Genomic DNA, 72089 nt, shown 5'->3' on the forward strand with positions numbered 1-72089 from the left:
ATAATGATACTGAGTATCAACTGTAAAAAACACCCAAAAAATAGGGCCTGTCCGCTCTAGGATATGCTCTACCTATGTAGGGTCGGTGATAATACTGATATTGTTTTGCACCAAGTTGTTCCTATATCATCCACAAGCCTCTGGGGTGTGTCGTGGCCTCCTTGGATAATTTGTCAGCAGCCTTGTTATGTTCCTTGTAAATGTATTGGCAGGTGATAATGTTAAATTGTGCCTTGAAAACCATAATCTCATCCAAAATGTTCCTAAGAGTATGAGCATGACAGTTATTGATGTTATTGAACCAATTTATGATGATTTTGGAGTCTTCGAAGATCTAAAGATTAGTGCAAGAGTGTGCCAGTGCAAAATGCAGGAGATGCCTGAGAGTGATCAATTCTTTATAGTTATTGGTTCCCTCTCCCAATCCCAACTGTATTTTGTAATGGTGCTGATTTGTTAGGAATAGTAGGATACCCCTCCCCCCCCCCCCCCCCCCCCCCCCCCCCCACATCCTTAAGCTTGCGCTGCTCCATCAAAGTATGCCCATGGTATGAAGTGATCAATTGTCTCAGAGGTATGTGATCGTATTGAAGTAGGATGGGGTTCCTCCAAGATTTCATGGTAGGAAACGATGATCTTAACTGTTATGAATGGCCATCGTGCTTGTGTTCCTTTAAAAATGATACCATTCCTTGTCAACCAGATAGACCAACAGATACCATTCCTTTAAAAATGATACCATGGTTGTTATTGAATAATTTTATGTTGAAATTGGTAAACTAATAAATGCATGCAAGGAGTATAAGAAGAAATTGCAGGATTGTGATCAAAAGGAGAAAAATCTCAAGCAAGAAATTAATATCTTGAGAAAATAGTTGGCAGAATCGAAAAGATTAGAAGAATTCAATTGCAACAAGAAAAAATAATAGGAAGGATTATGTTGAAGCGCTTGAAGATGTGATTAACAAATTGAGAAAGGAGCTTGAGGAAAAGAACTAGTAGTTGGAGAAAGTGGAGTACCATATGAGTGAGAAAAATTGGCAACAAGCTTCGAAAGGGTGAGACAAGTTTGTATGCATGAAGGAATGACAAAGTAGAACCAAAGAAGCCTGCAGCAAAGAATGTGATCCACAAGAAACAGCAAAATAGAAAAATAAAAGGATCTTTCACATCTAGAAGATCATTTGCTCCTATGGTTGGAGGTAGCAGTTTTCAAAGGAGAAGTCAAAACTCCTTTGCCCCCTTGATGGATGAGATTGAGTGCTTCAATTGTCACAATTTTGGTCATGTGGTAGCTAATTGTAGGAGGATAATGCACTCATCCATGCAGTAGTATGATCATCCAAGAGGAGGACCTACATTCAGGTATAAAAGTTCTTTCAACGGTCATAATTTTTCTTGTAAAATGTTTTGGCATAAAACCATTGATTGCAGATCTAGCATAAGAAGATGGAGGTTCAGTATGAGCAGCAAAATATTATATCCTTTGGCTACATATCTTGGTCACATAGAGTGTTATGTGTGCCATAATTTTTGACACATGACCAAGGATTGTAAAATGCCTAAACCATTGAGGCCATTTGTTCAAAAGCAGCAGTCAAGGGAAAATGTGCAACCAAGGAACACATGAAAGAAGAAGCAGCTAGGAAGATGTGGCATTACACTTTGTTCTCATGATGAGGATGACATGTGGTATATAAATAGAAGATGCTCACATGATATTTTAGGAGATAGGAGAAATTTTATTTTCTCAATAAAACCAAGGATGGCCATGTTGTGTTTGAAGGTAGTGAAACTGCTAGAGTGTTGGGAAGCGGTAAATTCAATCTTGGTGAGAAGAGGAAAAATGCAAAAGATGTTTGCCTCATTGAAGATCTAAAGAATAATATATTGAGTGTGATCCCAATCGTTGATGGAGGAAAAGAAGCGATCTTCAATTCCAAAGGTTGCATCATTCATAAGGAAGGATCAAAGAAACTATTTTCTAGAGGAGTCAAGACACTGGATAATGTGTATGTGTTCAAGGGAAGAGAGAAGAATAAGAAGAGACCAAGGGAGTAATCTTCCTCATCAGATTCAGATTAGATGAGATCAGTCCCTACTACAGTTCATTCTTGCATGTTAGATCTACTTGACTGTAGCAGTATGCATGAGACTTGCATGGTCTAACGAGGAGTGTTGGAAGCTTGACTCAGTTCTTTCATGCGTTATCATATCCGTTAGATCACTTCATATGAGGTATATCATGCTGAGGGCGAGTCATGTTTTTGCAAGGCTTGATTCTTCATGTTTACTCTTTTTCACTCATTATTTTTCTAGCTAGTGGATTTATTGTATATGAGTGGAAAAATAATTTTCTATCAGCCTTGTTGCACAATTCATTAATTATTTTTCAACTATATTGTTACTGATGGTTTTTGAAGAAACTGCATGTTGATTTTTTCTGATGATATTGTAGATTTGATAACCATATGGTTGTCTCATGCACATGGTAAAGGTGTGATGGAGGATCATGCATTCAGGGGGAGCTTATGTGCTTCCTAATGGATTTGCAGAATGTTGACATTGTTTTTGTAGGATGATTTTTATAGCTGCTATCACATTTTGCTAGATGGATCATCTAGAATTTATGTACTTCATTGCTTATGTTTTCTACTTCTAGATGAATCATGTATGTTGCTGATATAGTTTATATGGTTGAATTATATGTGAAAATTGCATGGAGAGAGAGAGAGAGCATGATGTTGCTTTATGATGTGTTGGATACTCATTTGGTTGAGTGATGTTGATTCATATGATTGACTATGTATGGAGAGAATTGTTGTTGCTCATGATGAGAATATGTACTTACTTCTACTACTAGCATATGTTATGGTTCATACTCATATTTGTTGCAGCTACACATGGAGGTTATATTATTTCTCATGGAGGGAAAGTACCTTGATGCTTATGCCATGTAATGCATTGTATTGTTGCTGCCATATGGAGCATATGTTGATGCTCATTGATGCCATGTACTCATTTATTTCATGTTTTGGACATGTTTTGATGAGAGCACCTTTTTGTGTAATTGTAAAAGCCATGTATTGTCATTATGTCATCTTTTGGGTGCACTGCTCATGGAGATGCCCATGGTATCTAGTTTGGATTGTTCATTAGCTATGTATGGGTTAATGGATGTCCAAGTCATGTTCTACTTTGTATATCTTTGATGTACCCCCACTTCATTGGGTGCATAATGTAACTTACATCCATAAATTCATGGTTGGTGATAGGCATAGAGGAATCATATGTACTTGTAAAAACTATGTACTTGCTCCATGAAGCATCATATGTATTGTAACGTAATGTATATCATGTCCAAAGTTAATTAGAGTAATGGTCCATGAGGAGTAGTCACTTACACTTAGGAGGCTCATTGCAATAGAGACATGTGTTGCTTCAACAAGCATTGTATGTTTCATACACCATTACATGCTTAGGGGGAGCATGTTTGGTTCAAAGATGGCATTGGATAGAGACATGTTGGTAGTTGAGCTTCGTTGTCTACATCAACCTTGCATCAATTGGTGTTGAGTATGACAGTGGGAGCACTCTTCTCTTCCAGTACATTATTGGCATTGTACTTTAGATTTGATGGCCCTTTGCCATTGATGTCAAAGGGGGAGAGATTTTGGATTGATGAGTTAGCCTCACATGTTGTATTGAGATTTACATCAATGCCAAAGTGAGAGTTTGCTGGAATTGTAGTGTTGACATTGATGTCAAAAATCTCTTAGTGTTGTTGGCCATATGCATGAGTGATGAATGCTTGTGATTGGTGATGTTCTTGTTAGTTGGCATTGATGTCAACATCCTATGACTAGACCTAGTGGCTGTTGAGGAGATGGATTCCAGACATGATGTGTTGGTTGGAGATGCTCTTGTTGCAAGAGGTTGGAGAGCTTCTCATGGTGTGTTTCTTGGGTATGTTGCTACTGCAAATGGATGGAGCATTGATCTAGATGTTACATAGGTCTCTAAATGTCTTGGAGACATTGCATATGCTGCTTCATGGGTTTAGTTGTATGTTAATTGTGTTAGAGATGCCTCTATTAGTGATGGAGGAAGTTAGATGACTTGAGGTTGCTACTACAAGCGATGGATATGTTGCTGCATGTGATGGAGATGTTGTTACAGGTGTTGGAGACGTTTGATTGTTGCTTGAGGAGTTGGAGGTGTTGATCTTGGCCCTAAAGTTGGCAGAATAGGTCTAGCATGTCATAGACTTGTTCTTAGCCTATCTCATAGTTGAATACCTATTGTAGAGGCTTGGAGGAGATCTCAGACACTAGAAAATATGTTCTATCATATGGAAGAGGTTTTGGACTGAAGAAAATATGTTTTACATTTTAGGCCCAGTTGTTTAGTATGGTGTTTGGATAGAAGTGACATTTTTGCATTGGATTTTATGGGCAAATGAGGATGGATCTCAAAATTCAGAGACATGGGCTTTGTGCAAAACGAACCAAATTAGCTTTCCATTAAGATTTTTTTAAAAATTCAGTCTATTTAAGAGAAACGAAAGGTTCTTCTGTGTAGTCACATGCTTGTTGAGTAAAGGGAGCAGTTTTAGAGCCGTAGTGGCATGGAGAGCATCCTAAGGGAGCGATTATAGATCCAAGAGGCTAAATGCGCATGGATGATTGTGTTAAGGGTGAAAAAATGGGTTTTCATGAGATTTTCTCTGTATTCCTCACCTTTTGGAGTTAATTTTTGACTTATGGCGACTTTTTGAATTAGAAATTTTCGGTTTATGCTCGGAAATGTCTGTGGGACCTCCAGAAGTTGACTAAATTTGAAAAGATAAAAAAGGCTAGTGGCATTAGTGGTTGATTGAGTCAATAAGATGAATTTGAATCCATTCAAGCATATGAACAAGATTGTTGAGCTCAGTAGTTTTGAGTAATTATTGAGATGATCACTTGATTTAATATTTATATTGGAGATAGCTCATTGTTAGGATGGTTGATTGCACTAGCGTATGGAGAGTGTGTGAGTTTGGAGAAGACCCTACAAATTTTGTAAGCTTTATTATGAAAGTTTATTAAATCAGTTTGCAGTTGTAGCAGCAATAAGCTGAAGTATGATTCGGCCTTATGTTTATATAGTGTGTGTGGGGTGTAGATGTTGGATTTAGTAGAGTTTGAGGAGATTTTGTTGCTCCTTTTGTTGGAGTTTTTGTATGGATATTTTGATGGTGGTTGTTGTTGCAAATATTTATTTGAGATTTGATGCTATGTTGTTACAGTGCTCATGTTGAGCAAGTTTTCAAAGTCCAGTCTGAAAATATATGAAACAAGGCTCGCATGGAGGTAGTGAAGACATGGATGCTTTGAGTATACAGTGATTCATGGATTCAATAGATTGAAGATATTTCTCCATCTAATATAGTTCGATAGAAATTAGGTGAGGCTCATTGGTCATGGTGGTGACCAGTAGATCAGAGTCTGTAGAATCGAATGTTTAGTTCAAGAGTCACTGAGCGAGGATTGTTGATCGTGGTGGATCTTAGAGGATGGCAGTCCGTAGATTTGTGAGAGAAATTGTTTCCAATTTGATAGTTCCATCATAATGTTGAAAGAAGTCAAGTCTTCAAGGCTCATTGGAGTGAGCTGATCCATGTGTAATTTGTTCAACAACTAATAGAATAATTGAGCAAAGGTAAAATGTTGCAATGTGAATTGCAATCGTAAACGAGGTAGTATAATGTTATATGATATGCATGATTGTGTTACTTGGAAAAATAGAATGCATACAACATGTATGTCAATTATGTTTCCTGTCATTCTAGATATTGTGGACCCATGTTGAGCATGGTGTACATGAATGTTTATTTTGTTAAATATAATGTGCATATGGTTCATTATGTAAATTATTGTGGGAAAGAGTGCTAAAATATAAATTTAACATGCCAGATAGTTGTGGATAGTTGTGAAAGGCCAGAAGGCCTTGGGTTGATGGTGGTTTCCTACCCGGAGAGGTTGATGGCACTTTCCTACCCAGATTTCCTCTCCCTAGAGATAAATGATCTTAGTAAGGGAAAAGAGTTGGCCAAGATGGTGAAGAGAGTAAAAATCCTGAAGCAACTCTGTTAATTTGGAGCCTATTGGAGGAGGCCCAAAATTCCTCATAGACGAGACACTATCAAAGGAATAGGTAGGACACTGCCAAGAGGAATCCTGTATTGGACCCTATGTGGTCATTGGAATTCTTGAGTTGGTTGGCTAGTGGAATTCCATACTAGACCTAGTATGGTCTCTGTTAGAGAACTGTCTGGATGTGAAATTGGCTCGATCTGGTTCTGAAAACTAGTTCCCATTGGTTGGGAGGAGTATTTTTTTGCCACTGTGGTTCTCATAGCAGAACAAATTAATTAATTAGTTATGTGTTGTGTTAAAAATTAATTTGATATATAATTGTGTAAAGATGTTATGTACATCTCATCACGAAAGGATCCTAGTGCTCAACAAGGAATTATTGGAATTTTAATTCCTTTATTGTATTACCAATCTTTTGAATGTCTTGGTAGAGGCTAAGATAGTATGCATTTGGTGCATTTATTGGTCATTTCGATGATCAAAGAGAATTAGGTGCTTTATGGGTACTTTTAGAAGTACTGTGTGGATGTATTTAATGGGAGCTAAGACAGGGTGCACGTGGTGCAATGATTTATCATTTTGATGATTAGAGTGCTGGTGCTCTCTAAGTACTTGTAAAAGTACTAAGATTGAAATATCACCTGATATTGCATAATTGAGTAATAGTTAAAAGTCTTTTATTTGATTGAAAATATTGTGACTAATATGATTATGTAGGATTTGTTGGTCATAGATTACAGGGTGCTTTTTGTTGGGCTATCAAACCGTTAGAGTGCTTGTGTAAAAGTGACCACGACTTCCAAGAGTAATTGGTAAGTAATGGTAAGTTGGTATAGAGATTTTGTTTTGTTTCTATAAAATTGAATAGTGGCTAAGTGATGGAAAGTAGAAATTACTTATTTTTGTAGTTATAAATGTTTATGACATAGATCAACATTATTTCTTTTTCTTATTGGTATATCTTGGAAATGAAATCCTTCATTTTGAAGGGAAATGATCTCATTTTTAGTTGTTTGGATTCTTATATCATGAGTAGAAATTAAGTCCTAGTGAGAGAAGAATACCGGGGATGGTGTTCTATTTAAGGGGGGAGTATGTAATATCCCTAAAACCTTATAGCGTTATTTACCATTTATATAAGTAAAAATATTATTGTTTTCACATGTGGACATCCAATTACTCCATTGTTAGGTTATGGTTAGAATCAAGAAGAAATTAGAAATTCTTGGCAAAGAATGTGGTAACCTCTCTTGTATCAAGAATCAGTTGTAAGATAAACTAATTTTTGGGTAAACTTCATTTCATTCTTGATTCACCATAAAAATCCACGCTAAACAGAGGAATTGGGTTTATAAGGGAAGGAGTGATATTGAATGCATTATTTTATTGAGAGAGCATGGTGATAAACTAACCCTTGTTTGTATCCAACTAGAATCATTATTTTCATAACTAAATTCATCACGTGCGAAGCCAAGAATAAACAAAGGTATGGTAGTTGAATCAATCAACCAGATCTTGTGGTTGTCGTTATCCATTGTGGATAATTCTTTGATCGCATGATTTTTTTTAGCACCCAATACAAAGATCCTCGAAATGGATGCTTCACACGACAGGGAGGGTGATTTGAACAACCTGTATTCAGAGATAGGTCGAATATGATTATTCTCAGTCTAGCTAGCGCACATAGAATTAATTGGTCTCCAACCTGGGCTCACGGGGGATTGCTTACAAAAGATAAGTTTTCTTATCATTATTCTTAAACGAAGAACTCACAGATGGATATTTTTTATAAAGAAAAGAAAGTAGTATTACTTGAAAATGAAAGTTGCATATAGATATAGTTTGCATAGCCTATATCATTTAAATATAGTTACTACATTATTTTCCCAAAGAGAGAGTTATATATATTGTGTATATAGAGGATTTACTACATTATTTTCCAAAAAAATGAAAAGTTTATATATATTCCTTATATAGAAGATTTTAATGATGTTAGGTTCTTTGTTACATAAAAGTTAAGTAAATTTGTAGTTTCTCTAAGAAAAATTACATGTGAATCTTGTGTTTTAAAAGCTAAGTAGCTTTGTCATTTTCTTGGAATAAATTACACGAGATTCTTGCTAGTAGCCAAGATATCCTCTTGAGAAAAGATGCATGAGACATCTAAAGTTCTTGAGGATATTGTTATTATATATTTTCTTAGTAAAGAAAATATATACTACATGTAGATAAAGATTGTTATTATATATTTTTCTTGGTAAAGAAAATATATTACTACATGTAGATAAAGATTGTTATTACTACATATAGAAAAAAGATTGTTATTATATATATTTGCAACATTAAAAGATAAGTAACCTTGCTTGTCTTTATATAACATTGCATATGCGTTTTATGTAAGAAGAGATAGGATGCATGCTCTTTTATTAAAAAGGGATTTCGTACTGGTATCTGAATGGATAATAAATCCAAGCTATTTTCTTGGAAGTGAATATTAAAGAGGCTAATTTGTAAAAAAAATTCATGGGTGGTGAAAAATAAAAGAAAAAAATTAATTAAATTATTTTCTTGGAAAGTGGGATTTTCTTTTGAAATGTGTAGTTTTAATAACTACCTTATGTGTTTATATGATATAAGTCTTTCTTGAAGAAAAGATAAGTAACTATGACTTTTTGGTTAATTAGAATAAATAAATCTTGTGGTGTTCTTGAAAAGAACACAATGGTTTTGTGCTTAGTCATGCTAAAAATATTTCCATGGTGTTGGTAAATATTAGTTATTTAATAAATCCATGGAAAATTTCCCATGTATTCTCATACTTAAGAGAGTTCTTAAAAAAAAAAAGAATACTTAGATATGAGGAAATATAATAACCTATGCATAGATCAAATGCACAGAGATAATATAAGTCATAGGAATCTTCTTTGGAAGGAATATGTTTTTCTTATGGATGAAAGATAAGTCAATGGTGTTAATTCCTTTGCAAGAGTTTGCAAAAGTTACATGTTTTGGTGGGTAAAAAGATAAATGATTTGTGTGTTGTATATTGGATAGTTTGATTTAATTGCATGGTTTAATGCATAAAAGGTTAACATTATTATTATTTTAGTTCTTATGCCCAAAAGAAAGGTTGATTATGATACTTTCTTGAAAACAAATGCATGAGAACTTTGTTATGATACTTTCTTGGAAACAAATGCATAAGAAATTTGTACATAAAAAAATAGAGAAACTATGTTGGGTTCTTGAAAATAACTATGTGAAAAGAACACATATGCAGAAGCATAGAAATAATAGTTGATTACATGCATGAAAATAGAACTATTGTGTTAGATCTTTTAAAGAGAAACATGGATTTGTAGAGCTATTGTGTTAGATATTTTAAAGAGAAACATGGATTTGTGTGCAGAAAAGAATAAGTATTATGTTAGATCCTGGAAAGTAAAATAAGTAATTACTTGCAATAAATGCACTAGCTTTCCTTTGTAAAATACATATATCTACATGCAAGAAATAATGACTAACACAATAGTTTTGTTTTAGAGAAACACATGTTTTTGTGCATACAATAGATTTTGTAAATAGCTATAACTTGGGAAAGATGCTTTCGAAAAGTGACTTGCATTTTCTTTCATGATAACGATGTCTATCATGTTAGCCATGTTAGCTTTCCCTTAGAAGGGGGCATGTATTTTTAGGTATTATAATAATATCTATTGTATTGGACAGATTACTTAGTTATATAGTGTTAGCCATGTTAGCCTTCCCTTAGAAGGAGGCATGTATTTTTAGGTATTATAACAATATCTATTGTATTGGAAAGATTACTTAGTTATATCATGTTAGCCAAGTTAGCCTTCCCTTAGAAGGGGGCATGTTTTTTTAGGTATTATAGTAATATCTATTGTATTGGAAAGATTACTTAGTTATATGCCCAATGAAGAAGCTAAGGGGTTAGCTATCTTTGAATAATTTTTTATATAATTACATGCATGAAAAACAAAGATAAGTTGTTAGCATCATTTAAATGGAATGAATGGTTACAGTGGTTCCCTTTGGATATGAACGTGTGTTGTTGCGAGAATGATCATAGTAACGTGGTAATTATTTTGACATGCTTGGTAATTATTTTTTTATACATGCACAATGTTGCTAGAAGAAGCATGTTGTGATATTATATTTACATATCATATACGCACATGAATAGATGTTAAAAGATTGATCAATACTTTATCTAATCATGTTATCAAAGTTTGTTAACGACAACAATGATAGGAAAGGATGGTGATTTGTTCCAAAGACAAATTATGTTTAACATTGTGGCAGATAAGAACTAATGATCCATGTTGATGAGTATGAGCTACAGGATGGTCCACTGACTCGTTATTGATTGATTAATACTTCATCTAATTCCGTTATCAAAGCTTGTTGATGACAACAATGATAGGAAAGGATGGTGATTTGTGCCAAAGAAAAATTATGTTTAACATTGTGGCAGATAAGAACTAATGGTCCATGTTGATGAGTATGAGCTACATGATGGTCCACTGATGGAACAATCATGCCACAAGGATATAGAGAGTGGTGATTTGTGGGTAAATGGTTTCATGATGATTGTAATAGTCGTTAGCTAGGTCTGTTTTACTTTAATGATATTTCATTATAATATTTTATAACAATGGATAAGGGATGAACTTTCTTATAATCCATTGATAATAAAATTAAACATTTGCTAGTTTTCATGCTTCGGGGTTTCCAGGGTATATTTGTGTTCAATGATGTGATTGACTAATGTGTTAGTTTGATGATGTTGATTCCTTGCCTGATGTGATGTTCATAATGTAAAGCATGTGATTAATTAATCTAGCTAGGGGAAAGGGTATATTGGTGTTCAATGATGTGATTGACTAATGTGTTAGTTTGATGATGTTAATTCCTTGCCTGATGTGATGTTCATAATGTAAAGCATGTGATTAATTAATCTAGTTAAGGGAATCATGAAATGGATGCAAGGTTCATCATACAACTTATGTTAATATACTACAACAATGTTTGTTAATGGTTATGCAAATTACTATTCCTCTATTGAGAGTTACTCTATGTAATGATGAAGATTCTATCTAATGGTTAATGAGGAACCTGGATTAGTAATTTTGATAGTTACCTATGGATAATTATAATTAATGGAAAAAACCTGTGAGCAATTTATGAAACCGACGTTTCGGACTAGCTAGGTGAGTCCATCATCAGGGTAATGAGATCTGTATTTTGAGAAGAGAGAGTCAAGAAAATGTGAACCTATTAATAGAAGGAGGGAGAGATAACCTAGGGTTGGAGAGGTCGGCTTGGCTTTCATATATTTATTAATAAATTGATTAAATTAATTTTCATTTAGTTTTAATTTTTTTTTTTTAATTAATAAACTTTGATTAACAAATTTAAAACTAAATTAAAAATAAAATTAATTTAAGCTAAATTAAAAATAAAATTAATTTAAACTAGATTTAAAATAAAATTAATTTAATTAATTAATTAATTTAACTTTAAATTTAGTTTAAATTTTATTTTAATTAATTAATAAATTTAAAACTAAATTAAAAATAAAATTAATTTAATCTAAATTAAAAATAAAATTAATTTAAACTAAATTTAAAATAAAATTAATTTAATTAATTAATTAATTAAATTAACTTTAAATTTAGTTTAAAATTTATTTTAATTAATTAATAAATCTAAAACTAAATTAAAAATAAAATTAATTTAACCTAAATTAAAAATAAAATTAATTTAAACTAAATTTAAAATAAAATTAATTTAATTAATTAATTGATTAGTTAATTAAATTAACTTTAAATTTAGTTTAAATTTTATTTTAATTAATTAATTAATTAATTTATATATATATATATATATATATATATATTAATTTTATTTTAATTTTTTATTTATGAGCTGTAAATGTTGTCTCAAGGAAGAATTTGCATAAATTAAAGTTACTTTATTTTATTCAGCAAGGGTTTCCAGGTATTACTTAGTTTAAGACCATCATCCCTATTCATATTATTAGAAGATTTTTCAATTTCAATTGCCTCTTTAATTCTTCTTTTTAAATAGTGGTCTTCCTTATGGATTAATTTAGCTTGTTCCATGCATATATAGTGAGAGGAGGAACAAGCGTGCTCTGCACGACCTGATTTATCAGACCTATTTCTAGTAATATCGCTAATATGTTCTTTTAATCTTACTTTCCCCTATATAAACTTTACCGCATGAACAGGGAATCGAATAAACGCCTTTGTGATTTTTTGGGTCAATTGCATCTTTCGCGGATTCAAGCATGTTTTTTATGGTGTTAGGGGGGTGAAAGCATCTCTCTTCAATACCTGTGGATAAATTATGTAAATTCTAAATTTATTAAAATAACAAATAATTAAAACTTTATTTTATTTTTTTTAAATAATATGATAGATTTTTATTAATTTCATAATGTTTAAATAGATAAATTTTTAATAATAATTTCGTAATTTTCTTGATGTTAATTTAATAAATAAAATTTTTAATAATAATTTCGTAATTTTCTTGATGTTAATTTAATAAATATATAAATCTTATGATACTATTTTTTTTTCATTGTTTTAATCGAAAAGGATTCTAATAGCTCGCTATTATTTTAATCACTAGTTAAATTGTCCTTGAACATTTTTTCATACAATTTAATATTAGGATAATAAATTTAACAATTTAATAATAATAATAAGTATTAATGTAGATTGTTTTAAATTAAATTAAATTAAATTAAATATAATAGATATTATTTATTTTTCTATAATATTTAAATCACCAAAATTGTATAATGTTAATATAATGAATATAAAGTAAAATTAAAATGATAAATTCTTATTGTTATTTGACATATTTTTAATGATCGAATTTTTTAATAATGATAAATTTTTAAAATTAATTTAATAAAAGAAACCCGAAGAAAATTTTAAATATAAACTTTTTACATTAAATTCATCACTTAAAAAATGTAATATATAAAAAATCCTTTTTATTTATATTTTTAGACACTTTGATATTTCTATATGTATTTTTGATATATTTGTGTTAAATAATTAGTATAGATGTATGTAACTTGCGTTAAATAATCAACTTACTAATTTTATTAAGTAGATAAATGAAATTTTTTAAAATGTAATTTTTTAAAAGATAACTTTTTTTTGAAATGAAATTTTTTAAAAATATTCAAAATTATAATTATATATATGAATGAGAATAAATGAATTTAAAATTAAGATAGATTTATAATGATTTTTTATAATAATATTTGTATTATATATAAATAGATTTTTTTTTTTTTTTTTTTAATTTTATAAAATTCACTAAGTATTTTATTTTAATATGTTTATTAATTAAATTTAAATATGAAATTTCGAAATATCATAATAATAAATACGAATCATCATTTTATATATAATATGAATTGAGCTAAGATTAATTGAGATCATTGAATCTTTCAGAAGCTTAGAGGGATCAAATCCCTATTTAATAATAAAAAAAAAGTTTACATTTGTAGTTTGGTAGCTTTAGAGCTAATGTATTTAGGTTGGTTTATTAATTATAATTATAAATATGATTATTATTTTTATTTTATTCTATTTTAATTTTATTTTACCATGTTAAAATGTTTTAATGATTATTATAATTATAATTATTATTATTTTTTTTCACTGAGTCAAAATGTTAGACAAAACATCTCTACCATATTGAGCAGAAGAGCAAACACAATAATGATTTTTCTTATATAAAATTGTATTATCATTCTATAGAAAAAAAATACATTCCCCATAACACCTCACCTCTTTAAATAAATCTCTCTAAATAATTGTCTTCTTTCATAAAAGATATTTGATCTCTCTCACAACTTGATAAATCTAAAATTAAAATAAATCTAACTAATTTAATTATTAATCAATTATAATTATTAATTTTCTGTATTTTATTTTTATGTAATTTGACCAAATCGAAAACACTATAATTATAATTGTAGATATAATAATATTTATTTTTATGATTTTTATTTAGTTTAATCAAATCAAAAATATTAAATAATATATTACATTAAAACATCTCTAAAATAATAAATTGGAAATCACGAGTAAGAACAATCATTTTCCTTATATAAAATTGTATCATTATTCTAAGCAAAAAGAATCCATTCCTCATGCACAACTCACCTCTAAATGGCTGTCCTCCTCTTTCATACATGACACTTCACCTCTTTCTATTCACCCCTCTACATGACTGTCATCTTTGAGTTCACTGTATACGATTATATTCCCAATGCATATAAATGATTCACACTTCTAAATGGATGTCCTCTTTCACATATGACACTTCACCTCTTTCTATTCACCCCTCTACGTATTTCGGTTCTCTATAAACGATTATATTTCCAGTGCATATAAATGATTATATTCAATGCGTGTGAATGTCGTTGTGTTATTCGTAATTTTTAGTTGTTTCACTCAATAAAAATCTAGATTAAATTAACGTGTGTGAATAACCTAACTCGATCACTCTCCATATTCCATATCGTCTTAAAATGAAATTAATAGAAATTTTGATTATAACAATCTTGGGAAATCAAAATCTTCGAGAATTCAGAATCTGGATACGCCAATATCATTTTAACATTGAAAATGCGAGTACATCTTTTATTTACATCGAAAATTCAACCTTGAAACTGTAGCTTCCAAGGTTTACACGATACGCCATTGTATTGTGACTAAACCAGAGAGACTAATTAGGGAGAAACATCATCACATAATGAAAATACCAAAAAGAAAAATCTCCACATCTCCACAGTTCAATGTGTGGTTACAAATGTTGGAAAGGTGGAGGCGACAAAGCATGAATTATTCACACATAAAATATGTGTTGTTGCTCTTCTACTGATCACACAAAACATGATGATCACAATGAACTCGGTGAAGGGTATCTATCTATGTAGGAAAGAAGATCACTCAATTCATGCATCAAACCAAATGAAAAAGTGCATCCATGACAATCTTCAAACGCTAAATGAAAAATATATAATCTAATCTTTCATATGATAAGCAAATGCAATGCCAAAACAAAACTTAAAGAAAGACTTCCTTAAGATATAATGATGATTTTTTCTCTTTCTTCAAAATGCAACTAATGTAATCTAGTGCAAAAGTAAAAGAGAATGCAAGCAAGCCAACAAAGATGAAAATCTCTTTCACATCAATGATTTGAATGAAACTCAAAATGCTTTGAAAACTATGAAAAGAATAGAACTTCCATTTTTCGAAACACAAAAATGAACGAAAAAACTTTCTTTTGATTCCAATGAGACAATCGATTTGTAATCTATCGTTTGTCAAAGAGAACTTAAGCAACTTTCATAGTATCTACTAATGAAAACAACTTAAGAAGAAAGAACCAAAAATTGATCTGCAAAGTATGTCTGAACACACAAAGACTCTTTAACATAGGCTACTGATCTCTGATCTCTAATGGAAAGACCAACGAGTGGACGAAGGTTGACATAGAAGACCTAGAAACCCTAAAAGGATAATCAAACTTCAAGGACACTCAAACTAGGTTAAAATACAATTGCAATTAGACAAAAAAAGAGTCAATGAAGACCACACTGGTAAATCACTGGTAGAAGGTACACAAAACTAAAAATGAGAATAAAAACCATAAATTTCTTAATTTTCTGCTATAATCACACCTGTCAAGAAGAAAGTAGTGATCATCACTACTATAACTAGAAAACTGTGATATCATCGCGACTTTCGGGGTCAAACCCGCGATGGTCGAGGAAAACAAAAAAGAAACTCAATAGTCAAGAACAATTCAAATTAACAACCTTCAAACATCTACCAGAAAGTGACATTGATTACAGACAAGCAATGAAGTTTAAAAATGAATGGTTGATCAAACTCGTCAAAAGACAAGGTGAAGAAAGGGAAGGAAAGTGTCATAGGATCCCTAGTGGAGTGACCATTTTGTTGACAAGGTTAACCCTCTCTAGGGACAGAGACAATCCCTCTAGCCCAATGAGTGGGTCTAGCAACTGAAGTGACAATCAACTTGACATCTTCCGTAGATTATAATTGAAAAGTAGACCGAGAGAGATGTCCTACCTTGTTCTAATGTTATTCCAATTTCCTTTGTTGAGATCGTTGAACTGTTTGTGTCATAGACTTGTTCCTGCTTCTCTCAGCGATTATGTACTTGCACAAGTAATCAAGAGACAACAAAGCATGCCAAAACAAATAGCAAATCCAATAATAACCTACTTAGCTGATCTAGGAATGCCATGCTAATACATACATGAACACATATATTTTGCGAAGATTAACCAACAGTTGTATATTATCTAAAGAATAAAGGGAAGCTTACGACCATAGCCTTGATGTTAAAAGCCTCTCCTTGAGTGGTAATCCAAGTCCAAGCCAAGAAACTCTCCAAACACTCCTTCTCCAAGTCTAATGAATAGCCTTTAAGCACAAGCTCAGCATAGGGGTGCAAATGGACTTAGACCAACCATTTAGGAATGGGAGAGGAAGAATTTATAGGATGGGAGAGGGAGTTAGGACTCCTCCAAAGATAGGATTAGGCCAACATCTTAAGGAGGTAGCTCATAGGGATAAGACAAAGAGGTCAAGTTAGGAGGATTCAACCTCATCTATGCGAAAACACTTCCAGCTCGTCGCTCTGGAAGTTTCTAGATTACGAAGCTTCTCATCCTCTTTGGGAAAATGACCTTTTTGGGATCATCACGGGTATGATAGGGAATAGAGTGATGCCATCATGGGTCAAACACGGTGCAACAGGTGACCATCGCGGTTTTGAGCTTCATAAGAGCGATGACCCTCATTTTAGGGTTTTAAGAGCTATTTCTTCAGGGAAAGCTCAAGACATTTTCCAAGCAAAGTTAAAGGAGGGATCTGAGTTGTACACATGGATGAGTTGTATACATTTTCCAAGATATTTTCTTGCATGTGCATTCACAGGAAAATAAAACAGAGAGATATGTACAAATATATACATGAAGAACAAAGACATGAACAACACTCTTTCTTTACCTAAAGAACAAAGACATGAACGATGCTCTTTCTTTCCTTGTGGTAATTTACAAAAGATTTTATTGTGTGTGCATTCATAGGAAAAGACAGCATAGAGATATATACAAATATATACATGAAGAACAAAGACATGAACGTTTCTCTTTCTTTCCTTGCAGTAATTTAAAAAAAAGTTTCTTGCGTTTCTTTTGAATGATGCTCTTTCTTTCCTTGCGGTAATTTACAACAATTTTTCTTAGGTTTCCTTTGTTGTTTTCAACTGGTCTTGATTTCTTTGCTGCCTTTGGTGGCAATTGAGAGGCTCGTTGAATAATTTTAACTATTGGAAGAGATGAATTCCTTACACATGAAGTACCTATAATATGTTCATGGGTTATAATAAAGTTCAACAAATTGAGCTGTTGTATAAATCAAGATTCAGTTGACAATTAAAGCTGTGAGATCTAACGATAGAAGAACTTTCAATTGTCTAACATAAGATCTGATGGTGCAAAGGAGTGGAAAGTGGCAATTGGGGAAGTTCTTCCCAAAGGGAATGCCTTACGGTGTAATTATTAATTATAGTTATAGTTATAATTATAATTTGTTAAACACACATGGGCAGCAATAGAATATGAAAGATAAAACATGAGAGTACGATTTTTATTAACAAGAGATATACATTTATAGTACATTATGTGACCGTTAGGTTCCACATCCCAAGGTCTCTTGGACTCCTTTTGTCTATTCGGCTTCCACACTAACCCATTGAGGATTAGGTGTCCAACATTGCCCCCTTTATCCGAAGAGTTATGTATGAGTCCAAGAAGAGAGCTGTAATACAAAATGTGCAAAAATTCATGGCAGCACTAGGCTGAATGTGCTCTCTAAAATGTTGGTATAAAGGGTGGTGGTTTAAGGATGACCACCAACACTGGGACGCTTAGTGCAGTTCCTGGAACTCTTCCAAAACTGGCAAGAAGCTGAAGTCTTCTGCTAGAGGAAGTGTTCCTATTGTTTTGAGGAGGGAAAACTTCAACCATGAAACGGAGGTCTCACCCCGCATAAAAGGGAGAACTTCAACCTGAAAAGGGAAGTCTCAATCTGTGATGGTTTAAGGATGAGTAACAACTCTGGAATGCTTAATGCAATTCCTGGAACTCTTCCAAAACTGGCGAGAAGATGAAGTCTTCTGCTAGAGGAAGTGTCCCAAATTACCAACTGAAGGCATGTTCACGAGCATCTTTGTCTCTGGCTACAACTATGAAACTGGTGTGGCAGGTTGTGGCTCAGGCTCGCTTGATGTGACTTTGAAGCTTGTATATGACCATCATTTCCCCCCCGTAAGATACAAGGTGAGATGATGGAGAAAACTCAACTGCAAGACTGTTCAATACTCTGGAACAAGTTCTGACATGTGACTGGAATATCTTCTTGGCTATTGATGCCCATTGCTAACAAGCGATCCATCCAAGATGAATCTTTGTTCTTGCAGGACGTTTGTTTCTGAAGCATCTGTGTGAAGAATGGTTGGTTTTATGACAGTGCTTACATGGATGAAGATCAAAACAGTGATATTTCAGATGGCCAACTCGGTCACAGTGTTGGCATTTCACAATCTGTTGTTGTTGTTGCTATTGTGGAAGAGGGGCAAAATCTGGAACAGCTGGATGTGAACTGTCATGAATGAATCGAGCACTCTGAAACTAAATGGGCTTTGAGTAGTCTGGAATATGAAAGGACAAGTCCTTGTCATATCCAAGACCTGTTTTGTGCTTGTTGTGGATAAGTTGTTCCCAAGGTCTGATGATGGGCTTGGGAAGTGCAGACTGAGTTTCTGTATCTGCATGTACAATTGTTGCTTTATTGGGCACTGGATCTGAATGAACTTTAACAATATTGTCTTGCTGTTTATGGGAGTCTGTTTCATTGTTCTGAATAGAAACAGGTTCAGAGTGATGACTCCTCTATTTTAATTCTTCTTGCTGTAGCTGAGTTTCGAGCTGTAAAAATTCTATCTTCTATTATGCATTTTGTAGACATACCTGAACGTCTAAAAGAGAGGCTTTGCTAATTTTAACTGTGTTGTCAGTAGTAGAACTGATTAGATTTTTCAGTAACTCTAATAAGCCATGAATTTTCACCATTATTCAACCAACTCAAGACCTCAAAAAATGACCACAAATGTACTTGTAAGGGTAGATAGCTAGCAACTTACATTTTATTTTTTTTTATTTTTTTTGAATTTAAACCTACAGTTTTGTATTGATCCTTTGTACAGCGTTAAACAGTGATGGTATATAAATCACCAACAATTTGCTGGTGCAAGTTTAAGTTTCCCATAATGAATGCTTTATTAGCCAGCTCCACAATACAAAAACTGACACAAGCTTTTGACAAAATATATTTCTTCACTGAAGAAGAATACTTTCGTAAAAAAATATCTGTCTAGAAAATACCTGGAAAACAAATGGACTTCTGAACAACCAAAATCTCAAAATACCATATGCTTAATCTTGGAAGGCTTGCAACTTCGCAGCTATCATTTTGTGCTACTTAACACATCACCTTCTTATCTTTTGCTAGCATATGCTCCACCATGAATCAGGAGCACTACGAAACCAATTTAGTATCTACTTCATTCGAAGTGATGTTATTAGTACAGGCAGTTGCTGCATCATGACACCTCTAGATTAGTTCGATCTCTGGCATCCCGTGAAATTTCTTTGGTAACCAAAAAGGTTCCTTTGACCAGTGTACATATATGACTCATGCATACAATGTAGAGGGACTGAACTTCAATGCTCTTCAAACACAAATTATTTGCAAGAATTAGAGGTGTTACCCATAGAGATGAACTGAATAACTTATACCACGAGCATGCCAACCCTACGTAGCTGCATTGTAGACGTATTATATTATCTCTTCAATTAGCATTGTATTTATAATACAGTGCTTTTCTTTTTCTTCTCCAGCATCTATCTCTGGAACTACAAGTGATAGTGCAGCTCCACTCTGCAGCAAACCCTTCGTTTCCGTTCGCTTAAGAGCAACATCATGGTAAGCGCAGTTGTGGACTTGATTTTAGCGCCAGCACGACAGAGACTAGCAGCATTATCTGCATTAGCATCTCCGACAGCTTTCTAAAGTAGATTTCATTCTATTGAATTACTAGGTGACACACTCCGAAGTTTTGGAGACAGATTTCGAGCACTGGGTGATAAGTTTGCACGTGCAGGAGACCTAGCAGGAGGACTAGACTGATCTGGACTTCGCGGCTGTGGCGTGGCACTCCTGTAACGAGACCGACTGTGCCGAACTAGGGAACCACTGTCTACAGAACGACTCCGAGATCTTTTCCTTCTCTCATCATCCCTACTCCGGCTTCTACTACGACTGTATGAAGGACTCACACTGCGGCTTCGGCTTCGACGGCGATAATCTCGCTCTCTCTCATGATATCTATGATGTTCATATCTATCACGGCAATTAGAAGAGGAACTGCAGCGACACGCCCCAGTGTCAACACATTCGGCAATGTAAGAAACTTGGGCACCGAAGAAATCAGATTGCAAGGAGCGTATGGAATCTGATTATCAAAGCGTATGGAGCGTATGGAGCTTATGGCAGCATATGGCATGGAATATGGACTGAGCGTATGTATTACTACTATGGATAGAACAACATAGGCAGTGCGGTGTTAAGATGAACAGCATATGAATAAGCGGGCAATGAATCATAAACTAAATAGACACCGCAGAATAAACTAACAGTCCTGGCCACAACTTACAGACCATTGAGGAGGGCGTAGAGACTTCCAAAGTGTGACTCAGAGCCACCACAACACGGATAACTGGGACAGGTGCGGTATCACATGTTAATGAACAACCACGCATATGTCAGGCCACTGGATTGATCCTGACACCCGTTCTATTACTCCTCTTTGTCACGACAACAATGAATGCAGTTGGGCAGCAATCCGGCAACCGATTACATTTCTCGGCATCCAAATGAAATTTGTCGATACCCAAATAAATCTTCACCAACTCCAGATCGGTTCTCGTGTCCAAGAATGAGCAGTAGGTCCAGCGTGGAGGCACCACGAAGGCATTTCTCCGGTTTTTGAATATGCGGTTATGGGCGGTAGCATCGCTGGGTCTATGCTTTGCAGAGTTATTTCTCAGCACTGTGACTCATTTGGTTTATGGTATCAAACGCCACAACAGAGCTGAATCATCCTCAACAAACGATACTAGTTCTCAAAACTTTCAGGTACAGAGAAGGAACAGGTAAATAACCAAAAGATAGAGCTGTTACGAGAGCCAAGTGCTCAGGGGATGAGCACCAGAATGAAAGGTATAAACACAAAAACGAAAGGTATAAACACAACGACCTTCAAAGCTTAATGCACAGAGAAACCGACCAGGAGTTTCAACGCGCAGAGATGTGGAGATTCAACGCTCCTCTTCTGGAAAACTGAGAGACAGAAGTGGGTAAGGAAACGTTACACCTATATAGGAAAACCGTGCCAACTGTTAGGAAGATGGCGCAGACAATGATTATGGCAGAGAGGTCAGAGATGTCAGTCAGGAGAGGTAGCGGATTTCTGGCAGACAATGAATTAATGGAGCGTTACAGGTAATGGGTAGAAATGGCAGGTCTGAGCAAGGAGCGGTTTTAATGCACACAGTAAAACGCTTTATAAGGTGGCAATTCTGATCAACTCTGATTAGGAGAAACGCAGAACTGACATGTATATAGAGACCACAAAACAAGTGGCTCACATTGGAGCAGGACCAGTAATCGTCCGCTCTGATACCATGTTAAACACACATGGGTAGCAATAGAATATGAAAGATAAAACATGAGAGTACGATTTTTATTAACAAGAGATATACATTTATAGTACATTATGTGACCGTTGGGTTCCACATCCCAAGGTCTCTTGGACTCCTTTGTCTATTCAGCTTCCACACTAACCCATTGAGGATTAGGTGTCCAACATAATTGATATTGTAATATAAATATAATATCAATATTTTGGGTTATTAATATAAAGGTTCATATTCCTAGGGTACAATATTATTCATAAGATTTATAACATTAATTTTATGGTTTAATATAAATTTCTTAGGTTTGTTAATCCCTTCAAAATATAATATTAATCCTTTGGATTTAATATTAGTCCCCGAAATTTATAATACTTTCAGTTTATAATATTAATAATCTCTTTCTTTAATAATATCAATAAATAGATAGATGTATTTCAGATTAATCACATTATTAAGATTTGGTCAACGTTGAGAACCAACTAATGTGGTCCATCTTCATGACAAGGTGAAGAATCAATCAATCTTAAGGAATAAATAACATGGATGCACCATTGCCAAAAATTAGTTGTTGAAAATCAGTCGTTGGTAAATTAGTTAATAATGTAAGTAAAATATTATTTAAAAATTTAGATCTAAGAAGTTATCTATTAAAATAATATATATTTAGTTAAAAAATAGTTGTTGGGAATAAATAAGTCTAAATCTAAAATATTTTATACCAATATTTTAATAATTAATTATTTAATAAGGTAAGAAAAATATTATTTAGAAATCAGGAGTTATCTATTAAAATATTATTTATTTATTTAAAAACTAGCTCTTAGGAATAAATAAATATAAAATATTTTAATCCAATATTTTAATAATTAATCAATATGGTAAGTAAAATATTATTTAAAATCCGAGGTAAGGAGTTATCTATTAAAATATTATATATTTATTTAAAAACTAGCTCTTATAAAATATTTTATTCCAATATTTTAATAATTAATTAATAAGGTAAGTAAAATATTATATAATGTCTGAGGTAAGGAGTTATCTATTAAAAAATATTATATATTTCGGAGTAAATAAATAATTTTATTTTCATGTTTTAATAACTAATTATGTAGTGAGAGATAATAGATATTATCAATTTATAAAATATTACTAGAGGCTAACTTATTCCAAATAAATAAAATATACCTATGTTTAATTGTATAGAACTAGAGTTATAGGTTAAGAAATGGTTCTAGAAATAATTTATCATAATATATAAAATGAAAAAGAGGTTACTTATTATTATTTAAATATAAAGAGGTTATTAGGCATATACATATATCAGTTATATTAACTGACTTAATAATAATATTGCGAAAAATAAATAGTAGAGAAAGACTCAACTTTTATATATATTCAGAAAAATGAAGGTCAAGAGGGGAACAAAATAATAACTAATATCTAGAGGGTTACAAAAATATGTATAATATAAAAAGGAGGAAGCAAGAAAAATGATTACTAAGTAAAACAAACAGAGTTAAAGAAGAAAATAATAGTAAAAATAAAAAACCTAAAAATAAGCTAGAAATAAAAAGTAAAAAGGAGAAGAAAGAGATTCTACCTTACCTAAGATTTTAAATAATATTTTACTTGCCTTATTAATTAATTATTAAAATATTTTTTATTTATTTATTCTTATTTTATAGCTAGTTTTTAACTAAATATATATTATTTTAATAGATAACTCCTTACCTCTAAATTTTTAAATAATATTTTACTGACCTTATTAACTAATTTACCGATGGCTAATTTTCAACAGCTAATTTTGGGCAATGATGCATCCACAGTATTTATTCCTTAAGATCGATTGATTCTTCACCTTGTTCTGAGAACTCAAAAGACATCTAGCTACATTATAGATCACAAAAGTCTTAGATCTAACAATATCAACAAACTCTTTGATTTATAATAATAATTATAAATTATCATTATAGGTATATAATAATTATTATCGTGTTTATAATATAATGATAATAATATTTTATAATATAATTATATATTATCAGTCTCAATTGTAATTATATATTTATTAATTATAATTATATAATTAAGTAATTATAATTATAGCTATAGTTATAATTATCATTATAATTACAATTATTAATTATAGTTATAGTTTTAATGTAATTATAATTGATATTATAGTATAAATATAATATCAATTTTTTGGGTTTATTAATATCAGCCTAGATCCATATTAACACCGGATCTATTAAGTGCCGAGAGGGATCAAATCTCTCGAGGTGCAAACCTATTTTTTGACTGTAAAACTTGAGGAATTGTTTGCACCTCGAGAGATTTGATCTCTCTCGGCGCTTGATAGATCCGGTGTTAAGATGGATCTAGGCTTGTTTCAGTCATGTGATTTTTGTTGAACATCTAATTATTTTGATCATTTTAAATGTTAAATATCTCTAAGATTAATTTGGTAGATTTAATTTAAAATTTTCTTAGTTAATCGAGTTTGTTGAGATGAGAGAGACTCTTAGTAACTTGAATGATGAAAAACAATGAAATACAAATTTTGAGTGCAAAGTGTCAATGTAACAATTTTGATAGATAGAAAATGTGAATACTAATAGTATAGTCAATTACAAACAATCTTCATTGTAATCAATATGAAACTATTTTCTTCTATTGTTCTTATTGTCATACCTATTAGTTTTTCCATTTTCTCATATTGATAGTATGAAAAGAGTAGTTGGAATCATAGACCATTCAAATATTTAACTCAAGCTACTGTAATAAACAACATACCTTGTCTCTGTTGCTCTCCAATATTAATAGTAGTTTTCTCAAATTTCAATCATTGTGACTTATGGAGTGTTAAACCCAAAATAATTGTCAATGGTAGTTATTTTCTGTTACCGCATTTGAATGCAAAGTAATTAACAATGTTGAAGGATGGAAAATGGGAATAATAAGAATGTACCCAATTATAAATAGTTTATAGTTTCGAGAAGCAAACATTTGGGGCAAGAAAATTTTTTATTTAGGATGAAAATTCAAGTATTGTATTTATGGTTGAATAATTTTTATGTGCTTACACTTAGAGAGAGTGTGTATGTTTTAGGGGTGAGAAGGAGAGACAAGGCGAGATAGAGATATAGATGGGGGGAGAGGGAATAAGAGAGAGGCAAAGACATGGAGGGATGAAGAGATATCGATATGGAGAGAGAAATGTTACAGAGAGAGAAAGAAGGGGAAGAGAGAGAGAGAGAGGGAGGGGAAAGGGACGAAAGGAGAGAGAGATAGATAGAAATGGAGAGAGAGTGTGTATGTTTAGGGGCTGAGATAGAGAGATAAAGAAGGAGAGACAATGTGAGATAGAGATATAGATGGAGGAGGTAGAGATGTGCTTACACTGAAATTAATGCACACTATTAATCTAATTACATTGAAATTAATGTACATCATACATCTTGTTGTATCAAATCAGAAATCAACATCTACACTAAAATCAATGCATCTAGTGCAAACAATCAAATAGGATTAGAAATCAAGATCTATACTAAAATAAATGCATCTAGTGCAAGAAATCAAATAGGATTAAAAATCAATATATACACTGAAAACAATGCACCTAATGCAAGAAATCAAATGAGTAGAAATCAACATCTATGTTGAAATCAATGCATCTAGTGTAAGGTATTAAATATCATTAGAAATCGACATCTAAATTGAAAGCGATCAAATAGGATTAGAAATCAATATTTACACTAAAACCAATGCATCCTATGCCAAAGCAATCAAATAGGAGTATAAATCAACATCGACACTGAAATCAATGCATCTAGTGTAAGGTATTAAATAGAATTATAAATCGAAATCTACACTGAAATCAGTGCATATAGTGCATGTGATCAAATAGGATTAGAAATCAACAACCACATTGAAAATCTAAAATATTCATGACTTTCTAGATCTAACTTCTATGTCTGTATTTGTCTCTGTGAGACTCTTTCTTATTCCCTCTCTCTCCACCTTCCATTCTATGTCTATCTCCATCCCCCTCTCCTTCTCTCTCTTCCCCTCCCTCTCTCCCTCGTCTCACTCTATATGTCTCTACCTAGCTTTCTTTATCTTTCTCTTCTTTCCTCTCCCCCCTGCTATCTATATTTATAACTCCCTCCATATCTCCTTATTTGTCTCTCTATCTCAACCCCCTAAACATATGTCACACACTCTCTCTCTCCCCATATCTATCTATCTATAGATCTATCTCTCCCTCTTCCTTTCCCTCTCTATCTCTCCCCTTCTCTCTCTCTCTCTCTCTCTCTCTCTCTCCATCTATATCTCTATCTCCCATCTATCCCTCTTCCTCCCTCCCTCTCTTTTCCTCTCTCTTATACTGCCTCCCCCACCCCATCTATATCTCTGTCTCCCTTTGTCTCTCCTTCTCACCCCCAAAACACACACACTCTCTCGCCATATCTATCTAGCTATCTATCCCCCTCCCTCCCTCTCTCCCCCTCACTGACTCTCCATCTCTCCCTTGTCACTCCCTCTCCACCTTTCTCTCTCTATGTCTTTTTTCCCTTTCCAACTCCATCTCTCTCTCCTCTCTCTCAAGTCCTCTCTCTTTTTCATTCCTCTCTCTCCCCTTCTCTTCCACCTCCCTCTATCTCTTCCCCCATCATACACACACTCTCTCTCCACCCTCCAACTATGTCACTATCTCCCTCCCTCTCTCCTTCTTTCTCTCCTCCTCTCTCCCCTCTCCATATCTATGTCTCCCTATCTCTCTCCTCCCCTTCTTTCCCTATCTTTATCCTCTCCTTTTCTTTCTCTTCCTTCATCTCCCCTCATTCCATATTCATCTCTCCCTTGTCACTCCCTACCTTTCCCCCTCCAAATCCATCTCTTACCCTCCCTCTCTCTCCCTCCTCTCTCTCTTCCTTTCTCTCTCTCACTGTCTCACCTCTATGTCTCTCTCCCACACTCTATCCCCCCTTCCATCTCACTCTCTTTCTTAAATATGATCCCATTGTATTGTATTTAAGAAGGTATCTAAATTAATAAAAAAACATAATTGGTTGTAAAATATTAAACCTATATTTTGGATCAATCATGTTAAAGAAAATACAATAATAAAAAAATTAAAAGAATCGTGCATTATCTTTCCTCTAACATTGTTAATTACTTTTCTTTCTCATCACTTGGATCCTTGGTTAAGATGCATCTATCCTAGTTCTTTATAATATTATTTATATTATATAAATTTCACATATGTATATATAAAAGTATTCTCATTTTTTAATTTATTAATACATCCATTTAATTTCTATGAAAATATTGTTAGTAGTTGTAAGGATGGAGGGTTCAGATATAACTCAAAAGTAATTATAACCTTTTTTCTCTTAGATTTAATTAAAAAATGTTATAAAATTAAATGAAAATAAAATATTTGTAAAATATTTTTATTTTGAAATAGGCTATTGTTTTTGGGCATGTGGTATTGATAGGCCATGGTATTGGCCCATGGTATTGTAGCAATTAAAAGACTAGATCCATAACATAATAATCCAAAGTCTAGATGGCCTGTGGTATTGATAAACCCTCGCATGGTATTATAATTTCCTTCCCTCCTCTCCCTCTCTATCTTTCATTTGTGGGTATTGGCCCATGGTATTGTAAAAAAACCTACTTAGAAGTTAATAATATCCATGGTAAGTTACATGACAACATATCCGTCATATCTTTTAAATATTTTTTAATGTAAAGTTACGTTAGGTGACAACATCTCCCTCATATATTTTTAATATGTTTTAATGTAACGTTACATTACCGTGACAACATCTCCCTCATATATTTTAAATATTTTTTAATTTAACGTGACGTTACCTGACAACTTCTCCCTCATATATTGGATTTGACAGTGCCTCTCGATGCAATAAGTTTTTATATTGATAAGGTATAATATTATTTATAGTAATAATTTTATGTTTTAATATAATTTTGTTAGGTTTCTAATATTAATTTTTTTAACTTTGAGGTGTATAATGCCTTTGATTTATAATATTAATAATCTTGTTGTTTAATAATATTAATAAAAGTTTTATTTATAATAATAATAAGAAGTTCATGGGGTCTTGGATAGACGGTGATCAAGTGCTTTGTTAAGGCATTCTTTGATGTGAAGCTTGTAGGTTTTAACCCTGTACAGAAATTACCTGCATACGAATTCTAAAACACAGAAAATAAACAATGCAAGAGCATAACACATAAAACACATATACACAGAGATTTTCCCCTGGATCCCAAAACCGGGACTACCAGCTTGATTTTTCATTATATTTCTTTCAATGTTACAATACATATTTATACATGTCGAAGCATCCAATACCATGGACGGAAAACCATCGCGTCCAAAACCATGTGCGAAAACCATGCACAAAACCATAGGTAAGTCCGTCTAACCTAATATAGGGTCAAAAAAAAAAAACCCAGGGCGTTGCCTCGGACCCCATAGAGGGGCGCTAATCGCCCCCTCAAACCCCCTGTACAAGGGGTGCTTCCCCCCTATGACCCCCCCTAGCGCCCCCCCTCAAACCCCCTGTACAAGGGGTGCTTCCCCCCTATGACCCCCCCTGCTGTGTAATCGGTGCAACGAAGGGGGGGTTCTGCCCCCCTCTAACCCCCCACGTAAACTACGTGGGCTAGTCATAGAAAGAATATAAAACAACCCAACATTCTCCCACTTGTTGTTTTCTTTCCACAGGGGGCCACACGAGAGATTAGTCATTTATCCAACCCTGAAATGCCCATTGTTTCTGTACACTAAGAGAACTTCTCAGAGCTCACAGATTTTGTCAATGCATCTGTAGTATTCTTGAAAGTGTCCACCTATACCAGCAACACCTTTTTGTCTTCTATCATATCCCTCACAAAGTGATACTGAACATTAATGTGCTTTGTATTTGAATGGTAAGCAGGGTTATTTGCCAAGAAAATTGCACTTTGGCTGTCACAGTCTATCCTTATAGCTCCCTGTACTAACCCCATACTTGAACACAATCTCTACAACCAAACTGCTTCCTTGCTTGCATGAGTGGCTGGCATGTATTCTGCCTCTGTAGTTGATAATGCCACTACAGATTGTTTCTTACTCATCCAACGGACTGCACCTTCAAATAAGTTAAACACACACCCACTTGTAGATCTTCTCTGATCCAGATCTCCAGCCTAGTTTACATCAACAAAGCCACATATATCCAAAACTCTGTCCAATCCTGGTCTTCCTTGGTAGCACAATCCATTATCACTAGTGCCATGCAAATACCTAAAAACCAGTTTCACCATTGTCTAATGCTCCTTTCCGGTTTTGACATAAACCTGCTCAATACTCCCATTGCATCTGCAATGTCTGGTCTAGTACAGACCATCGCGTACATCAGGCTACCGACTACACTTGCATATGGAACACGGGACATGTCCTCTTCCTCTTCTTGTGTCTTGGGACACTATTTAGCAGATAACTTTACACCAACAAGAATAGGAACCTTCACCGATTTACTATTCTGCATATTAAACCTCTGCAGTATTGTCTCGACATATTTCCTCTGTTTTAACCAGAGCTTCGTCTTTGCCTGATCTCTTTTAATTTCCATGCTCAAAATATAGTTTACAACACCAAGATCTTTCATGTCGAATTTGGAGGACAATTGGGTCTTCAAATCCTGGATAATTTTTTTTTCATTTCCAACCAGCAACATATCATTCACATATAAGACCAGATAAATAACACGGTCACAAATTAACTTAAAATACATACAGTGATCTTCTTTACTTTTGGTGAAGCCAAGCCCCTGTATAAATGTATCAAATTTCTGATACCACATCCTTGGTGATTGTTTTAACCCATACAGAGACTTATTTAACTTGCATACCAGTTCTTTTTTACCCTTCACCACAAAACCTTCAGGTTGCTTCATGTAGATCTCCTCTTCCAGATACCCGTGAAAAATGTTGTCTTCACATCCATTTGTTCTACTTCAAAATCAAAAGAAGCAACAACATATAAAAGTAATCTAATAGAAGCTACCTTGGCAACAGGAGAAAAGATATCACCAAAATCAATTCTCGGCACCTGGGAATAACCTTTTGCTACCAACTGAGCTTTGTATTTCTCCACCTTTCCTTCTGCATTTGTCTTCTTCTTGAACACCCATTTGCTGCCTATGGGTTTCCTTCCAACCGGCAACTCCACTAGATCCCAAGCCTCATTTTTGTGCAAAGATGCCATTTCATCAACCATGGCCTCTTTCCAGAGTTTGCCATCCTCTAAAGCTACTGCTTCCTTCACAATTCTGGGATCATCATCAGTAACAGATAAAACAAAATTTGAACAGAAAGCAGATGGACTATACCTTTACGGCTACCTTCTTTCTCGAACTAATATTCTCACACCCGGAGTTTGTGGCTCTTCATCTTCTTATTCCTCCTCTGCTGTAGAGTCTGATTCTTCCTCCTTAAGCTCAAACTTTATCTTCTCAGGTTCCTTTGTTTGGACTTCATGTTTAATAATATCTTTCACTTCTTTGAACACCACATCTCAATTGTACACAACCTTCCTTGTTATTGGGTTCCAAAGTTTATAACTCTTTAAACCATCCTTATACCCAATAAAGATGCACTTTTTAGATTTACTATTCAACTTGGTTCTTTTCTCCTTTGGAACATGTACATATGCATCACATCTAAATACCCTCAAATGTGAAAGAGAGGGTTTCTTACCAGTCCATAGCTCTTGTGGAGTCTTATCCTCCAATGTTCATGAAGGTGATCTGTTGACCAGGTAACATGCTATCTCCACTACCTTTGCCCAGAATTCTTGTCCTGACCCGACACCACTGAGCATGCTTCTTTCCCTTTCCATCAAAGTCTTGTTCATTCTTTTTGCAACTCCATTTTGCTCAGGTGTGTATGGAGTAGTCTTCTGCCATGCTATACCACACTTCTTATAGAATTCTTCAAATTCCTTGCTTCAAAACTCTCCACCGTTATCTAACCTCAACACCATTATCTTCTTCTCTCTCTAGTTTTCCACCAGAGCCTTAAATTCCTTAAACCTGTCAAAGACCTCAAATTTCTTCTTAAGGAAATATATCCATGTACTCCTTGAGAAGTTTTCTATAAATGATACATAGTACACAAACTTACCCAGTGATGGAACCTTCACATGTCCAAACACATCACTGTGCACAAGCTCTAATATTTATTTCGCCCTCTTACCACCAGAGGGGAAACTCGCCCGATTTTGCTTCCCATATACACAATTTTCATAGAAATCAAAATCCAGAGAGTTATTACTCATACCTTCTACCATACCTTTACCATGAAGTATTCGAAGGCCCTTCTCTCCAATATGTCCAAGTATTTCATGTCACAACATGGTATTCTCTCCAGAGACCACTAGATTTTCTGCTCCACTTTCAGGAACCACAGAACTGTTGCACCCATCAACAATAATGCTACCTTGCAACTTGTACAGAGTTCCAATCCAAACTCCCTGCATCAATACCAGTGCTCCCCAAACCATCTTGCAGGTATCCTTCTCGAACACTGTTTTTACATCTGCATCATCCATCTTGCTTACAGAAATCAGATTTCTCGCCAATGCAGGAATATGTAGAACACCCGAAAGTGTTCTAACCCTTCCACCTTGCAACTTCAACTTTACTTTTTTGCGACCAACGATTCTAGCCTTCCTATCATCCCCTAAGAGGACATCACCACCATGGTATTTCTCATACTCACAGAACCACTCTCTATGGGGAGTGAAGTGAAAGGATGCACCTGAGTCAATCAACCATACCTCATGATCTACATGTATACTTGAAGAAGCTAAGTACACATCCCCATCTTCATCTGAGGTGGTTTTCACGTCTGCAGAAGGAGCATCATCAGATCCATTTTCTTTGTCAGGAGCTTTAGATTTACAGTCTCTTTTGTAGTGCCCTTCCTTTCCGCATTTCTAGCAAACCACCTTTACAAGTTTTCCTCGAGATTTAGATCTCCCACTCGATGACTTATTTTTGTGTCTGTTGTGGGACCGTCCTCATACAGACAAGGCATCACCATTCTGGCTCTCCATATTTTTTCGTCTCATCTACTCCATCAGCAAGGATGAAACTATTTCATCAAATTGCAAAGCAGTTGCATTGCTACCTATTACAATAACCAGACTATCCCAAGAATCTGGTAGAGAACACAACAAACTGATGCATTTATCTTCATCTGAAATTTTAATATCAACAGATAATAACTGACTTACAACAATATTAAATTCGTTTAGATGCTCTGTCACCGAGTCTCCATCTTTCATCCTCAGGTTATACAGCATTTCCGTAGGAACAATTTATTCACCGAGACTTAGATTGGTACAAAGTCCCTAACATATACCAAAAATCCTTAGCCGTATCTTCCCCTGAGACATTCAGCAATACTGAATCTGAGAAACACAATCGTATTGTGCTCTTTGCCTTCCGATCCAACTTCTTCCATTCTTCATCGGACACTCCGTTGGTTTAGTACTCGGATCTACTGCGATCCACTGATCTTTATCCACCAACAGATCCTCCATCTTGAGTTTCCACAACTCAAAACTTTGACCATTAAATTTCTCGATCTCTATCTTTCCACTGCTCACCATCTTCTTTGACCACCAGAATCGATCCTGCAAATCTCCCACTGAACAGGGTCTACCACAGGCCCGAGCGAAACCCCTCAGCAACAAAGGCATCCACTTGAAGGCAAAACAACTCTGATACCAAATGTAGGTTTTAACCCCGTACAGAAATTACCTGCATACGAATTCTAAAACACAGAAAATAAACAATGCAAGAGCATAACACATAAAATACATATACATAGAGATTTTCCCTTGGATCCCAAAACCGGGACTACCAGCTTGATTTTTCATTATATTCCTTTCAATGTTACAATACATATTTATACATGCCGAGGCATCCAATACCATGGATCGAAAACCATCGCGTCCAAAACCATGTGCGAAAACCATGCACAAAACCATAGGTAGGTCCGCCCAACCTAATATAGGGTAAAAAAAAAATTCCCCTGGGCTTTGCCTTGGACCCCGTAGAGGGGGGCTAACCTTCCCCCTCAAATCCTCCAATGACCCCCTCGCTGCATAGTCGACACAACGAAGCGGGGGCTCTGCACCCCCTTTAACCCTCTCGTAAACTATGTGGGCTAGTTGTGGAAAGAATATAACACAACCCAACAAAGCTACATGTTCAATTCACCGCCCCCATCTATGTGTGAAGTTGAACATGATAAAGATGTAGTCCTACGACGCTTAAAAAATATATAATTATGTCGATATGCATCCCTCCTATTAGAATTGGGCATTTTAATCCTTTGGCTAATTAATCGTTTTGATCTATGGTCTAAACTAAAAGATGCTAGTATATTCTCATCGTTGCCACTCCATTAATGGATGAAATTAAAAGCCATAACTTCCTTGCATATCTAAATCAGTTGTTTAAACCCTACTTAAATTAATTTTTTACCAAATGATGATTAAAATTTTACTGTGCCTCTCATTTATCTCCACGTATAAGGATTAACAAAAATGATATTAAAAAAAACAATAAAAGGTATATGAAACAATATAGAGCGACAATTTTCCTTCTATATGAGCAACCTGGGACATGCAGTTATCCCATCATAATGATATTAAAAAAAACAATAAAAGGTATATGAAACAATATAGAGCGACAATTTTCCTTCTATATGGGCAACCTGGCACATGCAGTTATCCCATCATTTAATCATGAAACATTTATCTCCACGTATAAGGATTAACAAAAATGATATTAAAGAAAACAATAAAAAATATATGAAACAATATAGAGCGATGCAGTTATCCCATCATTTAATCATGAAACGCTTGATGGTCGCCTTTCTCCTCCACTAGTGGAACAAAGTACTCCAAATCCACTACTTCAATTCAATAATTCAAATCACAATTATTTCCTACATCCAAGAGAATGTAACGTAGGGATTGGGATTCAGGATTGTCATGGTGGCTATGGCTATGGCTATGGCTATGACAACTGTACTATTTCTCTCTCTGTGGGACTCCATTATACAGACACAAGGTTCCTCGACGCAGTGCCATCACTGGAATCGCTCAAGTTGCAGTGGTTGCTATAAGAAAAAGAAATATCAGCATGCCTTCAGACATAAGCTTGTTTTACGAGAAGGATGAGGATGTTGAGTTCATAAAATCCGGTCCCAAGATGCTAGTGCACACAGATAATTTTCAGTAAGTTTTTACTAAGTTTTTCACAAAAATTCAATGAAAACAATTCACCTGCTTTTCACAAAATTTGGAAGAAAAAACAATCATTATTATTTTGATATCTCCTTTTTTCATTGGCAATGTATTAGGTTTCTAGACAAAGCGGCTATAATGGTACCAGACTCAGCATGGAATACTGATACAGGGAGAAGAAAAGAGCCAAACCCATGGTATGTTTGCCCAGTAACTCAAGTAGAGGAAACCAAGCTTATCTTGAGGCTAGCACCCATCTGGTTCTCTTGCTTAATCTTTAGAATGGTATTCTCACTGAGCATATCGCTCTTCCTAAAGCAAGGCAGTACCATGGATAGAAAACTAGGTCCCCACTTCCGAGTGCCAGTATCTTCTCTTCTGGTAGTCCAACCACTTTCTGCACTTGTTTCAGTGGTTATGTTTAATCATTGTATTGTACCACTGGCCAAAAGAATAACAGGCAATGAAATACGAAGAATTGTTCTTCAAAGGATTGGAATCAGCTTCCTTTTACTTATACTATCCATCGTGTCTGCAGCTACGGTTATCCATGTACTAACAGAAATTTATGATCAATTTATTTGTTACACGCTATCTTGCTCCACTGCTTTATCACGGATTCCCTATTTAGGATAAGAAATCCTTAACCAGATGGCGAGTTCAGTCAATCGTATCGGTCGAGTTAAGGATGAACTGGCTTGCGTGAAGTTATATTTAATCCATGTTCGGCTCTCAAATTCCTTTACCGCTAATTTGTTATCTCGCTTTCATATTAAAATTTTCTAAAAACAATCTAATGAATATTATGTCTCCACCCCAAGTAAAGCAATGTGGATGGAGTAAAATGTTTATCTGAGGTTTAGGTTTCGACCCTCTATTAATCGAAAATTCAGAAACCAAAGTCAGTCAATGTTTATCTGAGGTTTAGGTTTCGACCCTCTTTTCATCGAAAATTCAAAAACCAAAGTGAGTTAAGTTTCAGAAAGTCAAAATCAATCCATTGGAATTTTTCCTAACATAACTGGGTAAACAGGAAAAATGCATAACCCGATAAAATGTGAAAAACGTACTCAAATTTACATGATAATAATAATAATATTAATTTTTTAAATTATAATTTTTAAAATATAATTAAGTTAATCCATAAATTCATAAACTGATATATAATATTTCTTATTTATAAAAAAATTAGAAGTGTACATACTCTACTGAAATAAAACTCCTGTTTCAAGTAAAAATAAAATAAAATTAACAAACATAAATTATCCTTTAAATAAATATTCCAAAAACTTTTACAACTCTTATTAAACTTAGTCTAATAGAAAATTCAACATTTATTTTTGTTTTTACTTTTGTAAAAGAGATTTAATAGAAATGGGGGTGATATAACTACTGTTCGATTCTTTAAAAAATGCTTTATGGTATAGGTAAAATATTGTGGTTAAAATATTTTATAATGTTTATCTTTTATCACTTTAATTTACATCTTTATTAAATATGCAATTTTTCTTAATAGATATTCAAGTTTTTATTATTTTAAATTGTATTTATTTATTTTTTAATTAATTAAAAAATATTTAAATTTAAGCGTCTTTTGTTTCAACATGGGGTGGAATAGTCGATGTTGTTTTTTAATAAAAAAAATTGCACGGATGAGAAGCATATTTATGGACATGAAGCCGACATGCAACCATGGAACATGAAGTGCCTTGTGGAAAATAAAATATAATGTTATTTTTTAAATGAAATTGTATCAGAAACACCATCAACTCATTTCATTGCATTCCTGTTCATAGTTGTTTGAAATGATAATTTCAATTGCGGCATTTATTTCAGAAAACTGTCAAAGTTTCCCGGCACCACTTTTCAAAGATTGATGGTTTTCCTTTGATGGCAGCGAGCATATTCACACGTGGTTTGCCAAAACAACTTTCCCTGGCAAGTAAAGTTCGGTAAAAAGGAACCTCCGGGTAAATGCATCAGCCGTCTGATTTTTGAGGGCAAAATCAACGGTTCATTGCTGCGTGTACGACGCGGTCACTACAGGTGTCAAGGGACCATCTCCTAAAGGTCCAATCAAATCCTGTGAAAGCCGTATGACAAAGTTAATAAAAAAATATATCACCACTTAAAGTAATTAATGTAATTTATTTATGTTGGTAAATGTAGGTGAAACTTTAAATTTTATTGTTTTTTTTTTATTTCACGGGAGTAGTTCCTTTTACGGGAAAGTAAAAGGTAAAATGTAATGTTTTTTTTGTTAGTTGTTGAATATGAAAAGAGGGCAATACGTAGCAGTAGCGCGCGTATGAAAAGAAGTAAAAAAAATTTACACACAGCGATGCGAATGTAAGGAATTTTTTACACACGGCAGTGTAAAAGAAACTTGCAAGCAAAGACAGTGTAATTTTGCCAGAGGAGACAACGTATTTTGTTTTGAGATGCACAACAACGCAGAGATAGAGTAATTTCCCAGGGAGACAGTGAAGTTTTTTTTAACTGCATCTGAAGCATTCCTGTTGTAATACTTCTGTGAGAAGAAGAATTTTTTTTGTAACAACAGTTTTGTTACTGAATGCAAAGTTTTTTTTGGTGCCTCAAAATCTCTATTTCCTGTGTTAAAAACAGAGCATCATTCTCTGTTCTGTTCAGTTTCATTTTTGTGTGGAATTATCAGAAATTCTCATCATGGTATCAGAGCTTGTCTAGGCTCTTTGAAGGTGTCAAAGAAGGTGAAGGAAGGATTTCTTGTTGCAGCAGCTTCTCTAACAGAGTGAAGACTCAGTCAAGAAAGAATCCAAGGTATTTCTCAAGTTAGTTTTTGTATTACTGTTGAGGACAGTCAGTTATTTTAAATACACAGTCAAGTATTTTGAAGCATAGTTAAGAGTGCAAGAATGGCTGGAGCCAACACTAGCATGGGTATCTCTAATACTCAGCTCCCACAATTTAATGGGAAAAACTATGACTATTGGGCAATAACTATGAAGCTTGCTTGCTTCCCAAGACATGGGAATTTGTTGAGGATGGTTTTGAAGAACCAACAGATGAAGATGAGTTTAATAATTTGACTCAGGTAGAAAAAGATTTGTTGAAGAGCAATAAGAAGAAGGATTCTAAAGCCTTCTACCTTTTGTATCAAGCAGTGCATGAGAGCGTGTTTCCAAGGATAGGAACAGCCAAGAGATCCAAAGAAACATGACAAACTCTCAAGATAGCCTATCAAAACATGGAGAGAATGAAGACAACAAAACTACAGTTGCTGAGGAGAGATTTTGAGAATCTCTGCATGAAGGAGTCAGATAATATTGACTCATTCTTCACACATGTGATTGGTCTCATCACACAGATAAGGTCTCATGGAGAGATTCTTGAAGAAAGGAGGATTGTGGAGAAACTATTGAGGATCCTACCCTCAAGGTTCGATGTGATTGTCACCACCATAGAAGAGACAAAGGATCTCACAAACTTCTCAGTTGATGAACTACATGCATCACTGATAACACATGAGCAGAGATTGAGTAGAAATGAAAACTCATCTCTAGAACATGCCTTCAAGACCCAGATGTTCTTTGGAAGAAGAAGAGGTCAAGGCAGGGGAAACAAAAGAGGAAGAGGCAGAAGCCAAAATAGAGGTGGAAGAAACAGTCCAGCGAATGCTCAAGGAAGAAGCAGCAATCCAAATCAGAACCAAGGCTAAGGCGGCAGCCAACAAAGTGGACAATATCATGCTCAAGGACAAAAGTATGATAAATCTAATGTCCAATGTCACTATTGTAAAAAATATGGGCATTATGCAAATGAATGTAGGAAGAAGCAGCATGATATGAGTAATAGAACTAGTGCAAATTTCACTAGAGAAAATATCAGCCAAGAAAATTTGTTTTTAGCCTGTAATATAGCAGAAGAAAAGAGTGAAGATGTATGGTTTTTAGACTCTGGTTGCAGTAACCATATGACAGGAAACATAGCCCTGTTTTCCATGTTAGATCAGAGTGTGAAGTCACAAGTCTCACTAAGGACTGATAATAAAGTTTCTGTTATGGAAAAAGGAGAAGTAAATGTCTTAACAAAGAAAGGTGAAAAGAAAACCATAGCAGATATTTATTATGTTCCTGGAATGAAATGTAACCTCTTAAGTATTTGACAGCTTGTTCAAAAGGGGTACAATGTTTTCTTTGTGAATGATGTATGCGCCATCATGGATAAAACACCTAGCAAACAATGTATTATTAAAGTGAAAATGACAAGGAACATGATGTTCCCTCTCAGAATGAAAGCAGATTTAAAAAATGGAGAAGAAATAGCAGCGGTGACACAGGAGGCTTTCCAAAGCGAACCAAAAGATGAAAATTGGTTGTGGCACTTGAGATTTGGACATCTCAACTTTGGAGGTCTTAACTTGTTGAATAGAAAATGAATGGTAAGAGGATTACCATTGATAGAGAAACCAGACAGCCTTTGTGAAGGTTGTATCTTGGGGAAACAACACAGAGAAAGTTTTCCATCTGGGAAAAGCATAAGGGCAAAAGCACCCTTAGAGATTGTCCACTCAGATTTATGTGGAACGATGCAAACTCCATCACTTGCAGGCAACCACTATATACTAACATTTATTGATGATTTTACTAGAAAAACTTGGGTTTATTTCCTGAAGAGCAAAAGTGAAGTGTTTGAAAGATTTTGCAATTTCAAAACACTTGTAGAAAACCAAAGTAGGCTACATATCAAAGTTCTAAAAACTGATAGAGGAGGTGAGTATATCTCCAAAGAATTTCTATGTTTTTATAGAGAAAATGGAATTCATAAGCAGTTTACCACTAGGTACACTTTGCAGCAAAATGGAGTTTCTGAAAGGAAGAATAGGACAATCATGGATATGGCGAGGAGTATGTTAAAGGCAAAGCATTTTCCAAATGATTATTGGGCTGAAGTTGTACACTGTGCAGCGTACATTTTAAATAGATACCCTACAAAAGTAGTCATGAATAGAGTGTCGGAAGAAGCATGGAGTGGGACAAAGTAAGGAGTCACCCACATGAAAGTTTTCGGATGTGTGGCTTATGCACACATTCTAGATCAACTAAGGAAGAAGTTGGACAGCAAAGGGGAGAAATGTATTTTCATTGGACACAGCGAGGAATCCAAGGCTTATATGTTGTATAACCCATCCACCAAGAAGCTTATTGTGAGTAGAGATGTTCAGTTCATTGAGGAGGAAGCTTGGGATGGAAGCATAGAGAAAACAGTGAATGTTAAAAACTCTTTGTCTCATGATGAAGATGATGAGAAGATGGCTGAAATAGATCCCCAAACAGCAGCACCAACACAAGGGCAGCAAGAGACACCGTTGAGGAGAAATGAAAGTGCTTCTCCAAGCACACCACAAGGAGGAAATTCAAGTGCTTCTTCAAGCACTTGTACACCAAGTGAAAGAGGTAAGAAGTTTGGAAATTTAAGTGAAATTTATAAACAAGAGAAAGCAAATGAAGGTATGAACTCTTTGTTTGTTTTATATTGTCATGTTGATGACCCTGTTCATTTCGAAGAAGAAATTAAGGATAGCGAATGGATAGAAGCTATGGATGAGGAGATCAATGCCATAGAAAGAAACAAGACATGGGATTTAGTTGAACTACCAAAAGGAAAAGAAGTCATTGGAGTTAAATGGGTCTATAAGACCAAGAGTAATGTTGAAGGCAAAATAGAAAGACACAAGGCAAGACTGGTTGTCAAAGGATATAAGCAGCAGTATGGGAGAGACTATGAGGAAACTTTCGCACTGGTTGCTAGAATGGAAACCGTGAAAGCAATGTTGTCCATAGCAGCACAAAACAAGTGGAAAGTTTACCAAATGGACATGAAGTCAGCATTCCTAAATAGACTGTTAATGGAAGAGGTTTACATTGAACAACCTCTAGGCTATGAAAAGAAAGGCCAAGAGCACAAAGTGTGCAGATTGAAGAAAGCTCTTTAGGGCTAAAGCAAACACCAAGAGCGTGGTATAGTAGAATAGATTCCTATCTGCTAGAAAATGGATTTGAAAAGTGTGAGGGAGAACCCACCCTCTACATCAAAGAAAAGGATGGTAAAATACTAATTGTTGTGTTATATGTTGATGATGTTATTTTCACAGGTAATGATGATTACCTTATTGAAAATTTCAAAATAGTCATGAAAGAATAATTTGAAATAACTGACATGGGTTTACTGAGATACTTCTTAGGAATAGAAGTAGAACAAAATGGAAATGGGATTTTTATCTCACAAGCGAAATATGTTAATGAAGTGTTGGAAAGATTTAATATGCAGGAGAGCAAAGCAGCAATCACTCCCACAGTAATGGGATTAAAACTCAGCAAAGAGGACAACAACAAGGATTTTGATCCTAGTTTGTACAAGAGCATAGTTGGCAGCCTCATGTATTTGACTGCAACTAGGCCGAATATAATGTATGATGTTAGTTTGATTTCCAGATTCATGGAGAGGCCAAAAGAAGCACATTGGCAGGTAGCAAAAAGGATTCTGAGGTATGTTAAAGGTACTAAAAGGTTTGACATTTTATATACTGTTTCAAAATGTTCAAATTTAATTGGATACACTGATAGTGATGGGGCTGGAAGTGTAGATGATCAGAAAAGCACATCCGATTATGTTTTTCACATGGGTTCAAGACCTATTTCATGGGCTTCTAAAAAACAGCCTATTGTAGCATTGTCTACAATAGAAGCAGAATATGTGGCAGCTACAACAGCAGTGTGTCAAGCAATTTGGATGAGAAAGATGTTAAGGAGTTTATTCCAAGAGCAAGCAAAAGGAACTGTGATTTTTGTGACAATAGCTCAGCTATTGCATTATCCAAGAATGTTGTGTTTCATAAGAGAACGAAACACATTCACACAAAGTTTCATTACATCAAGGAATTGGTAAATAATAGAGAAATTGTTTTACAACAATGCAGAACTCAGAAGCAGGTTGCACACATTCTGACCAAACCATTGGGACAGAAAAATTTTGAGTTTTTGAGGAAATGTCTGGGTATGACTGATAACCCAACAGTTGAAATTAAAGGAGAGTGTTGAAATGATAATTTCAACTGCGGCATTTATTTCAGAAAACCGCCAAAGTTTCCCCGCACCACTTTTCACCGATTGATGGTTTTTCTCCGAGGGCAGCGAGCATATTCAACGACTGACACGTGGTTTGCCAAAACAACTTTCCCCGACAGGTAAAGTTCAATAAAAAGGGACCTCTGGGTAAGTGCATCAGCCGTCCGATTTTTTAGGGCAAGATCAACGATTCATTGCTGCGTGTACGACGCGGTCACTTCACGTGTCAGGGGACCATCTCCCGTAGGTCCAAACGAATCCTATGAAAGCCATATGACAGAGTTAATAAAAAAATACCTCACCATGTAATGTAATTAATGTAATTTATTTATGTTGGTAAATGTAGGTGAAACTTTAAATTTTATTGTTTTTTTTATTTCACAGGAGTAGTTCCTTTTATGGGACAAGTAAAAGGTAAAATGTAATGTTTTCTATTAGTTGTTGAATATGAAAAGAGGGCAATACCCAATAGTAGCGTGCGTATGAAAAGAAGTAAGAAATTTTTACACACAGCAATGCGAATGTAAGGAATTTTTTACACACAACAGTGTAAAAGAAATTTGCAAGCAAAGACAGTGTAAATTTTCTAGAGGAGACATAGTATTTTGTTTTGAAATGCACAACAGTGCAGAGACAGAGTAATTTCCTAGGGAGACAGTGAAGTTTTTTTTAACTGCATCTGAAGCATTCCCGTTGTAATACCTCTGTGAGAGGAAGAATTTGTTTTTGTAACAACAGTTTTGTTACTGAATGCAAAGTTTTTTTTGGTGCCTCAAAATCTCTATTTCCTGTGTTAAAAACAGAGCATCATTCTCTGTTCTGTTCAGTTTCATTTTTGTTTAGAATTATCAGAAATTCCCATCAATAGTGTTATTCGGGTTCATCTCATGGCACTTCCATACTTTGCCAACATATGGTGATGGCGTTCTTTTGTCGTTGTCGGACTAGTGGAGGATAATGCCAACAGTGGAGAATTTCATGATTAAATGAGGGGATAGCTGCATGTTTCAGGTTGCATATAGAAGGAAAATGGTTTATCCACACGAGTATTAGAATACTTGAGCGGGGGCTCCATGCTCAGTCGTTGAATAAGACACTATTTAGTTTTACACACTCATTATCTTGTAACCAAAGTTCACATACAAATCCTCAAATGGTCTCAACTTTGTTAACGCCAATTGTTCTCAACTTTCTCTGGCAAGCATTCATAGTGAATTCTAAGTTTTTCATAGTGAAGATACATAGAAATAAACCCGACAAAACCAACCAAGAATGGTTCGATATTTTTTTATATCCTTACTAAGAGTTTCGCTCATTTTTGGGTACCTCTAATTTTCCTGTTTTGCTCATTTTTGAGTACCTCTAATTTTCTATCCAAGTTCAGCACCAAAGTTGAATAGACTAAATACATCTACAAAGGCATCTTGTTCTTCGGATTCAAGGGAATCTGCCATGGAATTTTTTTGTATGCATAATATCTGACATCTTGAAAAACATGCCAAGATTTCACACACAAAATTAATTTGAATGCACAGATAAAACCAAACCAGGATGAATCAGATTTTTGGTATCTAACAAATGGTTTTAATTTATCTAATATTTGATTTACAGAGCTAGCAACAAAATATATTCCAAGTTTGATTCCTTTACAGTGTACATAGTCCGCTAGAAACTTTGAAGTTTCCTGACGAAATTAGCCATACAATCCATATGCTCTTCTCACAATCAAGTGAAGATTCTAGAACAATTAAAAATTTATAAATGTATAACAAGTGAAGGAGCTTCATAATTTATCTGGGCATCTGGATTCAAATCACCTCATCCTTTTATAGAAACTAGTTGCCCAACTTCTATATTTTGAAGTTGAATTACGAAAAAAATTACAATTTTATCGTTAACTAAGTGCTTAAAAAATCCCAGAATGGTTACACGCCATGCTATTGATATAAATCATGTTGTAAACTGAATTCTTACTTCTTCGGCATTTACAACCTGTTGAAACAACTATTTATTTACCCCACTTAACAAGGTTTCTTGACATTTCACAATAACATGTGAATAGTAAATATGAAATAACTAAAACCCTAACTTTAACTGAATTAACGAAGGAGGGGACACTATAACGTATCATTAACATATGTGATCTCCACCATTTACAATTTTAGGTTATTAAATATTTAAAAAAATTAACATTTTAAATATTAGTGGTTATAAATATTAAAAATTAATATTTTAAATATTATTTATTATATATATTAAAAATAACATTTTAAATATTACTCATTATAAATTTATAATAGTTATTATTATAAATAATATATTTTAAAAATATATATAAATAAAAATTATCATTAATAATAATGAATTTGAAAACAATATTATTAATTAAAAAATATTAATAATTTGGTTAATATAATATTAATAATGTTTAATAATATCTTTTATTCGATTAATATTATAAACTTAAGTGGTTAATAAATTGAAAGATTTAATATCTTAGGTTTATTAATTCCATAGTCACCATAATCAGTGTTCTAAAATTGTGGGCAACCTATAGTTTACCATATTGATTTATTCACTGAACTAAATTTATTTTAGGGCTTATAATTTTTATTTTAGGATTTATATAACTTAGTTTTATAATATCAATTCCTTGGTTTTAATATTATTCCCTTAGGTTTATAACATATTGGGGTTTTAGAATTATTCCCTTGGGTTTATAATATCAATCTCTTAGATTTATTAATGTGAGAGTATGTATTCATAAGGTATAATATTACTCATAGGGTTTATAATATTAATCCTAGAGTTTAATATTAAAACTAAATCCAATGTACTAGTGGTTTTATATATAAATTGCAATATAAATCGCAATGAAGAATCCATAAATAAAATAAAAATCTCATATGTGATCTCCACCATTTACAATTTTAAGTTATTAAATATTTTAAAAAATTGACATTTTAAATATTAGTTATTATAAATATAAAAAATAACATTTTAAATATGAGTTATTATAAATATTAAAAATAAAATTTTAAAATTAATCATTATAGCTTTGTAATAGTTATTATTATAAATAAATAATATATTTTAAAAAATATAGAAATAAAAATTATGATTAATAATAATGAATTTGAAAACAATACTATTAATTAAAAAGCTACTAATAATATCGTTAATACAATATCAATTGTCTTTAATAACATCTCTTATTTGATTAATATTATAAACCTACTTGATTAATAAATCTACGGATGTAATCTCTTCGGTTTATTAATTCCATAGTCACTGTAATCAATGATTTAAAGTTGTGGTCAACCCATAGTCAACCATATTTATTTTAGTGAACTAGGTTTATTTTAGAGTTTCTAATTTTTATTTTAGGATTTATATATTACAACACATTGGGTTTGAGAATTATTCCCTTGGGTTTATAATATCAATCTCTTAGGTTATTGATGTAAGGGTTTGTATTCCTAAGGTATAATATTATTCATAAGGTTTATAATATTAATCTTAGGGTTTAATATTAAAACTTAATCCAATATATTAGTGGTTTTATATATAGATTGCAACGAAAAATTCATAAATAAAATATTCATAAGGTTTATAATATTAATCTTAGGGTTTAATATTAAAACTTAATCCAATATATTAGTGGTTTTATATATAGATTGCAACGAAAAATTCATAAATAAAATTAAAAACTCATGTGATCTCCACCATTTACAATTTTTAGTTAATAAATATTAAAAAACTAACATTTTTATTTATTAATTATTATAAATATTTAAAATAACATTTTAAATATTAATTATTATAAATATTAAAAAATAACACTTTAAATATGAGTTATTATAAATATTAAAAAATAACACTTTAAATATGAGTTATTATAAATTTTAAAAATAACGTTATTATAAATTTATAATAGTTATTATTATAAATAAATAATATATTTTAAAAATATATAATTAAAAATTATCATTAATAATGAATTTGAAAAAAATATTATTAATTAAAAAAACTAATAATAATATCGTTAATACAATATTAATCATGTTTAATAACATCTCTTATTTGATTATTATAAATCTCAGTGATTAATAAATCCAAGGATTTAATCTCTTTGGTTTATTAATTCAATAGTCACCATAATCAATGTTCTAAAATTGTGGTCAACCCATAGTCAACCATATTTATTTTAGTGAACTAGGTTTATTTTAGGGTTTATAATTTTTATTTTAGGATTTATATACCTTAGTTTTATAATATCAATCCCTTGGGTTTAATGTTATTCCCTTTGATTTATAACACATTGGGGTTTTAGAATTATTCCCTTGGGTTTATAATATCAATACCTTAGGTTTATTAATGTAAGGGTTTGTATTCCTAAGGTATAATATTATTCATAGGGTTTATAATATTAATCTTATTGTTTAATATTAAAACTAAATCCAAAGTATTAGTGGTTGTTATATATATATATATATATATTGCAACGAGGAATTCATAAACACGATAAAAAAACTCATATGTGATCTCCACCATTTATATTTTTTAGTTATTAAATATCTAAAAAAATTAACATTCTAAATATTAGTCACTACAAATATTAAAAATAACATTTTAAATATTAGTTATTATAAATTTATAATAGTTATTATTATAAATAAACAATATATTTTAAAAAATATATAGATAAAAGTTATCATTAATCATAATGAATTTGAAAACAATATTAATAATTAAAAAAACTATTAATAACATCGTTAAAACAATATTAATCATGGTTAATAACATCTCTTATTTGATTAATACTATATACCTAAGTGGTTAATAAATCCAAGGATTTAATCTCTTTGGTTTATTAATTCCATACTCACCATAATCTAAAATTGTGGTCAACCTGTAGTCAACCATATTTATTTTAGTGAACTAGGCTTATTTTAGGGTTTATAATTTTTATTTTAAGATTTATATACCTTAGTTTTATAATATCAATCCCTTTGGTTTAAAATTAGTCCCTTGGGTTTATAACACATTGAGGTTTTAGAATTATTCCACAGGGTTTATTATTTCCTTGGGTTTATAATATCAACCCCTTAGGTTTATTAATGTAAGCGTCTGCATTCCTTGAGTATAATATTATTCATAGGGTTTATAATATTAATATTAGGGTTTAATATATATCCCTTGGGTTTATAATCATGGTCAGCCATGGTCCAATGTCACATTGTAACAAAGATTGTCTGAATATGAAAATCAACCATGGTCTACCATGGTCAACCATAGTCTAACGTCGCATTGTGCCAAAGATTGTCTCAATATGAAAATCAATCATGGTAAACCATGTCTATTTTTTGGTTTATAATATTTATCTTAGGTTTTATATGCATTGGATTTATAGTATTTATCCCTTGGGTTAAATATTATTCCCTTGGGTTTTTAGTATTAATCCATTTGGTTTCTAATATCAATCCCTTATGTTTATTAATTAAAAAATTCTTATTCCTAGGGCTTAATATTATTCATAGGATTTATAATATTAATCCTTGGGTCTAATATAAATCCCCTTGGTTTATAGTCATGGTCAACCATGGTCCAACGTCACATTGTGACAAAGATTTTCTCAATATGAAAATCAACCATGGTCCAACATTGCATTGTAACAAAATATTGTCTGCATATGAAAATAAATCAACCATGTTGCAACGTTGCATTGTGAAAAAGGTTGTCTCAACACTAAAATTAACCATGGTTAATCATGATAATTTTAGGGTTTACAATATTTATCTTAAGGTTTATATATCTTGGGTTACTGATCCCTTGTGTGTAATATTATTACCTTGGGTGTTTAGTATTGACCCCTTGGGTTTAATAATATTCCCTTGGATTTATAACACATTGGGGTTTTAGAATTATTCCTTGGGGTTTATTATTCCCTTGGATTTATAATATCAATCCCTTAGGTTTATTAATGTAAGGGTTTGTATTCCTTGGGTATAATATTATTCATAGGGTTTATAATATTAATACTATGGTTTAATATATATCCCTTGGGTTTTTAATCATGGTAAGCCATGGTCCAATGTCACATTGTAACAAAGATTGTCTGAATATGAAAATCAACCATGGTCAACCATAGTCTAACGTCATATTGTGCCAAATATTGTCTCAATATGAAAATCAAGCATGGTCAACCATGGTAAACCATGTCTATTTTTTGGTTTATAATATTTATCTTAGGTTTTATATGCCTTGGGTTTATAGTATTTATCCCTTGGGTTAAATATTATTCCCTTGGCTTTTTAGTATTAATTGATTTGGTTTCTAATATCAATCCCTTATCTTTATTAATTAAAAAATTCTTATTCCTAGGGCTTAATATTATTCATAGGATTTATAATATTAATCCTTGGGTCTAATATAAATCTCCTTGGTTTATGATCATGGTCAACCATGGTCCAACAAAATATTGTTTTCATATGAAAATAAATCATGGTCAACCATGTTGCAACGTTGCATTGTGAAAAATATTGTCTCAACATGAAAATTAACCATGGTTAACCATGAAAATTTTAGGGTTTACAATATTTATCTTAGGGTTTATATATCTTGGGTTACTTATCCCTTGTCTGTAATATTATTACCTTGGGTGTTTAGTATTGATCCCTTGGGTTTATTAATCTAAGGGTTCATATTCCTAAGGTGTACTATTTTTCATATGGTTAATAATATTAATCCTTGGGTTTAATATATATCTTGTGGATTTAGTTAATTAAATTGGGTTGATAATATTCATCCCTTTGGTTTAATATTACTCCAAACAATAGTCAACCATAGTCAACTATAGTTAACCATGTTTATTTTAGGGTTTATAATATTTATTTTAGGGTTTGTATACCTTGGGTTTATAATATTAATCCCTTAGATATAATATCCTTGGTCAACCATGTTGCAACATCGCATTGTGACAAATACTGTCTCAATATGAAAATCAACCATGGTCAACCATGACAATTTTAGGGTTTACTTCCCATGGGTTTAAACCATGGTCCAACATTGCATTATAACAAAAAATTGTATGCATATGAAAATAAATCACGTTCAACCATGTTGCAACATTGCATTGTGAAAAAGATTGTCTCAACATGAAAATCAACCATGGTTAACCATAATAATTTTAGGGTTTACAATATTTATCTTAGGGTTTATATATCTTGGGTTACTTATCGATTGTGTGTAATATTGATGGGACTAGCCCAACACTGTTCGGACTAAACAATAATTAAAATGATTTTAAGTATGATTCAACTATGGATTAGTTTGTGATTGCCAACGCTCTCGGATATTTCTGGAAAATGGTAGGTGACATTTATGTTTGCAATCAATGTTATGTACTAACCTCGGGTTGCGTTTCCCTCTCCTTGTTTCACCAAAACTCCTCCTCTGTTGCTCATTCAGTCATTTTGCATTTGTTCGTCGAGGGTTTGTTCTGGTGTGGTTCTACTACTTGGGTATGCAGCTGTGCTGCAACTTCTAAGCATGCCTTCTGGTTTGTTTCCTGGTCCAACAGTGTGACTCTCGTGCTTGGTTTTTATGCCTGTGTGGATAGTATTTGGCCCTGGTTCGTTGCGCAACCAAGAATGGTTTTGTCGTCGCCTGTGTAAGTAGATTTATGTTCCCTTTCTACTATTGTCTCAACCGGTCTTTGTTCCACGAGCTCGGGTTCTGGTATGAGGTTGTATTGTTTGCGAAACTCAGTGGTTGGCATGCATTCAGGTCTCGAAACAGTGTCACTCTTTGGTCTTCGGCTTCAATGCAGGTAGCCTCCTCTATCCATGATTCAATTTGCCTCTTTTATTCTTCTGTTCCTAACATAGCCGCTCCTTTGTATTAGTGGTTGGTTGGAATTCGGGGGTTAGAGGTTTGTTCTCCGTTCTCACTGCAAACCCTTCAGGAATGAAAAAAGTATTTCTCATATATTTGCATTCATGCACTGTATTTTGTTTCTGTCTGTCAACTTGCAATAACAACTGTGTGTTGGCTCCTCTGCAAGTGTTGGGGTTTGCGGTTGGTTATGCCTGGAACGAACACGTCAGTCTTTTCCTAGTAGGCTCTGCCAACGTAACTAGTCTTCAATCTTTTTCTTGTTTTTAGAACAGGCTTGTGTGTATGAGGGTTTGTCTTCCCTCAGTGCTTAGTCAATGTGACTCTCGGCTGTAGTCAGCGTTCTGGCTGTTTTGTTATCAAAGGCTTCCATGTTTCGGTGATTGTTGGCTGTAACTTGCTGTGTATGGGAACCGTTTCTCAAAACCCTCACCTAGTGTTTGTCAACTGATGGCTTATATGACTGTCCATGTACTATTTTGGAATTTTGTTATATGTCTATATACATTTCATGTTATAATTTAAAAGAAAACTTTCAAGAAGACATTGGTTCTGATTTACCTTAATTTTAATGATGGTGATTTGACTGTAGCTTTCTTCAATCTGGCTTCAACGCCTTCGAATTTCAATTGTTGATTTGAAACTGTGACTGTAATGCTTTTCCACGAACAGAAAATTCTGTGGTTGTTCTGATAATTTGTCTTTGTGGTCGATTTCGAAGTTAAAGATTATTGTATGGCCCGTGTATGCTTTACTCGCCCAGCTTATTTGTTTGTGTTCGTTCCTATTCAATCAATGCCATTTCCTGCTATGCGATACAAACCATTGTTCTGGCATTCACATCTCTGTCCTGTTGTTTGGACTCCGTCTCTTAGGGAAACAAAGGAATTAAATGAATTTGTCTGTGAGCATTGTATTGTTTATTCTAATGTTCGGTGAATTAGGAAGCAAAACGAAAATATAGTAGAATACACAGATGGATTGAATTGTTTGCTCTGTTATTGTTATTACTTGAATGCAAAGAAATGTTGAACCCTTTCAATGTATTTTCCATGTACATTTGTAGTCTCTGTTCACAGTTACCTGAACTGTGCAGTTACTGTTTTTATGTTGTATGTAATTCTATTTAGTTACATAGCAATGCTTATATTCGGTTCTGCTTTATGACAAGATTTTACATCAAATACAATTTGTTTTTTTCCAGAATGACAGAACAGTTATTAAATATCTATTGTTTAAAGATAGATAATCTAATGACCTTAACTGACCAAACTGTCCCTTAACTAGTATTGAAATTAAAAGTAAAACAAAAACGTACATCCTACTTTGACAAAATAACATAAAAAAACAACTTGTTAAGACAACTTCCAACTTGGCGGAGACCAGCACCCGGTCATGGTGCCCTAGCTGGATGCTCATGCATCAGGCTCCCGGGGTAAAAAGAAATCATGACTTTGGTCCATGAGCTTCTCAATTGAAGAACCCGCCTACTCAATCTTCCTGGCATCAAGCCACGAATTTTCCTCAATAGGATGATTCTTCCACTTGACCAGGTATTGCAGATACTCCTTCTGTCAAGTTCGTTTGGCCACCTGAGTATCGAGGATGCTATTGATCTTGGGAGGCTGAACGTAAGGCATCTGTCTCATCTAAGTTTCTCCTCCATCCTGGGTATTCCGTGTAGGCTGTATAGTTCTATCTTCTTCTTCTGGGTCGGCACTGTAAGGGAACAGGTTTGCTACATTAAATATGGGTGAAATGCCTATCCCAGGTGGCAACTGTATCTCATAGACATTCGCTGAAAATTTCTGGAGGACTTTTCAGGGACCTATCTTCTTATACTTTAGCTTATTATACGCGCCTTTAGGAAAGCGTTCTTTGTGCAAATGTGCGAGGACTTCATCTCCTACATTGAACTATACTTCCCTTCTTTTCAAATCTGCTTTCTGTTTATACTTTTGGCTGTTGTCCTTCAATTTAATTTTCACCTACTCATGCAAATCTCTCATCGCATTAGCGAAATCTTCTCCATCTGTGCTTCGCCTTTCTTGCAATCCAAGATCTCAAAACTCATGCACTCCAAGAGGATGCATGTTGTACAGGATTTAAAATGGACTCTAACTTGTGCTGCGATTAGGCGAGCCGTTATAAACGAACTCTGCATGTGCAAGCACTCGATCCCACATCTACGAATTCTCACCAATCAAGCTTCGTAGTAGGTTTCCCATACTCCTGTTTACCACCTCTGTTTTTCCGTCAGTTTGCGGGTGATAAGCAGAGCTGTAGCTCAGCTGTGTATCCATCTTCTTCCATAGGGTACGCCAAAAGTGCCCTGTAAAATTCACATCCTTGTTCAAAATAATAGATTTAGGCAACCCATGTAGCCTGACAATCTCTGTGAAGAACAAGTGGGCCACATGAGTGGCATCACTATTTTTTCTTCAAGGGATAAAATGCGCCATCTTTGAGAATCTGTCCACTACTACCATCACCGAGTCATAACCCCGTTGTGTCCTAGGTAGACCCAAAACAAAGTCCAAGCTGACTGAGTCCCATGGTCTGCCTGGAACAGGTAACGATGTGTACAATCCCGTGTTTTGACTGTGACCCTTCGCCAACTGGCACACTTTACATCTGGTCACAAATTGTTGTACATCCCTTCGCATCTTTGGCCAAAAGTAGAAATGACTGAGCTACTCGAGTGTCTTGTCTATGTCGAAATGTCTGGCTAGACCTCCACTGTGCTTCTCCCAAATAATGTTCTCCCTCATCGAGGAGTCAGGAATACATAGCTGTCTTCCTCTAAACAACAGTTTCTCTTGCAAATTGTAGTCCAACCATAGGTTGTTATCTTTCACCAAGGGATTCTGACATGCCTCATAGGCTTCTTTAAAATCTGTGTCAGTCTGATATAAATCTTTCAAGTGCTCAAAACCCAGCACTTGTACAGTACTCTCCTGCAGAAGTAAGGCCCTCCTACTCAATGCATCCACCACCTTGTTGGCCTGCCCGCTGATGTGTTTCAACACGAAGGTGAAACTCTGCAAATATTCCACCCACTTGGCATGTTTGTGATTCAGCTTGTGCTGTTGCATTACATACTGTAGTGCAGAATTATCTGAAAACAACACAAATTCATTTCCCAGCAAATAATGCCTCTAGTGTTTTAATGCCTGTATAACAGCATAGAACTCCTTGTCATAAGATGAATATTTCTGTCTGCTTTCATTTAGCTTCTTGCTGAAAAATGCAACAGGTTTATCCTCCTGGCTAAGTACAGCTCCAATAGCCGTACCGCTAGCATCACAGCGAACCTGAAAAAGCTTCTTAAAGTCTAGCAATCTCAGGATTGGCCTCTCTGTGATATTTTTCTTTAATAGCTGAAAACTTCTCTCTGTTGCATTAGTCCATCAAAAAGGCTAACTGGCCTTTTTAATGGTGTCCAACATAGGTGCACAAATTTCGCTAAAATTTCTTATGAATTTATGGTAAAAACTCGCTAGTCCATGAAAGCTACGTACCTCAAATAAGCTTTTTGGAGATGGCCAATTAACTATCGTTGCAATCTTCTCTGGATCCATCTTCAGTTCATTTTCTGCTATTACAAAGCCCAAATAAATCAATTCCTTTTGTAGAAAAGTACACTTCTTCAGATTTATCAGCATTTTATTCTACTGTAATTTTTCCAGCACTTTCCGAACATGTCGAAGGTGCTCCTCCCTTGTCCTGCTGAAAATTAGTATGTTGTCCAGGTATACTATCACAAATTTTCTGATGTATTCTTTCCGAATTTCATTCATTAATCTCATAAATGTACTGGGTGCATTGCTCAATCTGAATGGCATAAACAACCATTCATACAGTCCCTCATTCATCTTAAAGGTTGTCTTCCACTCGTCCCCCTCTCGAATTCAGATCTGATGATACCCGCTCTTCAAGTCTATCTTAGAAAAATATGCTGCCCTTCTTAGGCAATCCATCATGTCATCCATCCGTGGTAGTGGAAACCTATACCAGATGGTGATTTTGTTGATGGCCCTCAAGTCTGTGCACATCTACCATTCTCCTCCTTACTTGGGAGTGAGCACCGTTGGAACTGCGCAAGGGCTCAAACTCTCCCTTATCAATCCTTTGTCTAGTAATTCCTGCACCTGCTTCCTAATCTCTTCATTTTCCTTGGGGCTCATTCGGTATGCTGCCTTGTTCAGCAAACTTGCTCCGGGTATGAAGTCAATATGGTGACTTATGCTTCTTTTGGGGCGCAATTTGTCTGGCAAGTCATCCACCACTATGTCTGTAAATTCCTGCAACATTTGTTGGATTTCTGGAGGTAAATCTGATACCTCTTTGTGCAACAGTACCATTTTTGCTCTTCTTACAACTGCATAACTCACCTTGCTATCCTAAACTTGTTTCAGAAACTGTTTTCCACTAACCAACAATGCCCTTGGCTCACTTGTTCCTGTTGTCCCTTCCTCTTTGATGGGCACAAGCGTATGCTTGATTCCTTCCTTGACAAACTTATGCTAGTTTGTCAATCCATCATGTACCACCTTTCTGTCACGCTGCCATGGTCTGGCTAGTAGTATGTGACATACATCCATCGGCATGATGTCACAAATGACCTTATCCTTATATCTACCTATTTGAAACTCCACCTCGCATTGTTCATCCACCAGCAACTGATGCTTTTTTGCAGCCATGAAACTTTGTAAGGGGTGGGATGTTTCAATCACTTCAATTCCAACTTTTCCACCATCTCTGTGGCCACCAATTTATCTATACTACCGCTGCCAATAATTAACTTACAACACTTACCATGTGACTTACAAATTGTTCTAAACAAAGCCTTCCACTGAGTTTGTTTGGTGGTTCCTTTTGCTAGTTTTAGCAATACCTTGTTCAACACCAGGGCTTCCCCTATTTCTGGAGCATTCTCTGCTTCTTGGGGAGGTGCCTTTGCTTCTTTTGGTTGTGCGACATACACACCCCTCTGTCTAGCTTGGTATACCTCAAGACACTCAAATGATCTATGCCCCCATTTATGACACCTGTAACATTGGTAACCAGCTCCTCTGCCTCAGCCATTTCCCTTGCCTCGCTGGTATGGCCTACCACCTTTCGCATTATCACCTTTATTTGCTAATCCGAAAACTCTGGAACTACTGCCTTCCTCATTACTACTAGAATTCCACCCTCTGCCTTATGACTGGCCTTTTCCCCTACCGGTTCCTCGTCCTCTCCTGGCATTCTGGCTTTTAGTAATTTTCTCTTCAGCTTTCATCGCACTCTGATATGCTTCTTCAATGTTCTTTGGAGACAGAATACTAATTTCATCTAAAATTTCTAGTCTTAAACCATTTACGTACCTGGCTGTCTTTTCTGAGGTATCCTCTATATAACTGGCCCTTAAGTTCACTCGATAAAACTCCTCAGTGTACTCCCTCACCGTCATTCATTTCTGTTTCAGGTTCTGTACTTGTATGTGTAGTGCAATCTGATAGTCTTTCAGCAGAAATATGCCCTTCAACTTGGCCACCATCCTTGACCAGGTTTTAATCGACAACTTGTTCAATCTCCTTCTCTCTGTTTGGACACTGTCCCACCACAAGGCTGCATGTCCCTTCAACTTCGTCGCAGCGAACTTAACTCTGCGGTCTTCACTAACCTCCTCACACTCGAAATACTTATCCAACTCGCTGATCCAATCCAATAGAACCTCTATGGATAGGCTGCCGTCATAATTTAGGAGTTCCGGTTTGGGTTTACTGCTTGCCACTAAAATAGATCTCAACAGCCTCATTTCTGGGCCTTCTCCATCCGATCCATCTGTTGTTGCTTCGACTACCTCCATCACCTACCTCTGGGTCTCTTCTTCTTCCTGCTTCGACTACCTCCAAAAGAGCAGTAAGAATCCTGATCTCCTCTCTCAATCCTTCCTCTGCTATCCTCCGAACACCTCTTCCATGACCTCTCCTTCCTACCTCCATTTCTTCAATCAATTTCAACTACTCTGATACCACTATGATGGGACCAGCCCAACACTGTTCGGACTAAACAATAATTAAAATGATTTTAAGTATGATTTAACTATGGATTAGTTTGTGATTGCCAACACTCTCGGATATTTCTAGAAAATGGTAGGTGGAATTTATGTCTGCAATCAATGTTATGTACTAACCTCAAGTCGTGTTTCTTTCTCTTTGTTTCGCCAAAACTCCTCCTCTGTTTCTCATTTAGTCATTTTGCATTTGTTTGCCGAGGGTTTGCTCTGGTGTGGTTCTGCTACTTGGGTATGCAGCTGTGCTGCAACTTCTAAGTGCGCCTTCTGGTTTGTTTTCTGGTCCGACAGTGTGACTCTCGTGCTTGGTTTTTATGCCTGTGTGGATAGTCTTTGGCCCTGGTTTGTTGGGCAACCAAGAATGGTTCTGCCGCCACCTGTGTAAGTAGATTTCTATGCCCTTTTTGCTATTGTCTCAACCAGTCTTTGTTCCACGAGCTCAGGTTCTGGTATGAGGTTGTATTGTTTGCGAAACTCAGTGGTTGGCATGCATTCAGGTCTCAAAACAATGGCGCTCTCTGGTCTTCGGCTTCAATGCAGGTAGCCTCCTCTATCCATGATTCAATTTGCCTCTTTTACTGTTATGTTCCTAATGTAGCCGCTCCTTTGTCTCAGCTGTTGGTTGGAATTTGTGGGTTAGAATTTTGTTCTCTGTTCTCGCTGTAAACCCTTCAAGTATGAAAAATGTATTTCTCATATATTTTCATTCGTGCACTGTATTTTGTTTTGGTCCGTCAACTTGCGCTAACAACTGTGTGTTGGCTCCTCTACAGGTGTTGGGGTTTGCAGTTGGTTATGCCCAGAACGAACACGTCAGTCTTTGCCTGGTAGGCTCTGCCAACGTAACTAGTCTTCAGTCTTTTTCTTGTTTTTAGAACAGGCCTGTGCGTATGAGGGTTTGTCTTCCCTCAATGCTTAGTCAATGTGACTCTTGGATGTAGCCAGTGTTCTGGCCTTTTTTTTATCAAAGGCTTCCACGTTCCGGTGATTGTTGGCTATAACTTTCTGTGTATGGGAACTGTTTCTCAAAACCCTCATCCCCTGGGTTTAATTTTATCTAGGATGCTCTGATCTTGCATTATTCCCTTGGGTTCATAATCCCTTTAGGTTTTAATATTAATCCCTTGGGTTTATAATATCAATCCTTTGGGTTTATTATTCCATTAGGTTTATAATATCAATCATGGTCAACCATTTTCAATCATAGGCAACCATGGTCAACCATGGTTGAATGTCGCATTGTGACAAGGGTTGTCTCAACATGAAACTAAACCATGTTTATTTTAGCGTTTGTAATATTTATATTACGGTTTACCAATGTTGGGTTTATAATATTAGTGCATTGGGTTTAATATTATTCCCTTGTGGTCATAATCCCTTGAGGTTTTAGTATTAATCCCTTTGGTTTATGTTTTCATTGGGTTCATAATATCAATCCCTTGGGTTTATTATTAACTTTGGTTTATAATATCAATCATGGTTAACCATGGTCAACCATAACCAACCATGGCCAACTATGGTCAATCATGGTCTGATCTCGCATATGACAAAAATTGTCTCCACATAGGATTTATATACCTAGGACATATAATATTAGCCCCTTGGGTTTAATATTATTCCCTTAGGTTCATAATCCCTTGGAGTTTCAGTATTAATCCCTTGGGTTTATTTTTCCTTTGGGTATATAATATCAATCGCTTGGGTTTATTATTCCTCGGTCAACCATATTCCTACATGGAATTGTGATAAGGATTGTCTCAATATGAAAATCAACGATGGTGAATCATGTTTATTTTAATGTTTATAATATTTATCTTAGGGTTTATAATATTAGTCCCTCGGGTTTAATATTATTCCCTTGGTTTCATAATCCCTTAAGGTTTTAGTATTAATCCCTTGGGTTTATTATTCACTTATCACAATTCTAATTATTATTATTATAATAATATAATGCTAATATAATATTATTATTCGTTATTATTATTACTAATTAATATTATTAGGAGTTAATAGTATTATTATAATAATATAGTAATAATTATAATATATTATTATAACAATAATATAATATAATTATCATTGAATCATAGTCAACCATGCTCAAATATCGCTTTTTTCCCCTTGAAAAAAGTTGTAATTTCCATTAAAGTTTGAAAATTACATTTTGTAGATGCCATAGCATATGCATATGTGAGGCAGTATAGCCTATCAGTATGTAGATGTACAAAAAACAAAAAATAGACATGTGTTCCACACAGGGAGCACTGATATGTCAATATGGGGGGAATCATGTTTTCCTCCCCTTTTTCTTCTCAACCTTACGCCACTCCCCTTGAGACAGTATCGTGGGAACAATTTGAAGTGGATTCTCAGTGCTTGGTCGGGGATTTTCCTTGTCAGAATCAGAGGTGTCTGATACATGTAGCCTTTTGGTTCCACTATTTTCCATTGTATCTGAAATATTTTTTAGTTATGATTCCATAGGTCCTTGTGGAGATGTCTCCTGGGTTTCCGCTTGATTATTCTCATTTGGGATGGGCTCCTCCACCTCAAACTCCTCCTCCTCTTCAAGATCTGGTCGGGGAAAATTCCAAACCTTTTGGTGTTTTCCGGTTTTCTTCTTTCTTCGGCTATCTTTTTTGTACTCCGGGCATGTATTTTTTAGATTTCCTGTTTCCCAACATATTCTGCACCTAAAAGCTGTGTTTTCATAGTCTATTATCTGTGTCCAGCTTCGTTGTTTGTGCTTCAGCTGTATGCGATCCGGTAAGCCCTTATTGAGATCTACTTCCACACAGATGCATGCAAATGTAAAAATTCTTTCCTCCACTCTTTGTGTGTCCATTTTAATATATCTACCAATGGTATTGCCTATACATACAAGAACTTTTTGGTCCCAGAAGTGTATTGGGAGATTATGTAGACGTACCCAAACTGGCATCCTGGAAACAACCATAGTATTGGCATCGAAATCAGGGAACCATGGTGTGATGAAGAGGCCCGAAGATCCCCAAGACAAGGCCCCTCCTGTATCACTATGTCTCTTATCTATGTTGATTTGAATTTGACAATGAAAAACCCTTTGGAGCAGAGCTGAATCTCACAATGTAGAGTCCATTTTGTGAAAATCCAATGGAATAGTTCAAACAGTTTTGGCCAAAAACCATTGAAACAACAAATGATGGCTTGTGATTCATAATTATTACATACCTCATCTGTTTCTGGTATATCTATATTTAGTTCTGGTGTATAGTTCAGTTGCTCCACTATGTATGGACTAGGTTCTGTTCCAGCCTGCTTTGGAGCTACTGTAGGAGATTTTCCCCCTTGTAAGATGTTCTTGAAAGATATTCCTTGATTCTTGTGTTGTTGTTGTGGCTCTATGTCATTTTTTGTTTTTGTGCTTGTCCCACTGCCTCCTTCTGTTTGTTTTGTTGAGCTACAAATTGTTGCACCACCTCACAGTCTCAGATTGAGTGTTATAGTAGATTCTGGCATAATGTTGTAATCCATAATGGATCTGTAATCCTATAGTGTTCTGCCTCCAAATAACAGATGTTGTTGTCTATTTGGGTAGCTGATTTTATGGGCAATGATATTCTTCATATTCGTAACACTGTCTGTTGCATGGACCCAAATCAAGGTAGATTTCCCTGAAGGGGTTTTAATAAAAATTTGAAAGTGATTAGAATTTACCACGAAGGAGGGTTCTATGAACTTCTGGTTCATGCATGGCCGTGCAACTTCTCTGTCTCCATAATGCTCTGTAGTCTATGAGTACTCCTCCAGCATCTTGGCAGTTTTGGCTAATTTTCCGAGAGTTTTGAACAACCTTCGCGGAGAGGTGAAACTTCCTTCATTACTCACGATCTGGTGCTCCTCAGCTGCCTTTGAGAGAGGTTCCCCGTGGTCTCTGTCGCCTCGGCCTTGTGCCGAGCCTCGTTTGAACCCCAGTCCTCGATTTGCCATTTCTTCAGCCTTTGGGATTCTGCTAGATATGCTCTGCATCAAAGATGTTTTGTAATAATCCACCAAAACAAAAGTGTCGGTGGCGATGAATTTTGTTAAACTCACATGGACAGCAAGACAGATATAAAAGATAAATCAGTGAGTGCATAATTTTATTAACATCAGATATACATTTATAGTACAACGTGTGACTCTTGGGTTTCAGATCCCAAGGTCTCTTGGACTGCTTTTGTCCATTCGAATTCCACACTAACCCTTTAGGATTAGGTGTCCAACATTCCCCCCTTAATCCGAAGGGTTATGTATGAGTCCAAGAAAAGAGCTGTAATACAAAATGTGCAAAAATGCATGGCAGCACTAGGCTGAATGTGCTCTATGAAATGTTGGTAAAAAAAGGGCGGTGGTTTAAGGATGACCACCAACACTGGAACGCTTAGTGCAGTTCCCGGAACTCTTCCAATACTGGCAAGAAACTGAAGTTTTCTGCTAGAGGAAGTGTTCTCAATCTGTGATGGTTTAAGGATGACCAACAACTCTGGAATGCTTAATGCAATTCCTGGAACTCTTCCAAAACTGGCAAGAAGCTGGAGTCTTCTGCTAGAGGAAGTGTTCTTAATCTGTGATGGTTTAAGGATGACCAACAACTCTGCGATTCCTGGAACTCTTCCAAAACTGGCAAGAAGCTGGAGTCTTCTGCTAGAGGAAGTGTCCCAGATTGCCAACTGAAGGCATGTTCAGGCATCTTTGTCTCTGGCTACAACTCTGAAACTGGTGTGGCAGGTTGTGGCTCAGGCTCGCTTGATGTGACTTTGAATCTTGTAGATGACCATCATTTTCCCCCCTGTCAGGTACAAGGTGAGAAGATGGAGAAAACTCAACTGCAAGACTGTTTAATACTCTGGAACAAGTTCTGACATGTGTTTGGAATATCTTCTTGGCTGTTGATGCCGATTGCCAAGAAGCGATCCATCCAAGATGAATCTTTGTTCTTGCAGGACGTTTGTTTCTGAAGCATCTGTTTGAAGAATGGCTAGTTTTATGACAGTGCTCACATGGATGAAGATCAAAACAGTGATCTTTCAGATGGCCAACTCGGTCACAGTGTTGGCATTTCACGATTTGTTGTTGTTGTTGCTGTGGAAGAGGGGCAGAATCTGAAACAGCTGGAGGTGAACTGTCATGAAGAGCAGGTGAACTGTAATGAATAAATCCAGCACTCTGAAACTGAATGGACTTGGCATAGTCTGGAATATGAAAGGACAAGTCCTTGTCATATCCAAGACCAGTTTTGTGCTTGTTGTGGACAAGCTGTTCCCAAGGTCTGATGATGGGCTTGGGAAGTGCAGTCTTAGTTTCTGCATCTGCATGTACAACTGCTGCTTTATTGGGCACTGAATGAACTTGAACAATATTAACTTGCTGTTTATGGGAGTCTGTTTCATTGTTCTGAACAGAAACAGGTTCAGAATGATGACTCCACTGCTGTAATTCTTCCTGCTGCAGTTTTGATTCAAGCTGCAAAAACTCTATCTTTTCTTGTGCATATTGCAGACATGTTTGAATGTCTGAAAGAGAGGCTTTGTTAATTTTGACTGTGTTGTTAGCAGTGGACATGATTAGAGTTCTCAATAACTCTAATATTCTTTCAAGCTTAGCCATTTTTTTAAAAATCCTCCAAATCCCACAGAAAAATGTAAGCTGCTAAATATCTTCAAGTTTACACAAGAAATCCCTGTAGCTTAAAAGAAAAAAACAACCAGAGATATCTTGAAACTATGAAAATTATACAAATATCACCGAGCCCAAATCCTTTAATATTTTGAAAAAATCCTTCAAGTGCTGCAAAAACTATCAGCTGCCAAATACCTTCAATCCACGATCAATGTGCATCATCACTGTTAAATACCTTCTAGATGCAAGCGGCAGGCATAAAAAATTTGTTATGGCCAACCAGATTCAACTAAGTGGCATAGAAAAAATCATTAGTAATTTTGCACTCTGCACGACTCCATGGTTGCATACAGAAGCAATGCCTTTCACCAACTCGTACAAAATTATCAATAAAATATCACACTGTTAACCCTCATAACCACAGTTCAGTTAAAGTTCTAAATCTCCATGCAGAAATCCAAAATCGCCTCAGCGCACCTTGATAACCAAAATATCTGTTGGAAATTCAACTAGAAGAAAAAATACAAATAGAGAAACAAATCCAGGTCACTTCTTGTGCGTGGATTGATTCGATCTACACTTGATAGAAAAGCTATATATGGGCAGTCTCTCGAGCTCACACCCTGTGTAGGTCTGCGCTTCAAATTTGTTTTAGATAACACATTTATCTGCGAACAGGAATTTGGTATGGAGACGATGTATTTCCATTACCTAGTACACTAGCTATAGAAAACAACTTTGGAATATAGACTTTCATTCAGAAGCAATCTTGAAAGAGTGACGTGACTTGCATCCCATAAGTTGTAAGGTACACTGTAAGACAGAACGGGTATACCGAAATGACAAATTCGCATGTTCAGCTTACAATAATATAAAGAAGTATTGGAGCTTCCGCCATTCTGTTAAGAATAACAACCACTACAGTCACTTATACCAGAACACGGGGGGTATAATTGCTGACATAGCAATGCAGGTTCTGCAAAGCTCGAATTAATGTGACAATGATCCTTCAGAGGCTCGGACACCCGATTCGATGAAGACAAAAACTGATAGCATTCAGAAGCTTTTGCCTTAAGTTTGAAAACTTACTACTTCTATTGCAGCTTCTGTTGTTGCCGCCTTGTATGGCTACGTCTCGGGTTCGAAGCTCCTTGCCTTTAAATGAGAAAAAGATCCTGAAATCTGAGGCGATTCGCGGTAATCTAACAGAGAGAAATAAGTGATGTCAGGAGACAGGTCGCAGGGTCATGTCTCGACGGCGTTGCGAACTGCTGAATGAGGTCGTCAGGGGATCGAGTGGAATCCCACGGGATTGCGCGCCGCGTTTTTCTGGATATGCGAAGATACTGGAAGTAACAATAAACCAAGTGGACAAAATTTCATCAGAGATGCTGCCTCAGGTTTTGAGAAAATGCCGATGTCACCAGAAAAAGGTTTGTCAGATTCTTGGACCTCCACGATTACATTGGCAGTGTCTGGTAGCTCCGGAGGGCCAGCGTCCAAAGTAATGGTGGCTGACTCGAATATCCCCAAGCTCTGGAGACACGCATTGGCCTTGGCAGCGGCCTGTCCAGTGTTTGCTTCAGAGTTGCTTCATGCAGTCAATACAACCACCGCACCACAGGTTTCGAATTCAATTCGCATGATGGAGCCTTCATAAAAATAAATATCGACCTTCAGTAGCTACAGCGGCCGGAGGGTCAGTGGTTAACGAGTTCTCCGATCGATCCTGTCTTAGCTTCTGCATGAATAATCACACTAGCGGCCTCTCAGAGTGATTAATCGATTCCAGATTTGTCAACTGCATCAAATACCAATCTCTCTGTATGGCGTCTCAATCAAAAGCTTCAATCAAAACCTATCCTCAACTGGGCTCTGTCAGATATGGCATTCAACTGATACCAAGACCGGGCTCACAAATACGGCAATACCACCACTGGTTTTGCTGGTTCTATTAAGCTACTCTTGGGTGCTGAAGCACCTCTTCAGGTTAGTTAATACTTTAAGCAGGCTTTGCGCTCTGGAAGAACGTCAAAAAAAAGGGGATACTCTTACCGATCATATACCAAAGCCAGCAATGAAGCCTCCAAAGGTTGCAGCCAGCTTGTTGTACCGTCTTCTTCTTCTTCTAGGCCACAGTTCTACTTGAACGGCCCGAACATGGACATTTTAAATGAAAAGATTTTAAGCGCCGCTTTGAAAATCTATAAGCCAGGAAGAAACGGACCCGGTCTTTTGGGCGACCCCACTGGTGAAGAAAAATGGGCAATGGCGAATGGTGGTCGACCGACGTGGGGAAGGTGAAATGTCGTTGAGCCGGGTGCCAGACATTGAATGAAGAAAGTCCTGCAAAACTACTACCCTCGGCTTGCCATTACTGGATTTCCACACACACACTTCTCTACCTACAGTTCGAACCTCTCGTTTTCTTATAAAACCATTCAATCCGAGGCAAACCCCTGTTGATGCGGTGGGGTGGCATGGAAACGCCAAAACGCCAAAACGTACGGGTAGGTCTCGTGAAGAAACATCAGCTTCTAACGGGTGTCTTTATCTCCGGCAGTAAATGGGCTGACAAAAAACGTTTAATTTCATGATCACTACAAAGGCCGTTGAATGTCAGAAATCACCCTACTCGACACTCTCATGCAATCCAGGCAGGCTGTAATTGACCCGTTTTCAGAGCTTCTGACAAACTCAGCGCTTTTCAAAAAACGTTTATAAACAGTCACGAAAGCCAAAGAAATTTAAATTGTCAGGACAAGAGCGCAGGCATAATTTGAACGACAGAGGCCGTAAGTAACGCACAAGGGAGAGCGCAGGTATAATTTCAAGGGTCAGACAGAGAGTCTTAAAATAGCCGGAGTCAGGCAGAGGTGCAGGACTGACATGCACATAACAGGCCACAGAAAAACAAGTGGCTCCGATACCATGTTAAACTCACATGGACAGCAAGACAGATATAAAAGATAAATCAGTGAGTGCATAATTTTATTAACATCAGATATACATTTATAGTACAATGTGTGACTCTTGGGTTTCAGATCCCAAGGTCTCTTGGACTGCTTTTGTCCATTCAAATTCCACACTAACCCTTTAGGATTAGGTGTCCAACAAATTTTACAAAACTTATTTTCCCATTTCCACCCATATCCGCCTCGGCAATCATCTCAGAGAGCTCTCGAAAATACAGGGCATGGCCCATTTTTTCCATTGACCGCGTGTGCTCCACCGCCATAATAAAGCCATAACCGTCCCTGACCAAGGAGTGAAGTTGCGCCATCAGCTACCCCTGATTATTCGTGACCTCAGTCTTTACTATGGGGTCAATCAGGCTCTTCAATTTCATGCTATTTTTCAGCCCTTGTTCGCAATTGGCCTTCAGTCCCAGGGATCTCAGAAGAAACTCTAGCTCTAATTGCATCAGGCTTCCATTTGAGTCAAGATCGAGCCTTGCAATGATCTCCTTCAGCTCTTCTATTTGCTCCTCTGAGAAGCTGTTCTCGCAACCCATGGGGGTTTTTCCTTCCAAGATCTCGGGCTAGAGCCATCGATTGTGCGCAAACGCGAGGACCCTGGGTGATCTGCCGCAAACAGTGTCACAACGTAATTTCTAAGGAGCTCCAATAGCCTTGTCCTCGCCATTTTCTAGAATCAGCAAGTGTCTATACTTCCCTTCAATCATCTTCGCTTGGTCTTCTACGTCCAGAGGCTCCGTCATGACAAAGATGGGGTTCCGCATCATGACCTTTGAAACCAGTGTGCCACAAGGCTTCAAAACCTCGACTAAAACCCTCATTTCCACATCCTTGTCGGCTTTGATTCTACAGGATAAGGGGATATGATCCGTGAGTAGAACATTGACGACTCTACGCAAGGCCACTCCTACCATATTCTGTCCCTAGTTGTTCATCTTGTCGGCGCCCTGAAACCCTATCTCCCTTGGTCGCTCAAATGTCGCTTTGTGACAAAGGCTGTCTTAATATGAGAATCAACCATAGCCAACCACGGTCAACCATGGTCCAACATCACATTATGACAAAGAATTAATTACTATTATTAATTATTATATGTAAAGATGAATTAATTATTATATTTTTATTTAATCAATTAATATTCATATTATTATTATTTAATAATATTTAATTAAGAAAATTTTATTATTGTTTAACAATAATTAACTATTTAACTATTATTTTTTATTTTTTATTAGTAAATTATTATTATTATTTTTATTATAAATTATAAAACAAAACAAAATAAAAATATTTATATTTTTTCTAAAAATAATATTTATTTAGTTTTTTAATAAAATAAGTAATTATTTATTTACATTTTATAAAAAATGAATACAAAATTATTATTTTTATTATATATGTATCAATGGTTTGTGTCATAGATAGAAATGAAGGGAGTTGTCTTTAGTGCAATTTTTTGGACTTTCCAGTGACGGAATCCAGTGGAACAAATTGAGGTGAAATCTTGATTTGTGTTATTTAAACTAGTTTTTTTTACTATATATATGGATTCAGCACTCTAGAAAACCCCTGGGGCACTTCTATTGCATAGGATTACCCATCAAGCTTGTGATTTCAATAAATTCCAGTCAGATTTGAGAGAAATTAGATCGGAAAAACCTACCATAAAAGCTTCCAAAAATTTGCACTAAAGACAACTTTGAAATGAATCGTTATGGATATATCAGCCACATTTACTAAAATAATTATTTTTATGAAGATTATTATTGTTAATTAATATTGCTAATATTATTATGAGTTAACATCATAATAATAATATTAATATAATATAATAATAACTATATTATTATAATATTAATATAATAATCATAAATATATAAATATATAATAATATGATCATTATTATTTATATAGTTAGTTTAAAAAAAATACACATAATAATTATTAATTTGGTTGATATAGCCTATGGGCATATATCAACTATATTGGAAAATGTGATGGTATATATCTTCATATATGCCTATAAGCGTATATCAACCACATTAGTAAATATGGTTGTGCTAGTCACAACTCTTCCAAATGATTCATGCTTTTAGTAACTGATAGAGGGCAATGGTAAATAATGACGACATGGAAACTGGTAGGAAACTTCATGCTTCCTGTTATCACTCCAGGAAACTCTCCTAGGTTGCAGCTTGGAGATGCCTGGTAACATATAATATTCAATATTGTTCTCAAAACTATTGGAATGGATGATGGTTTGGATCAAGTCAGATAACCATTTCAGCGCTATTCTCACTCAAGACATGCATTAACACTCTCACCAATACAGGGCTTTAGACCACTAATGCTCAATACTTTATAGATTCAATGGATAGATGGAGAATACTGACTGTACCAACAGATTGCATACATAAACATAAATGAATGGCTAGCTATAGGCAACAAAAGAGAACACTGACTATATCGACAGATGCATATATGACCACATATGAATGGCTAGCTATACGCAGTAAAGAAGCTTGCAAATCTAATTCATCAAAGCAGAGATAACATGACAGTTATCTGGCCTTAGAAACAAAAGCAAACATGAACAAACTATTCAAGTGCAAGCATAGAACAACAAAGAGAATGGACATTGAACATATAATAGCAAAAGAAGCTTATATTGCTAGAATGAAGATGAGAAGCTTGAAGGAATAGAGGAGGAACAATCTCCAGAAGTTAAACCTATATTACATCTTACTTTCAGATATTTATAGCTTTTTATAATGCTCTCAAGCCTTTTGAGGCTCGAGAGATCTCAATCTATCTGATCTGTGTTGTTAACAACTTTGATGCCCTTTAGGCGAGCATGGGCTCGGAGGTTTCTTCTTTTGACAGAAGAATAACTTCATTCAGATATTTTGGGCTTGCTGCGTTGTCTAGGAGCTCTCTCGTGCTAGAGGTGCCCCACAATGTTTGTTGCCGTGGCTGTATTGTGTTGTGTTTCTCTATGGCCGTTTTTATTCCCTTTCTGATCTCTATTTTTCGGCATCCTGTCTCCCGGAATCTGCCATGTAGTGGAATGGGTCTTCGAGCCTCTGTAATCCCTTTAAAGGTTTCCTTTGACTATTTCCTATATTTACACAAAAAATGTTACAATCATTGATAAATCCCACCTTCTCTGTGTATTTTGGACTTCAAAAGTCCTCAAAAATGGTTTATTCACCTATCGGGTCCACCCTTAGGGTTATCGCAAGTCGCATTCAGCCCGTTCCCTTTGTATTTCGTTAAACAACGAAAATACGCAAAAATGCATTAAAAATCGGCCTTGGCGGACTTCAAATTTTATATATTTCCCTTCCCGGACCCTTTCGAGTCTAGGCTTCATCGCTATCGGCGTTGCCTTGTTTCCCTGTGTATTTCGTTATATAACGAAATATATGGAAAATGCATTAAAACCATGGCTTACCTGCGGAACTCAAATGTTATGAAATATTGTTTCTAATACCGTCGGGTCCGCAAATCGGGTCACATGCATATATATGTAAAGGCCCCGCCCCTTTGGTTTCCGTCAATAGCGATATTCGCAATGCAACATGGGCCATCGATCTACACGTGCGATCAATGATCCAAGCGCACGATCAACGATCCACGTTGAATAGTCGATTGTCATTGCCATTTTCATATTGTCTGCGTTGATTGCCACTGTCTACAAACGCTGATTGTGACCGCCGATCCGTTCATCGGAGATCACTGATCGGTGGTGCCTTCCACCCAACCCGAAGTCCTCTCTGCTTGCCGATTTGCGATTTTCCGCTTAGATCTGGGCCGTTGATCAACCAGATCTAACGATTGTTGTGCATTCTTGAGTTTAGGCCTCCGATACATGGTTTTTCATGATTTTGAAGTGTTTTTTTGGTTCCAGATAGTGCATTTCTGCCCTTCCAAGAGCTCTCCTCCCTCGCTTGTTTGGATCTTTGGATGATATTAAGCACTTTTGAAGACTTAGGGAGAGCTTTGGAGAATATTTGGATCCATTTGTATGATTTTAAGCAAACTTTGGAGACTTTGGGAGTGTTTTGGATCCATTTTTGGGCCAAACGCCAACAAAGCTAACAATGGCTCCTTCTGGGGATGAAAGCCTCCTTATGAGGTTTCAAGAACTATAGAACAATGCCTTTCCTATAAAAAACAAGATCAAATCTTCCTCCTAGTGTTGCATTGGGCATGGAGTATATTTAGCATGAAATAAAAGCTTGGAAACAACATATTTACAATACCAAGGCTTAAAAGCCTTAACTGAAATAAAATTTGAAGAATAACCCATTGACTGGGCCATCAAAAACATCTCCTCCTTCCTTTAATGTATCCCTTTTGAGAAAACAGTCACCAAACTGAAAATTGACCCTTTTTACCTTTCTATCAAAGGTTTCTTTGTCTTGGTCAATGTGCATATCAGCAAATTCATCAAAGACTTGCAAAAGCCTATTGATTTGATCACCTACTTCAAAAACTTTCCAGCATTTGACATTATCATGCAGAGATGGTCTATATTTCACCTCATCTTTGTATGCTTTCAGCCTTGGATGCTTTTCCTGGAAGGTTTTGTACCCCTGCTGAATGATAAGGTTTGCTTCATACTTTGCTGTGTCATTTGTGACCTGAAAAGTTAATATAAAAGATGAATCATTGTATTCCTTTGTGTGGGACATAAGGACTTCACCTGTTCCTGCAACTTCCTTAGAGCAAGCCCCATCAAAGAACATGTCCCAAATATGTGGGCCTTCTTCCTCTGTGATCTGGCAAACTGGTTTTTTAAGTTCTGTAGAGGCCAACTGATAAGGCTTGGTAATTTTAAGACCAAGCTTATCCATGACAGCTTTGGGCATTGGATTATGGCTGGCTCCAGTGTCCAGAAGGAAATTATGAAGGATTTTATCATGAATAGTCAAAGAGACATAGAATGATGGGGAGCTGTCTTCACAATTTTCAATCATTGGGCTGAGAATAACAGTTGGTTGGTCATCTTGCAGATTTACATAGTTAGTGGAAGCTTGGATGGCATTAGGCTCAAGAGCCTCAAGGATATATTTCTTGAAGGACTCATTCTTCACTAGTTCAATCAGAGGCATAGGTATTCTTGGCTTCTGGATTTCTGATTGAAAACTAAAAAAAGAAGGGGACTTGTCAAGGCCTCTTACCTCTATAGTTGGAGCTTTGAGGATGATAGGATCAACTGCTAGTTGCTTCTGCTTATTAACTTGCTGTTCTCCAAGGACAACAACTTTATGAATAGGAGTCTCCTTGGAATTATAAATTTTTTACCTCATATTATATTTGTGTTGATCTTCGGTTTGCAGAACAGTTTCACCATCCCATTCTTGGTTGATCTGATCATTGAATAATGACTTTTCATAAGCAGCTTTGGTTAAAAAAGTGGTGCTGCCTTTGTCTTCCATACAATGGATCTCATCATCTTCTTCAATCTGCTCTTCTTCCATGACTGCATTTTGAAAAGGGGTCTTCACCCTTTGGTCTTCATTGGCCTCTTTTCTTCTTTGCAAAATATGAAACTGCTCATTAGGTCTTCTATATGGATTTGGATCTGGAGGAGCAAAGGTATTAGGAACCCTTCCTTTCCCAGAATGCTACTCAACCTTTAATTTGGAAACTTCAGAGGCTAATGACTCTATCATCTTGGCCATTTTATCGATCTTGGGATCTGAAGATGATGAAGGCTCGCCCCTCTGTCTCCTTCTATCAGCATTACCTTTGAGATTTTCTGCAGCCATGATGTTTGATTCTACTTCCAAGGCTGCATCTTTCATATCAGCCAAAGAAGCACATCACCTCTCCCTCAACAATAAACAGAAGTCATAATCAAAGGCACTGGCATAGATGAGTCTAGCAGAGGTAGTGGTGGGTTTTACTTTAGCTGGTATCTTGCTGTACATGCGGTTAAATCTCTTATTAAAATTAGACAGCAGCTCACCATTTTCCCTTTGTAAGTTCCCAAACTCAGTGTGGTAGTAAAGGAGATCCTTCTTATCCCCCCAATGCTTTAGGAATGCATCATCTAAGGCCTCAATATCTGCTATAGATATTAGGGTCAGTTCTCTGAACCATTTTCTAGCCTCTCCATCTAGGCTTTGGACAAAGACTCTCATCCAGACATCATCTTCACTAATGTCCAGGTTATCAACATAGCTATAGAATGACTCAAGATGTTCTTCAGCTGAAACACCTTCAGTCCCAGTGAACTTAGGCATATACTTATGATATTCTCCAGTAGGCATGGCATTCAAAGGAGTGGGCAGTATTAGAGGTCCATACCTAGCAGCTATGATTCTTTCCATTTTGGTAGGTGCTTATGGACCTGCCATAGCTGTGGTGGCTAAAAGAGTACTGGCAGTCTGAATGATAGAGGGCTGAGGAGTGACTGATAAGACTAAAGGAGTATGATGGATAGGAGGCGAGGTTTCCTTTGGGCATACAACAAAAGGAAAACCTAAAGAATAAGGAACTTTATGAATTTCTAAGAGTTTTTCTTCGCTGCTAGTATTAGAAGCTATACTCTCAACATATATTTGTTCTATTACAGGCCATTCTTGAAGAGATATAGGAGATTGTTTAGGTTTACCTGAACCTGATACTCCTTTCTGCAATACCTTTCTTTCTTTGATGATCTTTTCAGGGTCAGGTACTGGGTCAGCTTGTGATTTTTGAGGATTTTTCCGAGTATGCCTCACAAACTGAGCCAGAACTATGATGTGGAGTCGCCAAGAGGTTCGACCTCCAGTAGAGTTGCCAGATAGATGATTACAACCAAAAAAGTGCCCAGACTTTGTCTATCATCAAAGCTGTATCTATGTCGTTTCCTAGGGAAGCTGAGCTCCAGTTTCCTCTCCCCGGCAGCGACGCTAATTATGTTATCACTCCAGGAAACTCTCTTAGGTTGTAGCTCGGAGATGCCTGGTAACATATAATCTTCAATATTGTTTTCAGAACTATTGGAATGGATGATGGTTTGGATCAAGTCAGATAACCATTTTAGCTCTATTCTCACTCAAGACATGCATGAACACTCTCACCAATACAAGACTTTAGACCACTAATGCTCAATAATTTATAGATTCAATGGATAGATGGAGAATACTGATTGTACTAGCGGATTGCATACATAAACATAAATGAATGGCTAGCTACAGGCAACAAAAGAGAATACTTACTGTACCAGCAGATGCATATATGACCACATATGAATGGCTAGCTACAAGCAGTAAAGAAGCTTGCAAATCTAATTGATCAAAGCAGAGATAAGATGACAATTATCTGGCCTTAGACAAAAAAGAAAACATGAACAAACTGTTCAAGTGCAAGCATAGAACAACAAAGAAGCTTATATTGCTAGAATGAAGGGGAGAAGCTTGAAGGAACAGAGGAGGAACAATCTCCAGAAGTTGAGCATGTATTACATCTTACTTTCAGATATTTATAGCTTTTTACAATGCTCTCGAGCCTTCTGAGGCTCGAGAGGTCTCAATCTATCTGATATGTCTTGTTAACAACTTTGATGCCCTCTAGGCAAGCATGGGCTCGGAGGTTTCTTCTTCTGACAGAAGAATAACTACATTCAGATATTTTGGGTAGCTTGCTGCGCTGTCTAGGAGCTCTCTCATGCCAGAGATGCCCCACAATGTTTGTTGTTGTGGCTGTGTCGTGTTGTGTTGCTCTGTGGCCCCTTTTATTCCCTTTCTGGTCTCTGTTTTCCGGCAGCCTGCCTCCGGACTCTGCCATGTAGTGGAATGGGTCTTCGGGCCTCTGTAATCCCTTTAAAGGTTTCCTTTGACTGTTTCCTATATTTACATAGAAAACGTTGCAATCACTGATAAATCTCGCCTTCTCTATGTATTTTGGACTTCAAAAGTCCTCAAAAATGGTTTATTCACCTATCGGGTCTGCCCTTAGGGTTATCACAAGTCGCATTCAGCCCGTTCCCTTTGTAT

The sequence above is a fragment of the Pinus tabuliformis genome, chromosome 1_1 (genome assembly GCF_031772625.1).
Source record: "Pinus tabuliformis cultivar Carrire ecotype Pingquan chromosome 1_1, CPIR1, whole genome shotgun sequence".
In the NCBI taxonomy this organism is placed as follows: Eukaryota; Viridiplantae; Streptophyta; class Pinopsida; order Pinales; family Pinaceae; genus Pinus; species Pinus tabuliformis.